The 72089-nt window shown below is 34.8% G+C and overlaps 1 protein-coding gene across 1 annotated transcript; it reads left to right on the forward strand.

Moving 5' to 3' along the window:
* The first annotated feature begins 30078 nt into the window (after nucleotides 1–30078).
* On the forward strand, nucleotides 30079–42449 carry LOC139849555 (mechanosensitive ion channel protein 8-like). Its single transcript, XM_071839195.1, has 5 exons — nucleotides 30079–31793; nucleotides 32318–32441; nucleotides 32533–32826; nucleotides 32961–33163; nucleotides 42158–42449. The coding sequence occupies exons 1-5, from the start codon at nucleotides 30079–30081 to the stop codon at nucleotides 42447–42449; spliced, it is 2628 nt and encodes an 875-aa protein (XP_071695296.1).
* Nucleotides 42450–72089: the final 29640 nt, after the last annotated feature.

Raw genomic sequence — 72089 nt, forward strand, 5'->3', positions numbered from 1 at the left:
ACCATCCATTTAGCCGTTAGATTCGCTTAAACCGGTTCGGATCTTCAGATCCGCATCTGGTTATGTCGTAACTAGTTTAGTTTCATGGTGTAGTAATCGATTTTGATACAAAAACAAGTATTATATGTGATTTTTTTTATTTTTTTTTTAAACTTCGGTGGTTGTGTATAATCAAGCAAAAAATAACAAAATATTTGAAACCATATTTTGCAGTACGTAAAAGAGATTTCTTTAATGCTATCAAAGAAACCGGTTAGGTTATTAATGGTAAAATGAAAAAGTGGATCCCAACATTGGTTAGGTTTTTTGATATGTTTTTATGCTTTGTTCGTGTGGTTTGATAGTTGATGATGTTTAGGTCGAGATTGTTTGTACGTTGTGTTGTTTGTTTGCTCGGCTTTGGGTTAGATTCCGTTTGGTGAGGTTCGATTATAGATAGTTAGTTCGTTGTATTGCTCTCTAGGTACAAATCTCACCGGGATTCATCTTTGTATCTTTGTTTGAGGACTTTTTCCACTGTTTCTATATGAGTATTCGTCTAAAAAAAAAAAACGGTTATTTATTAAAACACCTCTCTAGTCTTATGCATACTAACCTGTTTATTTAGTAAAACCGGTCTCCTTTCTCAACCTTTGGCACTTGTTTGTAAACCGGTCTCACCTTGAACACTCCTACCCTTCGAAACCGGTTGTAAAATGGGTTTCGAAGATATCAAAAATCGGTTTCTTTTATTATAATAATGTATAGAAGGATTTAACTACTAAAACACACCAAATATTAGGTATTTATTATTTTTTATAGTAAATTATACTATTCGGGTTGTTTTTATAAATTATCTACCACTTATTCTTATGTTTTGAAAATTATCAACCGTCCTTACTTCTAAAAGGTTCTACCATTTATTTTAATCTTTTAAATGATCAGATGTTGTGTGTGTGTTTTTCAGTAACTTAGGTAATTAAATTTCGTCACGGTTTATGACTTCGGTTACACGTTACAAACACCTGGCGCCAATATTTATGAACACGACCACCATCTTCACATGTTAGTGCAAGAGACCAATTACCTATACTTTTAAACATCGTTAAGGGGAGGGAAATTCACATGAACTGTCATAACGGATTTTTTTTGAACGACAAGATTCGCATGATTGTATCATTTATTTCAACGACACTCATTATTTGCACACACGCGTTTGAGAGGAAATCCGAGTCGCATTACAGGACCTGATCCTTTAATCATCCCAAGGGGCAGGCAGACGGGTTTGAATTCTGAATGGACCCGAGAGAAAATATTCATGGGGTCAATCTGGATATCCACATTTCAGGCAGATTAATTAAGAGAAATTTAATGCTTCTTAGAGTGCTCCAATCATAAACGGCGGAGCAAGTAGGGTGGCTTGGGAGTATCTAGCCACCCTCAACTGTTCTAGTGTACATGATATTCTATTGTATTTTTTATGAAGAATAAATTGAGTTTCAGATCTATGAAATTGGTATTTGAGATTTGTTGCAGGTAAGTGTGGTAGAGAAGATGACTTTATGTTATATTTTCCATTTTGATCCCTCATCTACTATTTCAAACTTCTTTTAACCCCCTTTAATTGATAGTATACCAATCACCAAGGTTGTAAAAGTCGCGAGTCGGGACGCATCGGTCGAGACTTAAAAAGGACGCGTCGGCCGAGTCGGGGACGTGTCGGCGACGCATCGGTCGTTGACCAACGTTGACTTTATTAATAATTTCTTAAATATATATTTATATATGTATAAAATAGTTGATTCTGTACCATAAATTTCTTAAATAGGAACTTGAATTTAAATACAATCAAACTTCAAACTCAATTAATGTTACTGAGTACATAATTTGTAAGGGCACAGAGAAAAGAGAGGCCCAAAAAATGACAACAAACCCTAATTTTAAAACATATCACATCTTGACGAAAATTTGACGGATTTTGACCAACTTTGACCGTCTTTGATAGACTTTGACCGAACTTTTAGCTTTGACCGTTTTTTGAGTCGTTTTAAAAAAAACGGGACGGAGAACCCAAAAAACGACGCATCAGCCGACGCGTCGGCCAAGTCGGCCGACTTTTACAACACTGCCAACCACTCTATAATCTTAATTACGGAGAGTATCATGAAAGAAAAAGCCAAAATTAAAATAAAATATATTTCAAAATTAAGAACACAGCCTCAAATACCAATTACCAACTATAATTGTTTGTTAAATATTTCATTAAAAGTCTAAATAAGATACATAAGATTTGGATTAAAAAAAGCGTAAGTGGGTATTGAATTTCTATTGTATAAAAAAATAAAGAGTTTATCTTAGCTTCAATATTTGTTTTGCCTTTACTAAAAATATTACAATTTTCCGTTTCTTTTTTTACTTAATGAAACTTTTTAATGTTATTTCAACAAGTTTTCGAATCACAATAAATTTTCGCCCCCCTCAATCGTAATTTTTGGCTACGCCTCTGCTGGCAATCATGACAACACTTCCTCACCAGAACTAGCCGCCACATCAGCGTTTCTTCACTAGGACTAAATTCAAGACTACACACTACTAACCATTACATACTTACTCAAATAATTTGAGACCCACTATATTAATTAATTATTGTGTAGTACAAATATTCTAACCAAATGTACATATCATGTTAGCCACTATATTAATTTACCTTCGTCCTACAATCTACTTCACGAAAAAAAGAAACAGGGCGAGACTCCGGGGTTGACGGCAGGGCGGCCGGTGCCATTGCCGCCCTGCACGACGAATTTCGGGACGAGGTGCAAGAATCCACCATCGGGAGCACTCTTATTAGACTATTTATAATGGGTATGAGTTTTCTTTTTTGCAATTTTTTTATGACTATGCAGTATGAGTTTTGGTGTAAAATAATGGTGATGTAGGTTTTCGATGTGGGTTAAAAGTATTGTGATGACGTGTCAAAATATAATTGGGTAAATATTAAAAAATGATCAAATTAATATTTTTAAAATAATATAAAATAAATAACACACGAGCAACACATGTTGCTTTTCTCGTTGAAAAGCAAAGGACGCCCAACCCACTGGCGTTGCTTTGATGCGTTACAAATGGTCTTAAGGGGACTATCCTATTAAATAAGTCAGTGACAGAGTAAGTTTCAAAAACAAATATATAGAATGGTATAACGCAATGTATTGCATATCACAAGTAAATACGGTTGATGTAATTTCATGAAAATTATAGTGTTATGGATTTTGTTTTGCAAATTAACTGTCATTTTGAAGTCAACATATAATCGGTATATATAACACTAATAGACCATTTGTAACACGCTTTAACAGTAACAAACTAGCACCAACACGCCATACAACACGGCGTATCACGGCGTGTTGGTGGCCTCCATCGTCGGTGTGTTGAGCCTTATGCACGGAAAAAAACATTGGCGCATAGGCGATGTGCCAAATTTCTGTTCGCTCATTTTAATTATTTTTTCCATTAAAATACAGAACAATTGTTTGCAACGTTTTAAAAGTAAATGAATATAATTATAATAAATAATAATAATTTTAACTCTTTTCAACTATATATACTACTAGATATCCTATTTTTTATAAAGCATTCTCTTATCAAATTTTACTCTCTATTTTCTCAAATTCTCTTCTCAAAAATGTCAACCCAAATCAAAATTCAAACGGGTGGTCGTGTTATTATAACTATTTTAATAACGAACCTATTACTCCCGAATCGTCGTCTTCAACCCCAAGTCGACATCCACATGGTTTTGCCGCTTTTAGCCAAAACCCTATTGATATCAATCAACAAATTCAACAACAGTCAGAGTTTCAATAAAAAAGTTTTCAACCACCTCAACATAAAAAACTCAACAACTCAAATCGAACCAACTCAAATAACCAAAGATGGCAGATCACACACATAAAGAAAAAGGAGTGGTCAAATAAAGAGCAAAGAACAAACATGCAACAAACTGTTGAACAACAAGGTTTGAACACCCCAAGGTTAAGTATGGACACTATGGTTGGCAAGGTGTTGGTTTGATACATCCGAATATCTGATTCAAGAAAACTCTAAAAAACGGACAATCTTGTGGGGATCTGTAGAAATAAAATTCAACGTCAACGACAACAAATGGTCTTCATGAGAAGACGCATTATCACGAAAATGGCGATATTTGGATATGGTGTGTAAGGCTTTTTCAAGGATGTAGGCTCAAAGAAAAACGCAACCAAAGGCGCAACGAACGAAATGAACAAGACGATTACAAGCGAGCGGTACAATTTTATAGTGAGTGGATAGCGAAAACTTGGGCATACAAAGAAGCTTGGGAATATTTTAAGGATAAACCGAAGTGGCATACTGTAACAACCCAACCCATTTACCGACCGAAAACAGACCCAAAAAAAAAAAAAAAATTAAAAACAGCTGTACAGAGGAGTGCGCGGCGCGCACAGAGCCTTCCAGGTTCTGTCCGGACTGGTTTTTACACGCAAAAAGATTGACCACTTCCCGACATTTTTAGACCGAACGCTTTTGACAACATGCTTATATATTTAAAACTAACACGAATCAAACATAAAAATGAGTTTTACAAAGCGGGGCGCACATCGACCCGAAGTACGTGTTTAATACAAATCATGAGTTTCGATCACAAAAAGTTTAAGTTCTAAACGACCCTATGAGTATGGTGTTTGGGGTTAAACTACCCAATCTCGGTCAAACTCCAAAAGCTACTAAATCCAAAAACGTCCCCTACGACAAAGCGGAATCTCTAATCCAAGGTAATGCCCTTACCCTTGTCCACAACCGAACCTATAAAAAGGTAAACAACGAGAGGGTAAGCAAAGCTTAGTGAATGCAATAATTATACGAATACATATATAATATACCTACTTGCATACACTTACACAAATACCGCAAACATGCCATCAAACACAATTAGCTTATCATCGCAAATACAATCTATAACCTCCAATAACCAAGCTAGCATGACACAAGCATATATAACATGAACAAAAGTAATATGCTTACACTACCACACAATAACCATGGTTAACCAATCGTAAAAAGGAACGGAGTTTAAAGACCGTCGGTGTTCACAACAACCATTAGCGCACTTAACACTTCGCACACTAACCCCACGGGTGGCATCTTAACACTTCGATGCTTCACCTCGGGTGGTGCCTTAACACTTCGGCACTTCACCCCGAGTGGTATCTTAACACTTCGACACTTCACTCTTCACTTACTTGGAGTGGCATCTTAACACATCGATACTTCACTCCCGAGTGGCGTCTTAACACTTCGACACTTCACTCGCCACGTGAACGTGGTGTCTTAGCACATCGACACTTCACATCTCACGCTACACAAATAAATACATTATATATCTACGCATATAATTATTCCACTCACCTTAACGATTAGGTGACGATTTTAATCTCCGCAAGCTTCAAAGCAAAGTACCTAATATAATAAGTACTTGATCAACACACAAGCTAATTGGACTCAATACTAACACTTACTCATGAGCATTTAATGACCTAATGCATTAAATCGCCCATTTACACCAAAACCGTCCAATTAAGGTCAAGACCCCCATAAATCACTCAAAGATAGTGATTATGGTCCAACAACACCAACTAATACATAATTAGGGTAATTCATACCCATCTTTCCAAACTAGGTCAATTTATTACCCAATTAACCATTTTAAGACAACACACCCATTTCGGGTCATCCACTAACCCACTTAACACCCATTCACATATGTATTGGTGTTCTAGTAATTTTTACTAACTAATTAAGGTTTATTAACAACAATTAATACTTATAAAACCCTAGTTAGTCAACTTGAGTCAACATAACCCAAATTCACCCAAAACACCCAAAATCACCAATAATGGGTTTTGTGTTCATCACTAACCCAAGTTCTAACCCTTAAACAAATTAAATTAAGGAAATCAAAATTAGAACATACCACTACCACCAAAACGAAGCTAGAGATGAGATGAACAACTTTAATACCCGCACTTTAGCTTGATAATAACTTCTTCTTCTTAGATTTAAGATTTCTCACTCAAGAAATCAAACTCTCTTTCTAAAATTAAAGTGAAATGTATAAGGTGGATGAGATGAAGTAAATGAGGCTCCACAATCTGACCAAACTGCCTTTATCTCGTCCACAAGTGAAATTACCAAAAAGCCCATCAAAATATCTGAATAAAAGAGCTGAAACACGGCTACAGTAACCGTGCGCGGCACGCTCCCTGGAGTGTGCGCGGCGCGCACCTTGTGCTGAACAGATTCTGACTTCAGTTTAATTACACAACTTCACCCACTCACTCGGTACCATATTTACACTAATGTACAATGGAGATTAGGGTCTTACACATACTCCTGCTCCGGTTGGTGGAGCAGTGATTGGTGAAGGCTTATAAGATGAGGACAAGGATGACTATTAATAGACGATTGATAACACGGACGACCGGGTTAAGGAGATGTTTGGCAAGGATGCGGTTCCACGCCCAATAGGAAGAGAACTAGCACAGAATGCGGGTAAGAGTTTCGCTTCTTCCGAAGCGGCGACATCCTCTCGTGAAACAAATTTCTCGAAACTGGATGAATTAATTGAAGAAGTAAACACATACAAGAACACGTTTTTGGAGAAAAAGATTGAATCGATGAATGGAACCACTCGGGGTGAACGTATAAAAGCCGCTTTTGAAGCTACAAAATTTATCGCATCAATTGACAGTTTATGTATCATAAATTCGAGGGAAAAGAAAACATGTTGTGAGGGTGATGAAGAAATTGCTCGAAAAGTACGGGGACATAATTCAAGTGTCGGGTGATGTCATAACCCGTCCTTAACCATAAGAACGTGTTAGATAACGTATGATTTCATTGCGAGGTATTGACCTCTATATGCGACATTTTTAAAAGATCAACTGCATATATTATACATTACAAACCATGATTCTTATTTTAGTACAAGCTTTAGACAACATAAAGATGATTATCGTTTAGCGATAATCTTAGACTTACAAACTTTACATATGATGATAACAACACGATTTCTAGCATATTTTACAATACAAATCCTTGGATATGCAGTTTTGTTTTTGACACAAATATGAGTACGCAAGATCCTGCTTAGATTCAACATGATGCAGCGGAAGCTTCTAATTATCACCTGAGAATAAACATGTTTAAAACGTCAACATAAAGTTGCTGAGATATAGGTTTAATGCCGGCAGCAATATATATATATAGACCACAAGATTTCATATATAAACGTTTTAATAAAAATATTCTAAGTGGTTGAGCACTTGGTAACCATACTTAACATTTAATCACGTCGCATATTCCCTTTATTATGAAATCTTACTACACCGTACCAAGTGTAGTCACAAGACGAAGTACTGTGCAACCGTTGAATACTGGTCGTCCAGTCCGGTTGGGGTTGTCAGGCCCGATAGATCTATCAACAGGATTCGCGTTTACAATACCGCTGTAAATAACAGTTACCAAGCTACATGGAAGTATGCCAGTGGTACAACTCAACGTAGAATATATTTTTCAGTTACTTGTGTCCATAACGTAAAACATAAAATACATGTATTCTCATCCCGAAATACTTAGAGTTTAAAAGTGGGACTATATACTCACTTTCGTCTTGAAGATAAGTAATTTCGACTTGGTCTCCGATTGATATCACGAACCTATCCATATATAATATATCAATACCTTTTCATTTTAAACAAACGTCACATATATATACTTATAATACTTTTAATAATTCCTTAGTCCGTAGTTAGCAGTCCGATGTTAGTAATTCAATTTTAATGGTTCATTTTTAGGTGTTTAATAAACCCCCAATGAAATAAATAAAACCCCCATCGTATATGTATTGGTCGAGATTAATCTTGACCCACGGTACCGGTGTTGTCAAATGACGTGTTGCGTACATAAAGTACCGGTGTTGTCAAATGACGTGTTGCGTACAATCATGGGATCTTATGATTAATCTTCTCGTGTTGTTTACGGGTGATCCTGAACCATATAAAATTAAATTATGAGTACATATATATAAAATATCATGTTATTTTAGAAAGATGTGATTTATTTAATTTTCTCCAATTATTTTCGTAGCTAAACTAGTCTTAGATATCCGATCTCGTTTTGGTCATAGTTTCTTCGTTACAACTCCGTTTTCGTTGGTTCAACTTGCCACTTCCTTGGATCGAGTCCCTCTTTAAGACTATGAACTGTAAATACCTTAGTTTGTATTCGAAATCACAGGTCATAGGTCAAACTTTAGTGAAACTTATGAAGTTAATCATTTTTGTTACAAAAATATCATTTAATGACCATTTTTCTAAAAATACTTATACTTTGAATTAAATCATGAAATTTTTATGTGTTAACATATTCATAAGAAATATCATTTTTCCAGAATATAAACCTCCAATTCAAAGTTCAAGATGGTTTTTAATTATTCAACCCAAAACAGCCCCCGGTTGCACTCCGACGTCGTAAAAACAGTTTTTAAGGTGTTCTTTGAAAAACCAAGTTATACCTTGTTAAATTAGCATATATTTATGTTATATTACAGGTCTTGAAGTATTTTAAAAGTTAAGTTAGAAGGATCTATTTAGTTTGCAAACAAGTTTGAAAACATTCAAACTATGTTCTTGTTGTTAAAATTTTATACCATAAAATAAGATAGCTATATATATATGAATCGAATAAGGTTATGAACAAAGTTACTACCTCAAGTTACTTGGACAAGATTGCTGTAAAATAGGAGTAAAAACCTAGAACCAAAAGAGTGATGGAATTGGAAGAAAGATTGGAAGTAAGTTTGTGTTCTTGGAAGGATTCTTGAAATGTTTTTGTAAGGTTTTTCTTATGGTGTTTAAGTGATGTTTTTATGGCTAGATCTTCATGGATATTAGCTGAATGGTTATGGAGTTCTTAGAAATTGTAAGTAGGTGAATTAGAGAGTAGTTTAGGAGTAGAAATGGTGAGCTAAAAATGGTTTGGTGATGGGCATATAAAACGTGGCCAAGGGGGAAACAAGGACAAATTTTCAAGTTGTTCTTTTGTGCAATTTGTCATGCTTGCTTCCAAAATCAATTACCTTATACATAAGGCATTGAACAAGGGCTGGTTGGTGGTGATTTGATGTGTATATACCAATAGTAAATACGTATAGAAGCTAGGTATGATACGAGTACATGTATTCTAGATATACGTATAGAAATCTTGTGAAAAATGGAATGAGAATTCAAATATAGCTATCTTTTGTGAATACACTTATATGGTTTTATGTATTTAAGTCCTTAAAATTGATTAAATACATTACTTATACGATATATGTATAAACATTATAGGTTATAAGTATTTATATCAAATAACGTTACGTATGGTTATTGTTTTGAAAACTTAAGTTAGTAGTTTCAAAATATACTTATAACTTATTGTTATTAATACAAAATGAGGTATTAAAACATCCTTAGATCATGTTAAATATGTATATATACATATATATACACAAACGTATAATTATCATATATTGTATAGTTCGTGATATCATCGGTCAAACTAGACGGTCAAACGTTGTGTAAAACTCATTTCAAAAACATAAGTCTCAACGATTTGGATTGCTTATCATGTTGGTAAGGTTTAATTTATGTAAATATTAATCTTATAAGTATAGAACGATCGAAAAAGTGCGGGTCATTACAGTACCTACCCGTTAAATAAATTTCGTCCCGAAATTTTAAAATTGTACCTATTTTGCGTCATCGGGAAACAAATGTGGATACTTTTGTTTCATCTGATCCTATCGTTCCCAAGTAAACTCAGGACCTCTTCGGGCATTCCAACGAACCTTAACGATCGGTATGTTGCTCTACTTGAGCTGTTTAACTTCACGATCCATGATCTCGATTGGTTCTTCGATAAATTGTAGTTTCTCGTCGACATGGATTTCTTCAAGAGGAATGGTGAGGTCTTCCTTTGCAAGACACTTCTTAAGGTTCGAGACGTGAAAGGTATTATGTACTCCGGCGAGTTGTTGCGGTAACTCGAGTCGATAAGCTACCGGTCCAATGCGTTCGATGATCTTGAACGGGCCTACATATCTTGGGTTCACTTTACCTCTTTTACCGAAACATATTACACCTTTCCAAGGTGACACCTTTAGCATAACCATGTCACCGATCTGAAACTCTAATGGTTTCCTTCGGACATCGGCGTAGCTCTTTTGGCGACTACGGGCTGTTTTCAATCTCTCCTTAATTTGTACTATCTTCTCAGTCGTTTCGTGTATGATCTCGGGACCAGTTAATTGTCGATCTCCTACTTCATTCCAACAGATAGGAGATCTACACTTCCTTCCATACAATGCTTCGAATGGTGCTGCTTTAATGCTCGCATGATAACTATTATTATACGAGAATTCTGCTAATGGTAGATATTTATCCCATCCGTTTCCAAAATCGATCACACATGCCCTGAGCATGTCTTCAAGAGTTTGAATTGTTCTTTCACTCTGCCCGTCGGTTTGCGGATGATATGCAGTACTCATATCCAAACGAGTTCCTAGTGCCTCCTGTAGTGATTGCCAGAACTTTGATGTAAATCTACTATCACGATCAGATATAATGGAAATAGGTATTCCATGCCTTGAAACAATTTCCTTTATATACAATCGTAATAGTTTCTCCATTCTATCCGTTTCCTTTATAGGCAAGAAATGTGCAGACTTGGTGAGACGATCAACAATCACCCAAATGGTGTCGTATCCCCAGGCAGTCTTTGGTAACTTCGTGATGAAATCCATGGTAATACCATCCCATTTCCATTCTGGGATTTCTGGTTGTTGAAGTAACCCTGACGGCTTCTGATGTTCTGCTTTGACCTTGGAACAAGTTAAACATTCCCCAACATATGTTGCAACGTCTGTCTTTAAATTAGGCCACCAATAACGTGTCTTAAGATCTTGGTACATCTTTCCAACTCCAGGATGTATCGAGTATCTTGTCTTATGTGCCTCGTTCAATATCAACTTCCTTAATCCACCCAACTTCGGTACCCAAATACGGTTTGAAAAATATCGAATTCCGTCTTCCCGTATAACGAGTTGCTTCTCATACTTCTTCATTATTTCATTTCTTATGTTTTCTTTAGTAAGTGCTTCTCGTTGAACTTCTTTGATTTGTGAGTTGAGATTCATGCGAATTTTTATGTTCATGGCTCGAACTCGAATTGGTTCTCGTTCCTTTCTGCTTAAAGCATCGGCCACCACGTTTGCTTTTTCGGGATGATAACGAATTTCACAATCATAGTCGTTTATTAACTCGACCCACCTACGTTGCCTCATGTTCAGCTGTTTCTGATCAAAAATATGTTGAAGACTTTTATGATCAGTAAACACAGTGCATTTAACCCCATACAAGTAGTGTCTCCATATCTTCAATGCAAACACGACTGCTCCCAGTTCTAGATCATGTGTCGTATAATTCCGCTCGTGAATCTTCAATTGTCGGGATGCGTATGCAATATCTTTCTTCCGTTGCATAAGAACGCAACCAAAACCTTGTCGCGAAGCGTCACAATATATTTCAAAATCATCGTTCCCTTCTGGTAACGATAAAATAGGCGCCGTAGTTAACTTCTTCTTTAGTAATTGAAATGCACTCTCCTGCTCAGAGGTCCATTCATATTTCTTCCCTTTTTGCGTTAACGCTGTCAACGGCTTAGCTATTCGGGAAAAATCTTGAATAAACCTTCTATAGTAACCGGCTAAACCCAAAAATTGGCGTATCTGCGTTGGTGTCTTAGGAGTCTCCCATTTTTCAATGGCTTCAGTTTTTGCTGGATCAACCTGAATTCCTTTGCTACTAACAACGTGGCAAAGAAATTGCACTTCTTTCAACCAGAAAGCACACTTAGAAAATTTAGCGTATAGCTGTTCTTCTCTCAACAACTCTAATATCAACCTTAAATGCTGTTCATGCTCTTGCTCACTCTTGGAATAGATAAGAATATCATCAATGAAAACGATAACAAACTTATCTAAATACGGACTACAAACTCGATTCATGAGGTCCATGAATACAGCTGGCGCATTTGTCAACCCAAACGGCATGACCAAAAATTCGTAATGACCGTAGCGTGTCCGAAAAGCAGTTTTCGGAATATCCTCTTCCTTGACGCGTAGTTGATGATAACCCGATCTTAGGTCGATTTTTGAATAAACACATGATCCTTGCAATTGATCAAATAAGTCATCAATTTTCGGTAGTGGATACCGATTCTTGATAGTTAACTTATTTAATTCACGATAATCTATACACATCCTAAAAGATCCATCTTTCTTCTTAACAAATAAAATTGGAGCTCCCCACGGTGAAGTGCTTGGTCGTATGAATACACGGTCCAGTAATTCTTTTAACTGATCTTGAAGTTCATTTAACTCGGACGGTGCAAGTCTATATGGCGCACGAGCCACTGGTGCAGCTCCTGGTACTAAATCTATTTGAAATTCTACAGATCTAAATGGAGGTAATCCCGGCAACTCTTCCGGAAAAACTTCAGGAAAATCTCTTGCCACAGGCACGTCGTTGATGCACTTCTCTATTTCTTTCTTTTCGACTTTATTAACATGTGCTAGAATAGCATAACATCCCTTTTCTAAACATTTCTTGGCTTTCAAACAGCTAATGAGTTTTAGCTTTGAATTACCCTTCTCTCCATAAATCATCACCGGCATTTTATCCTTACAAGGAATGCGAATTGCCTTCTTGGCACACACAACTTCAACTCCTACTTTGGACATCCAGTCCATGCCGACTATTACATCAAAACTTCCTAATTCTACGGGTATTAAGTCAATTTTAAACGTTTTTCCGGCTAAATTTATTTCACAATCACGACAAATTTTATCGGCTTTAATTAGTTTACCATTAGCTAACTCAATCATGTACTTAGCATCTAGAGGTAATGATGAACAATTCAATTTAGTGTAAAAATTTCTACACACGTAACTTCTATCGGCACCAGTATCAAATATAATAGATGCTGTTAAGTTATTAATGGTAAACGTACCCGTAACAAGCTCCGGGTCTTCACGTGCCTCTCTAGCATTAATAATAAATGCTCTCCCACGTGCAGGTCTGACATTCTTCTCTGGATTCGGGCACTGGCTCTTATAGTGACCTTGTTTTCCACACCCAAAACAAGTAACGGTAGCCAAAGCAGTTCTATTTGCATTGGTGGCAGGAGTCTTGGTACCATTTGTATTTGTAACGAGAGCCCTACAATCTTCAGCAAGATGACCCTGTCGATTACATTTGTTGCATACCACACTACAGTAACCAAAGTGATGTTTGTGGCATCGATTGCATAAAGGACTTTGTCCTTTGTAACCAAAGCCTGAACCACTACCCGCACCTGGCGTGGTTGCTTGTTTCTTAAAAGATTGTTGTTGGTTACCTCGATCATAATTTCCATTCCACTTTCTTTTGTTACCTGATACCTTCACATCAGTATTGAATGCTTTCTTATCCAAGATGAACTGATCCATTAGCTCGTTCGCCATGGTTATAGCTTCATGAATTGTCTTAGGTCTTGATGCTGTAACGTTTGCCTTGACCTTTGTGGGCAAACCATCTTTGTACATTTCAATCTTCCGTTCTTCGGTTGGAACCAATTCAGGACATAGCAAAACTAATTCCATGAATCGCTGATTGTAGTTGGTGATTTCAGTACCGACAACCTTCAGGCTTCGTAATTCATCTTCCAACTTCCTAACCTCGTTCCTTGGACAATATTCGTTGATTAACATTGTTTTGAATTCCTCCCATGGAGTATCATAAGCTACATCTCCTCCTACAGCCTTCACATAATTTTTCCACCACGTGAGTGCACTATCTTGTAAAGTGCACGATGCATACTTGGTTATGTCCTTTTCAACACAACCACTGATTTTAAACACAGTCTCCATCTTTTCTATCCACCGGGTTAAACCGATCGGTCCTTCCGTTCCACTGAATGATGAGGGCTTGCAAGCTTGAAACGTCTTGTAGGTGCATCCTACACGAGGATTTGGGTTAACTGCAGCAGCTCTTGCAGCTTCGACCCATAACATTCTGTCATTCACTCGCTGGTTGATGAATTCCTCGACTTCTTGTTCCATCATTCGATTCAATCGCGCCATTTCCTAATGAAAGAAAATAATTATTCACATGGAATATTATAGATGTAGTGTGTATTTATAGTACATTATAGCTTGTTAATAATATGAACCAGGTATTATTATAAAAGCCTTTTCTTCTTATTAGCATTTTATAATTATATCTAGGGTAGTACCTACCCGTTAATGTTCATACTTAATAGCTTAGTACAGAACCAATTACTACAATCTAAATAATACTTAACCATGGAAAATTATTGCATTTCATACTTCACTATTTTACATATGCTTATCTTACATCGAACATTAAGCAAACCACACTAATAATATTATACAAAACATTATATGATCCCATGGTTTAATACGGCAGCGCATCGTTTGGTCTATTTTCTAGGACGTTTAGGTTCAAGGAATGGCCTAACGCTTATCCTAGCTGTCTGCCTATATTTTGGCGGTGGGGCTGAAGAACTGGATGCCGGGATAGCACTAATAGGAATAGCGGGAATAGTGGTGGTAGTGTTTAGTGGAGTTGGTGCCACATCATCCTCACTAAACTCGGAATTTGAATTTTCTAATTCATTAGCCTTTCGTTTCTTTCCTAATTCGAACTTGTCTTTCGTAATTTCCTGTATTTCTTCCTCGGGTTCACTTTCCTCCTCGGGTTCACTTTCCTCCTCGGGTTCACTTTCCGGTTTTTCTATAGTTGATTCATCCGGAATTTGTGAGTCTTCCCCAAAGATATCATTTTCGTCATCGGATAGGTTAATGACTGGAACACCATCTGAAGATTCTGGTTCGGAGTCACTGAATGTGATAACAAGTTTCGAGCCCGACATCTATCACACAACAACTAACCCATTAGTACTACATAATATTTACATATAAATTTTAACCAACAATGATAAGCAATGGTTTTTAAATCAGACCCGGTCAAAGTCCAGACTTACTAATGTATCCTAACGACTTCTCGGTTAGATACACTAATGCAAACCTGGTTCGCTAAGACCACCGCTCTGATACCACATGTCATAACCCGTCCTTAACCATAAGAACGTGTTAGATAACGTATGATTTCATTGCGAGGTATTGACCTCTATATGTGACATTTTTAAAAGATCAACTGCATATATTATACATTACAAACCATGATTCTTATTTTAGTACAAGCTTTAGACAACATAAAGATGATTATCGTTTAGCGATAATCTTAGACTTACAAACTTTACATATGATGATAACAACACGATTTCTAGCATATTTTACAATACAAATCCTTGGATATGCAGTTTTGTTTTTGACACAAATATGAGTACGCAAGATCCTGCTTAGATTCAACATGATGCAGCGGAAGCTTCTAATTATCACCTGAGAATAAACATGTTTAAAACGTCAACATAAAGTTGGTGAGATATAGGTTTAATGCCGGCAGCAATATATATATATATATATAGACCACAAGATTTCATATATAAACGTTTTAATAAAAATATTCTAAGTGGTTGAGCACTTGGTAACCATACTTAACATTTAATCACGTCGCATATTCCCTTTATTATGAAATCTTACTACACCGTACTAAGTGTAGTCACAAGACGAAGTACTGTGCAACCGTTGAATACTGGTCGTCCAGTCCGGTTGGGGTTGTCAGGCCCGATAGATCTATCAACAGGATTCGCGTTTACAATACCGCTGTAAATAACAGTTACCAAGCTACAGGGAAGTATGCCAGTGGTACAACTCAACGTAGAATATATTTTTCAGTTACTTGTGTCCATAACGTAAAACATAAAATACATGTATTCTCATCCCAAAATACTTAGAGTTTAAAAGTGGGACTATATACTCACTTTCGTCTTGAAGATAAGTAATTTCGACTTGGTCTCCGATTGATATCACGAACCTATCCACATATAATGTAATGACCCGCACTTTTTCGATCGTTCTATACTTATAAGATTAATATTTACATAAATTAAACCTTACCAACATGATAAGCAATCCAAATTGATGAGAATTATGTTTTCGAAAAGAGTTTTACACAACGTCGGACCGTCTAGTTTGACCGATGATATCACGAACAATACAATATATGATAATTATACGTTTGTGTATATATATGTATATATACATATTTAACATGATCTAAGGATGTTTTAATATCTCATTTTGTATTAATAACAATAAGTTATAAGTATATTTTGAAACTAGTAACTTAAGTTTTCAAAACGATAACCATACGTAACGTTATTTGACATAAATACTTATAACCTATAATGTTTATACATATATAGTATATGTAATGTATTTAATCATTTTTTTAAGAACTTAAATACATAAAACAATATAAGTGTATTCACAAAAGATAGCTATATTTGAATTCTCATTCCATTTTTCACAAGATTTCTATACGTATATCTAGAGTATATGTACTCGTATCATACCTAGCTTCTATACGTATTTACTATTGGTATATACACATCAAATCACCACCAACCAGCCCTTGTTCATGCCTTATGTATAAGGTAACTCTCTTGTTCATGCCTTATATATAAGGTAACTACTTTTGATGTTTAGTATGACTAATTACATAAAAATACAACATGAAATTTTGTCCATGTTTTTCCATTAATCATGTTTTTATGGCCTTAAATACATCTTCCATTTTCAACTTTTACTACCTCATTTCTTTAACCAAAAACACACTCTTAAGAAACTCCATAACCATTCAGCTAGTATCCATGAAGATCTAGCCATAAAAACATCACTTAATCACCATAAGAAAACTCTTACAAAAACACTTCAAGAATCCTTCCAAGAACACAAACTTACTTCCAATCTTTCATCCAATTCCATCACCCTTTTGGTTCTAGGTTCTTACTCCTCTGTTACAGTAATCTTGTCCAAGTAACTTGAGGTAGTAACTTTGTTCATAACCTTATTCGATTCATATATATATAGCTATCTTATTTTGTGGTATAAAATTTTAACAACAAGAACATAGTTTGAATGTTTTCAAATTTGTTTGCAAACTAAATAGATCCTTCTAACTTAACTTTTAAAATACTTCAAGACATGTAATATAACTTAAATATATGCTAATTTAACAAGGTATAACTTGGTTTTTCAAAGAACACCTTAAAAACTGAATTTACGACGTCGGAGTGTAACCGGGGGCTGTTTTGGGTTGGATAATTAAAAACCATCTTGAACTTTGAATTGGAGGTTTATATTCTGGAAAAATGATATTTCTTATGAATATGTTAACACATAAAAATTTCATGATTTAATTCAAAGTATAAGTATTTTTAGAAAAATATTCATTAAATGATATTTTTGTAACAAAAATGATTAACTTCATATGTTTCACCAAAGTTTGACCTATGACCTGTGATTTCGAATACAAACTAAGGTATTTACATTTCATAGTCTTAAAGAGGGACTCGATCCAAGGAAGTGGCAAGTTGAACCAACGAAAACGGAGTTGTAACGAAGAAACTATGACCAAAACGAGATCGGATATCTAAGACTAGTTTAGCTACGAAAATAATTGGAGAAAATTAAATAAATCACATCTTTCTAAAATAACATGATATTTTATATATATGTACTCATAATTTAATTTTATATGGTTCAGGATCACCCGTAAACAATACGAGAAGATTAATCATAAGATCCCATGATTGTACGCAACACGTCATTTGACAACACCGGTACTTTATGTACGCAACACGTCATTTGACAACACCGGTACCGTGGGTCAAGATTAATCTCGACCAATACATATACGATGGGGGTTTTATTTATTTCATTGGGGGTTTATTAAACACCTAAAAATGAACCATTAAAATTGAATTACTAACATCGGACTACTAACTACGGACTAAGGAATTATTAAAAGTATTAAAAGTATTATAAGTATATATATGTGACGATTATTTTAAAAAGAAAAAGTATTGATATATTATATATGGATAGGTTCGTGATATCAATCGGAGACCAAGTCGAAATTACATATCTTCAAGACAAAAGTGAGTATATAGTCCCACTTTTAAACTCTAAGTATTTCGGGATGAGAATACATGTATTTTATGTTTTACGTTATGGACACAAGTAACTGAAAAATATATTCTACGTTGAGTTGTACCACTGGCATACTTCCCTATAGCTTGGTAACTATTATTTACAGCGGTATTGTAAACGCGAATCCTGTTGATAGATCTATCGGGCCTGACAACCCCAACCGGACTGGACGACCAGTATTCAACGGTTGCACAGTACTTCGTTTCGTGACTACACTTGGTATGGTGTAGTAAGATTTCATAATAAAGGGAATATGCGACGTGATTAAATGTTAAGTATGGTTACCAAGTGCTCAACCACTTAGAATATTTTTATTAAAATGTTTATATATGAAATCTTGTGGTCTATATTTATATCGCTGCCGGCATTAAATCTATATCTCACCAACTTTATGTTGACCTTTTAAACATGTTTATTCTCAGGTGATAACTAAAAGCTTCCGCTGCATCATGTTGAATCTAAGCAAGATCTTGCGTACGCATATTTGTGTCAAAAACAAAACTGCATATCCAAGGATTTGTATTGTAAAATATGATAGAAATCGTGTTGTTATCATCATATGTAAAGTTTGTAAGTCGAAGATTATCGCTAAACGATAATCATCTTTTTATTGTCTAAAGCTTGTATCAAAAATAAGAATTATGGTTTGTAATGTAAAATATATGCAGTTGTTCTTTTAAAAATGTCGCATATAGAGGTCAATACCTCGCAATGAAATCATACGTTATCTAACACGTTCTTATGGTTAAGGACGGGTTTTGACATGTGGTATCAGAGCGGTGGTCTTAGCGAACCAGGTTTGCATTAGTGTGTCTAACTGATAAGTCGTTAGGATACATTAGTAAGTCTGGACTTTGACCGGGTCTGATTTAAAAACCATTGCTTATCATTGTTGGTTAAAATTTATATGTAAATATTATGTAGTACTAATGGGTTAGTTGTTATGTGATAGATGTCGGACTCGAAACTTATTATCACATTCAGCGACTCCGAATCAGAATCTTCAGATGGTGTTTCAGTCATTAACCTATCCGATGACGAAAATATTATCTTTGGGGAAGACTCACAAATTCCGGATGAATCAACTATAGGGAACCCGGAAAGTGAACCCGAGGAGGAAAGTGAACCCGAGGAGGAAAGTGAACCCGAGGAAGAAATACAGGAAATTACGAAAGACAAGTTCGAATTAGGAAAGAAACGAAAGGCTAATGAATTAGAAAATTCAAATCCCGAGTTTAGTGAGGATGATGTGGCACCAACTCCACTAGACACTACCACCCCTATTCCCGCTATTCCTATTCGTTCTATCCCGGCATCCAGTTCTTCAGCCCCACAGCCAAAATATAGGCAGACAGCTAGGATAAGCGTTAGGCCATTCCTTGAACCTAAACGTCCTAGAAAATAGACCAAACGATGCGCTGCCGTATTAAACCATGGGATCATATAATGTTTTGTATAATATTATTAGTGTGGTTTGCTTAATGTTCGATGTAAGATAAGCATATGTAAAATAGTGAAGTATGAAATGCAATAATTTTCCATGGCTAAGTATTATTTAGATTGTAGTAATTAGTTCTGTACTAAGCTATTAAGTATGAACATTAACGGGTAGGTACTACCCTAGATATAATTATAAAACGCTAATAAGAAGAAAAGGCTTTTATAATAATACCTGGTTCATATTATTAACAAGCTATAATGTACTATAAATACACAATACATCTATAATATTCCATGTGAATAATTATTTTCTTTCATTAGGAAATGGCGCGATTGAATCGAATGACGGAACAAGAAGTCGAGGAATTCATCAACCAGCGAGTGAACGACAGAATGTTATGGGTCGAGGCTGCAAGAGCTGCTGCAGTTAACCCAAATCCTCGTGTAGGATGCACCTACAAGACTTTTCAAGCTTGCAAGCCCTCATCATTCAGTGGAACGGAAGGACCGATCGGTTTAACCCGGTGGATAAAAAATATGGAGACTGTGTTTAAAATCAGTGGTTGTGTTGAAAAGGACATGACCAAGTATGCATCGTGCACTTTACAAGATAGTGCACTCACGTGGTGGAAAAATTATGTGAAGGCTGTAGGAGGAGATGTAGCTTATGATACTCCATGGGAGGAATTCAAAACAATGTTAATCAACGAATATTGTCCAAGGAACGAGGTTAGGAAGTTGGAAGATGAATTACGAAGCCTGAAGGTGGTTGGTACTGAAATCACCAACTACAATCAGCGATTCATGGAATTAGTTTTGCTATGTCCTGAATTGGTTCCAACCGAAGAACGGAAGATTGAAATGTACAAAGATGGTTTGCCTACAAAGGTCAAGGCAAACGTTACAGCATCGAGACCTAAGACAATTCATGAAGCTATAACCATGGCAAATGAGCTAATGGATCAGGTCATCTTGGATAAGAAAGCATCCAATACTGACGTGAAGGTATCAGGTAACAAAAGAAAGTGGAATGGAAATTATGATCGAGGTAACCAACAACAATCTTTTAAGAAACAAGAAGTCACGCAAGGTGCGGGTAGTGGTTCAGGCTTTGGTTACAAAGGACAAAGTCCTTTATGCAACCGATGCCACAAACATCACTTTGGTTACTGTAGTGTGGTGTGCAACAAATGCAATCGAAAGGGTCATCTTGCTGAAGATTGTAGGGCTCTCGTTACAAATACAAATGGTATCAAGACTCCTGCCACCAATGCAAATAGAACTGCTTTGGCTACCGTTACTTGTTTTGGGTGTGGAAAACAGGGTCATTATAAGAGCCAGTGCCCGAATCCAGAGAAGAATGTCGGACCTGCACGTGGGAGAGCATTTATTATTAATGCTAGAGAGGCACGTGAAGACCCGGAGCTTGTTACGGGTACGTTTACCATTAATAACTTATCAGCGTCTATTATATTTGATACTGGTGCCGATAGAAGTTACGTGTGTAGAAATTTTTACACTAAATTGAATTTTTCATCATTACCTTTAGATGCTAAGTACATGATTGAGTTAGCTAATGGTAAACTAATTAAAGCCGATAAAATTTGTCGTGATTGTGAAATAAATTTAGCCGGAGAAATGTTTAAAATAGACTTGATACCCGTAGAATTAGGAAGTTTTGATGTAATAGTTGGCATGGACTGGATGTCCAAAGTAGGAGCTGAAGTTGTGTGTGCCAAGAAGGCAATTCGCATTCCTAGTAAGGATAAAATGCCGGTGATGATTTATGGAGAGAAGGGTAATTTAAAGCTAAAACTTATTAGCTGTTTGAAAGCCAAGAAGTGTTTAGAAAAGGGATGTTATGCTATTCTAGCACATGTTAATAAAGTCAAAAAGAAAGAAAAAGAGAAGTGCATCAACGACGTGCCTGTGGCAAGAGATTTTCCTGAAGTTTTTCCGGAAGAGTTGCCGGGATTACCTCCATTTAGATCTGTAGAATTTCAAATAGATTTAGTACCAGGAGCTGCACCAGTGGCTCGTGCGCCATATAGACTTGCACCGTCCGAATTAAAAGAACTTCAAAGTCAGTTAAAAGAATTACTGGACCGTGGATTCATACGGCCAAGCACTTCACCGTGGGGAGCTCCAATTTTGTTTGTTAAGAAGAAAGATGGATCTTTTAGGATGTGTATAGATTATCGTGAATTAAATAAGTTAACTATTAAGAATCGGTATCCACTACCGAGAATTGATGACTTATTTGATCAACTGCAAGGATCATGTGTTTATTCAAAAATCGACCTAAGATCGGGCTATCATCAACTACGCGTCAAAGAAGAAGATATACCGAAAACTGCTTTTCGGACACGCTACGGTCATTACGAATTTTTGGTCATACCGTTTGGATTGACGAATGCGCCAGCTGTATTCATGGACCTCATGAATCGAGTTTGTAGTCCGTATTTAGATAAGTTTGTTATCGTTTTCATTGATGATATTCTTATCTATTCCAAGAGTGAGCAAGAGCATGAACAGCATTTAAAGTTGATATTAGAGTTGTTGAGAAAAGAACAGCTATATGCTAAATTTTCTAAATGTGCTTTCTGGTTGAAAGAAGTGCAATTTCTTGGCCACGTTGTTAGTAGCAAAGGAATTCAGGTTGATCCAGCAAAAACTGAAGCCATTGAAAAATGGGAGACTCCTAAGACACCAACGCAGATACGCCAATTTTTGGGTTTAGCCGGTTATTATAGAAGGTTTATTCAAGATTTTTCCCGAATAGCTAAGCCGTTGACAGCGTTAACGCAAAAAGGAAAGAAATATGAATGGACCTCTGAGCAGGAGAGTGCATTTCAAATACTAAAGAAGAAGTTAACTACGGCGCCTATTTTATCGTTACCAGAAGGGAACGATGATTTTGAAATATATTGTGACGCTTCGCGACAAGGTTTTGGTTGCGTTCTTATGCAACGGAAGAAAGTTATTGCATACGCATCCCGACAATTGAAGATTCACGAGCGGAATTATACGACGCATGATCTAGAATTGGGAGCAGTCGTGTTTGCATTGAAGATGTGGAGACACTACTTGTATGGGGTTAAATGCACTGTGTTTACTGATCATAAAAGCCTTCAACATATTTTTGATCAGAAACAGCTGAACATGAGGCAACGTAGGTGGGTCGAGTTAATAAACGACTATGATTGTGAAATTCGTTATCATCCCGGGAAAGCGAATGTGGTGGCTGACGCATTAAGCAGAAAGGAACGAGAACCAATTCGAGTACGAGCGATGAACATAAAAATTCGCATGAATTTCAACTCACAAATCAAAGAGGTTCAACGAGAAGCACTTACTAAAGAAAACATAAGAAATGAAATAATGAAGAAGTATGAGAAGCAACTCGTTATACAGGAAGACGGAATTCGATATTTTGTAAACCGTATTTGGGTACCGAAGTTGGGTGGATTAAGGAAGTTGATATTGAACGAGGCACATAAGACAAGATACTCGATACATCCTGGAGTTGGAAAGATGTATCAAGATCTTAAGACACATTATTGGTGGCCTAATTTAAAGACAGACGTTGCAACATATGTTGGGGAGTGTTTAACTTGTTCCAAGGTCAAAGCAGAACACCAGAAGCCGTCAGGGTTACTTCAACAACCAGAAATCCCAGAATGGAAATGGGATGGTATTACCATGGATTTCATCACGAAGTTACCAAAGACTGCCTGGGGATACAACACCATTTGGGTGATTGTTGATCGTCTCACCAAGTCTGCACATTTCTTGCCTATAAAGGAAACGGATAGAATGGAGAAACTATTACGATTGTATATAAAGGAAATTGTTTCAAGGCATGGAATACCTATTTCCATTATATCCGATCGTGATAGTAGATTTACCTCAAAGTTCTGGCAATCACTACAGGAGGCCCTAGGAACTCGTTTGGATATGAGCACCGCATATCATCCGCAAACTGACGGGCAGAGTGAAAGAACAATTCAGACTCTTGAAGACATGCTCAGGGCATGTGTGATCGATTTTGGAAACGGATGGGATAAGTATCTACCATTAGCAGAATTCTCGTATAATAATAGTTATCATGCGAGCATTAAAGCTGGGCCATTCGAAGCATTGTACGGAAGGAAGTGTAGATCTCCTATTTGTTGGAATGAAGTAGGAGATCGACAATTAACTGGTCCCGAGATCATACACGAAACGACTGAGAAGATAGTACAAATCAAGGAGAGATTGAAAACAGCTCGTAGTCGCCAAAAGAGCTATGCCGATGTCCGAAGGAAACCATTAGAGTTTCATATTGGGGACATGGTTATGTTAAAGGTGTCACCTTGGAAAGGTGTAATACGCTTCGGAAAAAGGGGTAAACTGAACCCAAGGTACGTAGGCCCGTTCAAGATTATCGAATGCATTGGACCGGTAGCCTATCGACTCGAGTTACCGCAACAACTCGCTGGAGTACATAATACATTTCACGTCTCAAACCTTAAGAAGTGTCTTGCAAAGGAAGATCTCACCATTCCTCTTGAAGAAATCCATGTCGACGAGAAACTACAATTCATCGAAGAACCAATCGAAATCATGGACCGTGAAATTAAACAGCTCAAGCAGAGCAACATACCGATAGTTAAGGTTCGTTGGAATGCTCGAAGAGGTCCCGAGTTTACGTGGGAACGGGAGGATCAGATGAAACAAAAGTATCCACACTTGTTTCTCGATGACGCAAAATAGGTACAATTTTAAAATTTCGGGACGAAATTTATTTAACGGGTAGGTACTGTAATGACCCGCACTTTTTCGATCGTTCTATACTTATAAGATTAATATTTACATAAATTAAACCTTACCAACATGATAAGCAATCCAAATTGATGAGAATTATGTTTTCGAAAAGAGTTTTACACAACGTTGGACCGTCTAGTTTGACCGATGATATCACGAATAATACAATATATGATAATTATACGTTTGTGTATATATATATGTATATATACATATTTAACATGATCTAAGAATGTTTTAATATCTCATTTTGTATTAATAACAATAAGTTATAAGTATATTTTGAAACTAGTAACTTAAGTTTTCAAAACGATAACCATACGTAACGTTATTTGACATAAATACTTATAACCTATAATGTTTATACATATATAGTATATGTAATGTATTTAATCATTTTTTTTAAGAACTTAAATACATAAAACAATATAAGTATATTCACAAAAGATAGCTATATTTGAATTCTCATTCCATTTTTCACAAGATTTCTATACGTATATCTAGAGTATATGTACTCGTATCATACCTAGCTTCTATACGTATTTACTATTGGTATATACACATCAAATCACCACCAACCAGCCCTTGTTCATGCCTTATGTATAAGGTAACTCTCTTGTTCATGCCCTATGTATAAGGTAACTACTTTTGATGTTTAGTATGACTAATTACATAAAAATACAACATGAAATTTTGTCCATGTTTTTCCATTAATCATGTTTTTATGGCCTTAAATACATCTTCCATTTTCAAATTTTACTACCTCATTTCTTTAACCAAAAACACACTCTTAAGAAACTCCATAACCATTCAGCTAGTATCCATGAAGATCTAGCCATAAAAACATCACTTAATCACCATAAGAAAACTCTTACAAAAACACTTCAAGAATCCTTCCAAGAACACAAACTTACTTCCAATCTTTCATCCAATTCCATCACCCTTTTGGTTCTAGGTTCTTACTCCTCTGTTACAGTAATCTTGTCCAAGTAACTTGAGGTAGTAACTTTGTTCATAAACTTATTCGATTCATATATATATAGCTATCTTATTTTGTGGTATAAAATTTTAACAACAAGAACATAGTTTGAATGTTTTCAAACTTGTTTGCAAACTAAATAGATCCTTCTAACTTAACTTTTAAAATACTTCAATACATGTAATATAACTTAAATATATGCTAATTTAACAAGGTATAACTTGGTTTTTCAAAGAACACCTTAAAAACTGAATTTACGACGTCGGAGTGTAACCGGGGGCTGTTTTGGGTTGGATAATTAAAAACTATCTTGAACTTTGAATTGGAGGTTTATATTCTGGAAAAATGATATTTCTTATGAATATGTTAACACATAAAAATTTCATGATTTAATTCAAAGTATAAGTATTTTTAGAAAAATGTTCATTAAATGATATTTTTGTAACAAAAATGATTAACTTCATATGTTTCACCAAAGTTTGACCTATGACCTGTGATTTCGAATACAAACTAAGGTATTTACATTTCATAGTCTTAAAGAGGGACTCGATCCAAGGAAGTGGCAAGTTGAACCAACGAAAATGGAGTTGTAACGAAGAAACTATGACCAAAACGAGATCGGATATCTAAGACTAGTTTAGCTACGAAAATAATTGGAGAAAATTAAATAAATCACATCTTTCTAAAATAACATGATATTTTATATATATGTACTCATAATTTAATTTTATATGGTTCAGGATCACCCGTAAACAATACGAGAAGATTAATCATAAGATCCCATGATTGTACGCAACACGTCATTTGACAACACCGGTACTTTATGTACGCAACACGTCATTTGACAACACCGGTACCGTGGGTCAAGATTAATCTCGACCAATACATATACGATGGGGGTTTTATTTATTTCATTGGGGGTTTATTAAACACCTAAAAATGAACCACTAAAATTGAATTACTAACATCGGACTACTAACTACGGACTAAGGAATTATTAAAAGTATTAAAAGTATTATAAGTATATATATGTGACGATTGTTTTAAAAAGAAAAAGTATTGATATATTATATATGGATAGGTTCGTGATATTAATCGGAGACCAAGTCGAAATTACATATCTTCAAGACAAAAGTGAGTATATAGTCCCACTTTTAAACTCTAAGTATTTCGGGATGAGAATACATGTATTTTATGTTTTACGTTATGGACACAAGTAACTGAAAAATATATTCTACGTTGAGTTGTACCACTGACATACTTCCCTGTAGCTTGGTAACTATTATTTACAGCGGTATTGTAAACGCGAATCCTGTTGATAGATCTATCGGGCCTGACAACCCCAACCGGACTGGACGACCAGTATTCAACGGTTGCACAGTACTTCGTTTCGTGACTACACTTGGTACGGTGTAGTAAGATTTCATAATAAAGGGAATATGCGACGTGATTAAATGTTAAGTATGGTTACCAAGTGCTCAACCACTTAGAATATTTTTATTAAAATGTTTATATATGAAATCTCGTGGTCTATATTTATATCGCTGCCGGCATTAAACCTATATCTCACCAACTTTATGTTGACCTTTTAAACATGTTTATTCTCAGGTGATAACTAAAAGCTTCCGCTGCATCATGTTGAATCTAAGCAAGATCTTGCGTACGCATATTTGTGTCAAAAACAAAACTGCATATCCAAGGATTTGTATTGTAAAATATGCTAGAAATCGTGTTGTTATCATCATATGTAAAGTTTGTAAGTCGAAGATTATCGCTAAAAGATAATCATCTTTTTATTGTCTAAAGCTTGTATCAAAAATAAGAATTATGGTTTGTAATGTAAAATATATGCAGTTGTTCTTTTAAAAATGTCGCATATAGAGGTCAATACCTCGCAATGAAATCGTACGTTATCTAACACGTTCTTATGGTTAAGGACGGGTTTTGACATATAATATATCAATACCTTTTCATTTTAAACAAACGTCACATATATATACTTAGAATACTTTTAATACTTTTAATAATTCCTTAGTCCGTAGTTAGCAGTCCGATGTTAGTAATTCAATTTTAATGGTTCATTTTTAGGTGTTTAATAAACCCCCAATGAAATAAATAAAACCCCCATCGTATATGTATTGGTCGAGATTAATCTTGACCCATGGTACCGGTGTTGTCAAATGACGTGTTGCGTACATAAAGTACCGGTGTTGTCAAATGACGTGTTGCGTACAATCATGGGATCTTATGATTAATCTTCTCGTGTTGTTTACGGGTGATCCTGAACCATATAAAATTAAATTATGAGTACATATATATAAAATATCATGTTATTTTAGAAAGATGTGATTTATTTAATTTTCTCCAATTATTTTCGTAGCTAAACTAGTCTTAGATATCCGATCTCGTTTTGGTCATAGTTTCTTCGTTACAACTCCGTTTTCGTTGGTTCAACTTGCCACTTCCTTGGATCGAGTCCCTCTTTAAGACTATGAACTGTAAATACCTTAGTTTGTATTCGAAATCACAGGTCATAGGTCAAACTTTAGTGAAACTTATGAAGTTAATCATTTTTGTTACAAAAATATCATTTAATGACCATTTTTCTAAAAATACTTATACTTTGAATTAAATCATGAAATTTTTATGTGTTAACATATTCATAAGAAATATCATTTTTCCAGAATATAAACCTCCAATTCAAAGTTCAAGATGGTTTTTAATTATTCAACCCAAAACAGCCCCCGGTTGCACTCCGACGTCGTAAAAACAGTTTTTAAGGTGTTCTTTGAAAAACCAAGTTATACCTTGTTAAATTAGCATATATTTATGTTATATTACAGGTCTTGAAGTATTTTAAAAGTTAAGTTAGAAGGATCTATTTAGTTTGCAAACAAGTTTGAAAACATTCAAACTATGTTCTTGTTGTTAAAATTTTATACCATAAAATAAGATAGCTATATATATATGAATCGAATAAGGTTATGAACAAAGTTACTACCTCAAGTTACTTGGACAAGATTGCTGTAAAAGAGGAGTAAAAACCTAGAACCAAAAGAGTGATGGAATTGGAAGAAAGATTGGAAGTAAGTTTGTGTTCTTGGAAGGATTCTTGAAATGTTTTTGTAAGGTTTTTCTTATGGTGTTTAAGTGATGTTTTTATGGCTAGATCTTCATGGATATTAGCTGAATGGTTATGGAGTTCTTAGAACTTGTAAGTAGGTGAATTAGAGAGTAGTTTAGGAGTAGAAATGGTGAGCTAAAAATGGTTTGGTGATGGGCATATAAAACGTGGCCAAGGGGGAAACAAGGACAAATTTTCAAGTTGTTCTTTTGTGCAATTTGTCATGCTTGCTTCCAAAATCAATTACCTTATACATAAGGCATTGAACAAAGGCTGGTTGGTGGTGATTTGATGTGTATATACCAATAGTAAATACGTATAGAAGCTAGGTATGATACGAGTACATGTACTCTAGATATACGTATCGAAATCTTGTGAAAAATGGAATGAGAATTCAAATATAGCTATCTTTTGTGAATACACTTATATGGTTTTATGTATTTAAGTCCTTAAAAGTGATTAAATACATTACTTATACGATATATGTATAAACATTATAGGTTATAAGTATTTATATCAAATAACGTTACGTATGGTTATTGTTTTGAAAACTTAAGTTAGTAGTTTCAAAATATACTTATAACTTATTGTTATTAATACAAAATGAGGTATTAAAATATCCTTAGATCATATTAAATATGTATATATACATATATATACACAAACGTATAATTATCATATATTGTATAGTTCGTGATATCATCGGTCAAACTAGACGGTCAAACGTTGTGTAAAACTCATTTCAAAAACATAAGTCTCAACGATTTGAATTGCTTATCATGTTGGTAAGGTTTAATTTATGTAAATATTAATCTTATAAGTATAGAACGATCGAAAAAGTGCGGGTCATTACAGGTGATAAGGACGACGGTCATTACAGGTGATAAGGACGACGAGTAGTTTTTAGTATTTGTAATATTGTATTTTTTTTTTAATTTTTAGGACTTTTTAATTAGAGTTTTTTTTTTAATTATCTGTGTTTAGTAATATATTTATTTTACAAATTTAACCAATTAAGCAAAGTAAAAAATAAAAATATTTCTCTTAAAATGAAAAATAAAATATAAATTAAAATAATTACACGTCACTCTTTAACACGTCACACAACACGTAATTCCACTTTAAATTTTCCCATCACATTTGTTATTGTTACTACCAACACACAAAAAATATCCCTCCTAACAGTGCAAGTGGTATTATACACATTTTTTAATATATATATATATTTGGTTAATTTGGTTAATGCTAGATTAAAGTGCTTCTAGAAATTACTTGACGAGTTTTGAGAGTTAAAAAAATAAAATATGTATCGTCATCAATTCGTATGCTCTCGATAGCATCCTTAAATATTGAAATTGAATTTCCGAGGTGATCAACAATTATTCTGATTCATTGCATGACATGAATTAATTAATTTCAGATCTATCATCCATGGATTCCGATCAGGACGCTTCGACTTCGCGCCCCGTCAACCAGCGCGAAGTCATCCTCGACGTCGGCGACGATAGAGTCGTAAAAAAGAGCGGCCGTATGGAGGATCCTCCGTCACGTTTGATCGGAGAATTTTTAAACAAACAGAAACATTCCGGTGGCGAAATGACGTTAGATATGGATTTAGAAATGGATGAGCTTCGTAACGGAAATACTTCAAATGTTTCTGACGGAAATCAAAATTTAGATAATAATAACGACGTTAGCAATAATAATAATAATGCTGATAGCGTTAATAATAGAGGTAATAATCATTCAAATCCTAGGGTTTTGAATTCCAGAGATTTGAGAGTTTCCTTTCAACAACCTCATAAATCATCAATGGCGGCTAAAGAATTATCATCAGATGATGACGATGACGATGAAGAATTTGATGATGTTCGATTACTGGATCAGCAGCAACATGTGAGACGTAAATCGAGTAATTTGAATAATTCAATTCGTTCTGATAAAGGTGGAGGTGAGGTATTGAAATGTACGTCGTTTCAAAAGAGAGCAACGATAATTAGAACAAAAACGCAACAATCAAGGTTGTTCGATCCACCTGATGAGATGGAAGTTGAAGTTCCGTTACCTTCCGGTCCAGCTGGCAAGTCAGGGCAGTATAGATCAGGTATGTTAGGACGTCCCTCGGGGATACTAGCGAGAGGTGAAATCGAAGATGAAGACGATTCATTATACGAAGAAGATAATCCGGATGATTTTAAACGGACCAAACTCGATGCATTAACGCTCGTTCAGTGGTTTAGTCTTGTATTGATTTTGAGTGCGTTGATTTGTACGCTTTTGATTCGTACGTGGAAGAGAAAACAAGTGAGAGGGCTTCATCTTTGGGAATGGGAGGTTTTGATACTTGTATTGATATGTGGTCGTTTGGTTTCGGGTTGGGGGATTAGGTTTTTCGTGTTCTTTATAGAGAGAAACTCCCATTTGCGTAAACGAGTTTTGTATTTTGTGTATGGGATACGAAAGCCGGTTCAAAATTGTATTTGGTTAGGTTTGGTTTTAATTGCTTGGCATTACATGTTTGATGAGAAAGTTGAGGGTCATATCGGGTTCTTAAGCGTTTTAAACAAGTTAATGGTGTGTATGCTTGTTGCAACGTCTTTATGGCTTGTTAAGACTCTTATGGTTAAAGTACTCGCTTCTTCGTTTCACGTTAAGAAGTTTTTTGATCGGATTCAAGACGCGTTGTTTAATCAGTATGTGATTGAGACACTTTCGGGCCCACCGTTAGTTGAGATTCAAAATAGTCAAATAGAAGAAGAGAAAACAATGCAAGAAGTACATAGGCTACAGAATGCAGGTGCTAATGTACCACCCGAACTACCTGAAAACGTGTTTCCGTCCAAAAGTGGACGGGGAATCGGGAGTGGAAGATTAAGACCGGCTCCCGTTGCTATTAAGATTGATGAAAAGGAACAAGGGATAACAATTGATCATTTGCATAGACTTAATCCGAAGAATGTATCCGCGTGGAACATGAAAAGATTGATGAGAATCGTGCGTCTTGGAACGTTGAGTACATTGGATGAACAATTACATAATGATATGAATTCGGAGGAGGATGAAGCGGTGACACAAATTAGAAGCGAGATGGAAGCTAAACGGGCAGCTCGAAAGATTTTTATGAATGTGGCAAAGGCTGGCTCCAAGTATGCTTTTAAATTTTTAGATTTTTGTAACAACAATCTTTAGCCCTTAGTGCCGTCGTTAACGCGCATTACGGTGTTGTTCATAGTGGTTATATGTTGACTTTTTTGCGCGTTAATGACAACCCTTACGGCTGTTATCAAAAAAATCCAAAATTTTTATATCTATTTTAAAGCATGATTACTCATGATTTATTGACAAAATTTCATTCCTCGTCCCTGAACTTTACATCAAATTGACTCCTCGTCCTTTTTCTTTTTTCTTTTTTTGTGCATCCCTCATCCATAATGTATCACAATTCTACATCACTCGTCCTTTTTCTTGACTCCTCGTCCTTTTTCTTTCTGTCAATTCTACATCCTTCGTCCCTAAAAAGGACGAGGGATGTAGAATTGTGATACATTAGGGACGAGGGATGCACAAAAAAAAAGAAAAAGGACGAGGAGTCAAATTTGATGTAAAGTTCAGGGACGAGGAATGAAATTTTGTCTGATTTATTAGCTATTATATCACATATTTCTTTCAGGTACATTTATCTCAACGATTTGTTGCGGTTTTTGAGAGAAGATCAGGCTCTTAAAACCTTCTCTCTTTGGGTAGGAACACCTGGAGATGAAAAAGTTAGCAAGTCAGCTTTGAAAATATGGGTGGTAAGGAGCTTGAATCATAAAGCATTAATTAAATTCATATAAAGTTATAATTCATCTTTTTTATGTTCTGTTTGATGTTATGGATTTACAGGTTAACGCGTTTAGAGAACGAAAAGCACTAGCGTTGACATTAAATGATACAAAAACAGCAGTTAACAAGTTGCACCAAATGGTGAATGTGGTAGTTGCTGTTATTATATTGGTTATTTGTCTTCTGATATTGAACATAGCAACAAGCAGACTTTTAGTTCTTATAAGCTCCCAAATTGTTGTGTTGGCGTTTATATTTGGTAATACCGTTAAAACTATATTTGAAGCCATCATCTTCTTGTTTGTCATGCACCCTTTTGATGTTGGTGATCGTTGTGAGATTGATGGAGTTCAGGTAATTTAGCAACAAATTATCAAGTTTTTAATGACCTTGCGTTACTTTTATCAAGTTTTTTTGGAACATTCTTTACCTTTATGTGGAATGCATAGCACTTTTTTTATAAATGTTAGATGTTTTTTTTTTTTCAGATGATTGTGGAAGAGATGAATATATTGACTACAGTTTTTCTAAAATGGGACAATGAAAAGGTTTATTTTCCAAATAGTACTCTTGCGACGAGAGCTATTAGCAACCATTATCGTAGTCCCGACATGTGGGATTCAATCAATTTCTTCATACATATCACTACTCCGCCTGATACGTTAGCAGTCATGAAACAAAGAATAATCAAGTAAGCTATCTCCTTTCACTTCGATTCGTCTTGTTAGTGTTTATATGTGTCAAGAAGTAAATTAGTAGTTGCAATGAAATCGATTAAGTGAACAACTAGGCAGTTTTATGCTATGCTAACAAATAACATAAGTGCTATATTAAGATAAATAGGTACAAATGTACAATTCGAAGATTTCGTATGTATTTAATTAATTTCCTTGTGAATTTTAAAACTCATTCATCAGATATGAATTCACAGGGCTATATATTTCTTTTAAAGCCTTATTATCATATTATTAATTATTAATTGTTGATTATTATTGATTATGATTATTGTAATAAAGTAATAAACCTTACAATTAACTTGATTTGGATTTTTGGCAGCTACATTGAGAGCAAGAAAGATTATTATTATTCGAATGATATAGCATGTGTGTCGACCAACTTGGAAGAAATAAACAAAATCAAGTTGCAAATCTGGTGGAGACATAAAATAAACTTCCAAGACATGACTGAGAGGTACATAAGAAAAGGTACAGTTATTGATGAAATGGTTCGAATTTTCAAAGAACATGATGTCGAATATAGATTATACCCAGTCGACATCAATATCAAAACCATGCCTCAACCTGTTACCACTTCTCGGATCCCTCCTGCATGGGAAGCTTCAAAATGAGTACGAAAACAGGGAATAGTACAACTGTGACTGCATCATGTACAAGTGTATATCATGCTTTTAAACTCGATGATATCAAGCGTCCATACACAGTGTCTAAGCCTTGGGGAAATTCACTAATCCAGAATGTGATCTTACAACGAAATAAGGACTGTTGGAATGAATGAATTGTGGTGACAGGCATGCGGATTTGTATGTTGGGAGTTGTAGGGAAAAATGATTTTGGTATATTACTGATATGGTTCAAGTTTGGAATAAGCAATTTTGGGATGGTTTTATTTCATGATCAATTTCTTCTTATAATAACTGAAATTCTTCATTTAGTATAGTAAACCAAGTTAATTTAAGTTAATTTAGCACAAACTCTTAGACTATTTTTAACCCTAAGAGTGACGTGTAGTTAGTTGGATGAAAAAGTGAGTTCAAAATTTCAAATGTGACGTGACAATGAAGTTAAATAGTGTGTCGTTGGGGTGTCAGAGATGGAAATTGACGCTAGGTTAAAAATAGTCTTAGACCACCCGTTACAGTGACATAGAGTAAAATTTGATACTTTTGTGGTTTTTGGTGGTGACGTGGCTGTGTCAGTTTTTTGTGGGAAGGTTTTCGGTGATGTTGTAAAATATGATTGAGAGTTTGGCGAAAAAATATATAACTTAATAATAATGGTAAAATGAGGTCAAAATTTGATTGAGTTCATATTTGGTTTTTGCTCCGTGAGAAGATTTTGGGTGATTTGACATGTTACTTTTCACATCATTCTATACAACAAATTTGCTTCGGTTCGGTTCAGATTGACATTAATCAAACAGATTGTCAATACTTAATATCACTGTTGTAAAAAATTCGTTTACTCGCCGATTAATCCCCGATTAATCATTTTTAAGAGTAATCCGTTTCGATTTTCTAAAATCCGTTTAATTAATCGGTCAAGGTCAATTGATGGATCAAAATCGAATTTGATAATCAAAGTTGGTCAAAGTCAAACTTGATCAACAATTAAACATGAATTTAAACTAGAACCTTATAGTTTTTTGAACAAAATGAACAATTATAGACAATTATGTTAAAGTTTAGGGTTAATGCCAAAAATAAGCTACAAACTTACACAAATGTACTGATGTCGCCCACAAACTCATTTCCGTCCTACTGTCGCCTACAAACTTTGAAAAAATGTGCTAATATCAACATTTTGGCGTTTTGACCTGCTACGTACTATTTTTGACCTGCTTTTTTTTTTTTTTTTTTTTTAAGAGTTAAGATCCAATCCACGAACGACACGTGTCAATTTTGACCGGTTTAGGCGGTAGCAAGTCATTTTTGTTTACATTGGTACACTTTTTGAAAGTTTTTGTTTACATTGGAACACTTTTTGAAAGTTTGTAGGCGACAGTAGGACGGAAATGAGTTTGTGGGCGACATCGGTACATTTGTGTAAGTTTGTAGCCTATTTTTGGCTTTAACCCTAAAGTTTATGTTTATAGTTTTCTTCTATATTTACACATGTAATTTTTGAAATTTAATAATTAAATGTATAAAGTACAATCCGATTAATTCCCGATTAATCTCCGAATTGCCAATTACTCCTTCCAAAGTTCCGACCGATTAATTCCCAAATAGCGAATTTTGCAACCTTAGTTAATATAGTAGTTGCAATTAACAATCTCTGCATACCTAATGCATAACTAGATAGAGAAGGTATATACTGTATTAAGACTAAACAAATTTCAAAGTTTTTATATCGAAATCCATTTTTTATAAACTAGTTGTTCAACCACAAATTAACAATGCATAAGATCAAACATCCTAAGAAATAATATGATAGTGAAAAGTTCCTAACTAAATTTGTAACTGATTATAGATCTATTTGGATATCTATGCAAGTTTAACAAAAGGCAATCATCATATTAATGAGGAACATGGGAATAGAAGTATAAAACAAACAGAAACATAAGCGTTGAAAAAGTTAAAACTATTCAGAGAAGCTCACCCAACAAATTTTTTAAGCAACAAACCAGTATGAGTTCTAAACCTTGTATCGTCATCCATATGAAGAACAACACGACAGTGATACACCCAGTCGGTTAGCCTAAACCGTGGGATCAGTTGGTCTGGTTCTTGAGCTTGTACGTTTCTTTTTGCATCAATCTCCATGGTCCTAACTTCATAGGCACCGTTAAAACGTCTTTCAGCTACACGTTTATAGTCTAACGGATTTAGATTTTCCGGTACAGTAGCTTTATCAAAATACTGCCAATCATCAACATCCCTAAATCCTAGATTTGGAGTACAAGCAGTTCCAAGAATATAAGCAAGGGTGATATCACCATGATCAAAGTTATCTTTTTGTGAAAACCATGAGCATACACGATTATCAGTGTGCCAATCGAATAACCAACAGGGTCGCCCCATTTTATCACTAGATAATGGAGTGAGATGCCATATATTGTTATCTCTAATTGTATGTGCAATATTACGAGAGCCTTGAGAAACAGATACAAAGTTTTTAATTCCAAAAGGATTTGAATTCCCGACATCCGTAGTCTCACTGATAACGGGTATGTATAGGACATTTTCAACAACGTGTTTGATATAAGTGGGACGTATTGAAGCATCAAGTAAAGTCAAATAACGGTCATAATTATGGGAGACTCGATACAGGTTTCCGTAATAATGTTCATGATATGTCTGCAAACAAACTTCCTTTAAAGCATTGCGGTTGGAAACATAAAGATCAATGAACCACATCGAAATGTAGGATCGAGCAGCATATATGAGCTGCTCGTGTATTGAAGTATATGAGGTCAATATATTTCTGAGGTGATGACGATGTGTAAACATGGCACTAGCATACAACTTAACCAAGCTATCAAATATTTCTTGTGTTTGAAGCTTAATACACCGTGGGTGCTGATCATAGCTATTTCTGCAGTATCCAATTTTTGAGCTTTCGGAAAGCCAATCTGCAATTTTTTTTAATTCGTTTCTATAAGGACTGCTGCTGTCATTCTCATCCATTTTTCTGTAACAAAATACAAAATTGTGAACTTCAATATATGATTATTGTATTCACAGCTCTACATTGGAAATACTAGCCACGAATCAAAGAATATTCATACAAAATCAGATTCAATTTACAAAACAGAACATATTTTTTTCTGGAACAAATTGCCACGACCTAATGACATAATATACCAATGTTAATTTTTCCTGTTTCGTTAAAAAAATATATTTCATCAGACAAAGAGAAAAATTCTATAAATAAAGTGGAAACACAAACCCTAAAAATAACAATTAGACACATAGATAACAGCAAAGAGAATAAAAGCAATCTTACGATATGAAGATGAATAATCGGGGTTTCTTTGATTGTGATTATTACTTGGTTGATAAAAAGTAGTAGGATCGAGGGCCACTTTATATTCAAATTTCACGAAACTACACAATCGACTTCACCGGAAACCCTAAGCTTATTCCATTTTGAATGTAAAAATTAGCTGTCCACTTCCACTTTCAAAAAAAAAAAAAAAAAAAAAAAAAAAAAAAAAAAAGTTAAGCTCCTATTTATATTGATAATATTAAATGAGAGAAAAATTAAAGGTAAATTTAAAAAATAAACATTAATATGAGGTGGAGGGAGTATTCAGATTTTCAAAAAATATATCTCACCAAGCATATAAGGGTTTATTAGATAGATTTTTATAACACCACTCCCAACGCTGAGCTATCGGGCCGCCCTCCTTGCACTTCCTCGAGGGCGCCGATGGCATTGTACCGCCATTGCTCCTCCCTCCCTCGTACTCAAGCTCCTCGCCCTGGAAAATTTCCTCATATGAACGAGAGTGAGGGCGGTTTTTGAGTTTGAATTTGGTCAAAATGCCCGTTTTTTTTTTTGTTTCCTTGTGTGCAGATACCCGTTGGGGTTTAAATGTGATGTTATTTTATTTTTTTTTTTTTTTCAAATTTCATCCACAAACTCTATATAAACTACCTCATTTTCAACAATTAACTTACATCTTTTTCAACATTTAAACTACCTCAAACACACACAACACTCTCATCATTTAAACTCTCAGTTTCAAAATCATCAATCATGCCTAAAAAATCCTCAAAGAAAAACCAAAACATACCAACCGAAGAATTTAACGACACGCAACGAAGCAATCAATTTTTTCAAACCTTGCTTGACACCCAAATGACTAACAAATCACCGTCCGGGTCATCTTCGAATCCGGCTCAAGACATGGGATTCGCCAAATACGCATCATCTTCACCAATTTTTACTCCATCACCACAACAACAATTTTATCATCACCAACACCAATACCAAACTCCACCCTATCAACAATTCTATATTCCACAACAACAAATGATACCACAACAAACTCATCCAGTCATTCGACAACCATTCTTTCAAAGTCAAATTCCTACTCAAATTCCTACGGATTCCGAATCCGAGGAACATGTTGAAGCTGTCCCCGAAACCCAACCCGAAGACCTTGTAGTTGAAGACGAAGGTGAAAGTGACCCGAGGGGTAAAGGGAAAAAGACAGTTCGGTGCAAGAAGGTGGCATGGACGGACGCGGAAAGTGTCATTTTGGCGAAGGTGTGGATGCAGTCCTCGGAGTTAACGGGTACGGGTCAAACGAAAGAATCGTTTTGGGGTTATATTCGAGAAACCTACAATGCCCAAGTCAAAGAGAAGCGCCGAGCCGATCAGTTGACGGGTAAATGGAGCAAGATGTCGAAAGACATCAAAATATTTATCGGGCAGTACACAAAGCTTGAAAAATATTGGCAAAGTGGGAACAATATGTCTGATATTGTGAGTTCAGCCCGCCACGCGTTTAAGGAACAAACTGGTCGAAACTTTCTGTACGAAAACGCGTGGCAAGTTCTCAAGGATTGTCCCAAATTCTTGACATTCGAGGGTGTCGTTCCGAAGCGTAAAGTGCCTGAAGTTCCTCCGCCTCTCGTGAGTGGACCGGGTGAAGGTTCGGGTGGGGTCGAAGGTGCGGGTGCGAGTGCGGATCCGCGTCAATTTGAAAACTTATTTCACGAGGTGCCTTTACGTCGTCCACCGGGTCGTGCGAGCACCAAGAGTCAAAGGAGTTCGGGTTCGTCCGATGCGGCCTCGCAATTGTCCTCCAACGAAGCTCGTTCACATACGATTCAAACCGCCAACGCTACGAAGCGGGCAATGGATCGCATATACGATGCGACCGAGACCCGTGATATGTTGGATAATTTGTCTTTTCTTACCCAATCGTGTGCACCCGACTTGACGGAGGAACAACGCAATTTGGTAATGAGAGCTCGAACAAGAATCACCAAGAAATACCTAAAAGCGTTTGCCGACTCCGACGACGAGGAGTAGTATTTCTTGTTTATCGTAGTTGTGTTTGTGTGTTTTTAATTATGTAGTTTTTTTCTTGTTTTGAAAAATTGTAACCGTAACCCTCGTGTTTAATAAAAGTGCAGTTCAAAACAATCGTATATTTTTTAGTTATTTATAAAAATATTAATAATAATACTGAATAATAATAATAATAATTGAATAATAATAATAATAACATTAAAAATATTAAATTTTGATGACGGCGTCATGGTTGGCAATGGTGTGTTATGGGGGTGTTATGGGAGGAAGTGGTGAAAAAAGAGGAGAGAGAAAGCTGATGTGGCGCTGAGGAAGTGCCCATGACGGCGTCATGGTTAGGAGTGGTCTAAAAGAAATAAAATGAGAGGAAGTGGAATGAAAAAGAATGAATTGAATACTTTCTAATATAAAATGAAAGAGATGAACGGAAAATAACACTGAATTTTCCTTCTCCTTCATTTCTTTTCTCTCTAAAATTAAAACTCTGAAACACTATTGTCATTATGTTGTTTCTCTCACTTTCCCTTCTTTTTTCTTTAAAAATCAACTTTAAGGGTGTGTTCCAGAGAGTTTGTATAGAAGAAATGAAATGAGAGGGAGGTGAATGAAGGGGAAGGATTGTGAATCATTTCAATTTGAAATGAAAGGGTTGAAGGAAAATTACATTGTTCATCCCTTCCCTTTCCTTCATATCCAAACTCCGGACCACATTCAATCTTTTCACTTCTCTCTAAACCCTTTCCTTTCCCTTAAAAATCCAACTCGAGAAAAGACACTAAAACAGAGCCTTAATGTTCACTTGAAAAAAATATTACTCTATAATTAGCATTAAACTCTTTATTTTATTCTCTTTAATTATATTATTATTATATTATATATTATTATTATTACTACTTATATTTATCAATTAATTTCAATCATTCATTTAAAAAAAAAATTGAGTTAACCTTTTTTAAGTCAAGGGCAGGGCCGGATTTGGGCCTGTGCAAGCTGTGCAGCTGCACAGGGCCCACAACTAGAGAGGGCCCATAATTGTTGTTTAATCCATAATACCGTATACAAACAACCCAATATCTACTAGGCTTATGGACCTAATAACCGCCAGGAATGCAAAAGCCCAACTCGAGAATTTGAAGTCCACAACTAATTTAAAATTTAAAATCTGAACAACTTTTATTTGTAGTGATTGCTCCATTAATTTATCGTAACAAATTAGTTATGTTTATAGCGATGTGGGAACTATAGTGATCAAAAGAAACTTCATTTAATATCTTCTATGTTTACAACGTGTTGTCTTTTTATTGTATTAGTATATAGTATATATACTATATAAATATAAACGCTTTCAATCTTCCACTCCGAAAAGGCCTACGATTTACTCAATGAACAGGGCCCATAAAATTGACGGGACGGCCCTGGTCAAGGGTCATCACTCACTAAATGATACTCCTTATAAACAAATTTACAAGGAGTTCAAATGATTAAGAGACATGCCTCATAATCATACAACCAAACCAAAAGCGCTAAAAAAAAAGATACAAGGATCTCCACAGGTTTCATTGGTAATAATACGAGATCGACCACACCCATGGTGATTAGCAACACCTTTAGGAGATTCGGATGGATCCTTAATATTGCTTGAGGGAATGGAAGAAATTTTTCTTTCATTAAGTATGACAACTATGACCAAGCTGCTGAAGCAATTGCTAGTATGAACAGAAGATCTCTTCTGGGAAATAGACTGAGGTTGGGTCTTGCTAAATTTGAAAAGAACGAACGAAAATCATTCTAGACATGCTGGTCAATCCTCTGGTCAATCGAAGGAATCAAGGTACTTTCCAAGAAGGGATGAGCAAACTAGAAGTATTCAACTTCAGTTGAATGATGACATTAATGATGGCATGGAACGCACTGTATTGATTATTGACAAGGAGTTTTTCTCCAAATTCAAACTGGCGAATTGGCTCATTTGTCGCAACACTTTGATTGGCAAATGCTTAGTATGAGGCAAATATGGGGGTATTTCATTTTGAATGACATATGAAAACTGAAGCTTGATTGTCTTTTGTGATTCGAAGATTTGATCATGTATGCGCTTTTTGAAATCTGCACAATCATTACATATGCTGATTCAAATCTGCACTGCTAATCGAAATCTGCAAACTCTTCGATATGTATGTGATGATCTATAGCTTTTGATATGACAAATTTAATGATAAATAGGTACACATGTATATTGCAAAGATTTCGTATGTATTTTATGAAATTTCTCATGATTTATAAAAGGAAAATGATAAATGTAGCCCTTAGAGCTACGTTTAAGCATACCATAAATAATATAATTTCGTTTTTAAAACATGAACCTGCCATGAATAATAATAATGCCAAAATTATATAAGGAAAGTCAATATTAAAAAGGGAATAATTATAATTTGTAATTAATTAAAGATAGTTTACAAACCTAATTATGGTATGCTTAAACGTAGCCCTAAGGGTTACGTTTAGCATTGTCCTTTATAAAATTCATTGATGGGATTTTGTTTTGTCCATAGAATATGAATTCAAATATGTAAAGATTTAGTTTGTTTTGGTATTTGTTACAAGTCTATATTTCTTTTTCTTTTTTTCCTTTTTTTTTGGCAAAAAAGGGGAATATATTAATTTTTAAACCAACATACAAGGGCCGGACATTTCTCTAAGCCCAACAACATAAATACAACAAAACAAAAGCCCAACAAACTTAATGGAACCCATTAATCAATCACCAGTTAGGAATCAACCCATTTCATGTTCAACATTTTCCCAGCTTTTAAAACTGCATTCGACCGTTTTACCTTCAGAAGCATTAACTTGCATCGAATATAGTTACAAGGCTATATTTATATTAAAGCTTTATCATTATATATTGATTATGATTATTGTAATAAACCTTACAATTAACTTGATTTTCATTTTTGCAGCTACATTGAGAGCAAGAAAGATTATTATTATCCAAATGATATAGTGTGCGTGTCGAACAACTTGGAAGAAATAAACAAGATCAAGTTCCAAATTTGGTGGAGACATAAAATAAACTTCCAAGACATGACTGAGAGGTACATAAGAAAAGGTACAATTATTGATGAAATGGTTCGAATATTTAAAGAACATGATGTCGAATATGGACTATACCCAGTCGACATCAATATCAAAACCATGCCTCCACCTATTACCACTTCTCGGGTTCCTCCTGCTTGGGAAGCTTCAAAATGAGTATGAAAACAGGGAACAATACACCGTGACTGCATCATGTACAAGTGTATCATGCTGTTAAACCTGATGACTTGTAAGCATCCCTACACAGAATCTGAGCCTTGGGGGAATTCACTAATCCTGGATGAGATCGTGCAATGAAATAAGGACTTTTTGTTGGAATGAATTGTGGTGATAGTCGATGCGGATTTATGGAATATATTACCTTTTAATTTATGTTTAGGTGTCATATTTGTAAATACATATTGTACAGTAGTGTAAATTGTATATTTAGATAGTTTGTTAACTAACGGGTTATAAGTTAGTTAACTGGTTAGTTAGACGGTTAATTTGAGTAAGTGTACATTGTAATCCATGTTCATCGAGTTCATGTAATCCTTCAATCAATCAATGAGTTCGAGTTGAATTGTTTCGATTACTTGTTTAATTCCGCATTTCATATGGTATCAGAGCGTGAGGCTTGTTTGAATTCGTAATTTGATTAATCCGATCAAATTACATCGTGTTCGTTTTGATCAATTGATCAAAGCTTTGATTCTATTTTATCGCCATTACTGATCTCTTCTTCTTCCTGTCAATTAGTTTTCGTTCTTGATCGATTATCAATTTCATTTGTGATACATCGATTTGACCTAATTTTGCAATGTCTACTGAAGGAATTGAATCTAATCAATCTAAAAGTTCTGAATCAAACACGATGAATTCAATTCACGATCCGTTACATATAGCTGGTTCAGATCATCCTGGAATGGTCTTAACAAATACTCCTTTCAATGGAACAAATTTCCTAGGTTGGAGTCGTACTATACGTATGACATTGGGTGCAAAGCTGAAATTAGGGTTCATAGACGGTACGAACATGAAGCCTGCTGTTACATATGAATCTTATCAGAGATGGAAACGCTGTGATTATATGGTCACGTGTTGGATTCTCAATTCAGTGACAGCAGAATTTTCTGAAGCGTTCTTGTATTGTCAATCTGCTTATGAACTATGGAAGGAAATAGCTGAAATGTATGGCCAGAGTAATGGTCAATTACTTTATCAATTGAAGAAAGAACTGAATAGTATCAGTCAAGGTAATCTTTCAATTGATTTTTATTTCAATAAGATGAAGAAGTATTGTGATGAATTACATGGTTTGATTGGTATGCCTGCTTGTGATTGTGGTAAAATGAGGGAATGTACGTGTGGTATTGCTGAAAACAATTTGGCTATTGAAAACAGTGATAAGTTGATGCAGTTCTTAATGAACCTAAATGATGATTATGAATATGTTAGAAGCCAAATTATCTCCATGGATCCTTTTCCAACAGTCAATAAGGCATACTACATAGTGCAACAAGTTGAGAAACAGAAGCAAGTTACTACACATGTTGCTGAACCTACTGCATTTTTTGCAAGCAACAACAGAAGCTTCACAAACAAGAAGGTTTATCCAGATAAAAGAACTGATAACAAAGGAGATAAAAGGTACCTTTTGCAGAGAAGAAGGACATTTGGAAGAACAGTGCTTTGAGAAAGTAGGGTATCCAGATTGGTACAAGGGGAAAAGGAACAAAAAGAAACCTGCAAGACTGGCTGCACAAGTTAACTTTGACCAATACATGAGTAAAGACACACCATTTGACATAGCTTATGAAAATGAAGTTAACAATGAAAAGAAAGGTGAGCTTGATCAAACTTTAGTTGCAGCTGTTTGTCAAGAAATGATGAAGCTGTTTCAAGGTAAAGGAGTTGCTGAGAATACTCCTGGCATGAATCATGCAGGTACAACATTTTGTACCTATTCTTATGCTATGTCATGCCTTGAAAAATAAAGTCATCATAATATGGTACATGAATGGATAGTTGATACAGGGGCAAGTGATCATATGTCACCACATTTCCACCTTTTTAAATCCATTCAAAATCTTAAACATCCTATTCCAGTTGGATTACCTGATGGTACATTCAAACTTGTCAAAACCATTGGTGATGTTACAATAAACCCTAATCTAACTCTCCACAATGTTTTCTATGTACCTGAGTTTAAACTCAATCTTCTTTCTGTTGGTAGACTTCTAAGGAAACAAAAGCTTCTTGCAATATTTCTTCCTGATTACTTTTTGTTTCAGGACCTTTTAACTAAAAAGGTTGTTGCAGCTGGAAAGGGATTCAAAAACATGTATACTTGCAGAGCTACTTCTGCTCCAGCAATCTATTCTTCATCCAATTCTGTCAATAAAGCTAGTTTAGACATGAATTTGTTTCATGCTAGATTAGGGCATACCTCTATGTCAAAAATGCAGCATATTCATGCTTGTAAACAACTCTATAATTCTGATTTCTTTTGTGATGTGTGTACTCTTACTAAACATCATAGACTCCCTTTCATTAGAAGTACTACTACTTCTAAATTTACTTTTGATCTTATTCATGTGGATATGTGGTGTCCTTACAAAACACCTGCTTTAAATGGAGCAAAATACTTCCTCACAATAGTTGATGATAAATCCAGGCCCACTTGGACCTATCTAATACACAACATGAGTCAAATTGTGAAATAATGACTTCCTTTGTTGCTTATGTTCAAAACCACTTTCACAGTAAACCCAAGTACATCAGGTTTGACAATGGCACTGAGATTGTGAATAAAGAGTGTCAACTTCTTTTTAGAACACATGGCATAATACACCAAAAATCCATGGTGTACACTCCACAACAAAATGGGATTGTAGAAAGAAAACATAGGCATCTACTTGATACTGCAAGGGCTCTTAAATTCCATGCACAATTACCTAATTCTTTTTGGGGAGATTGTGTTTTATCTGCTACTTATCTCATCAACAAAATGCCTATGGCAAATTTGGATTGGAAGACTCCTTATGAAATTCTACATGGTAAACCTCCAAGCTATGATAATCATAGAATCATAGGTTGTTTGTGTTTTGCTGCTGTAACAAAACCCAATTCAGATAAGTTTGCTCCAAGGTCTACTCCTTGTGTTTTTATAGGTTATCCACCTAATCAAAAGGGGTATAAGTTGTTTGATTTACACACTAAAACTGTGTTCTGCAGCAGAGATGTGATTTTTAGGGAAGATACTTTCCCTTTCAAGGTTTCTTATACACCTACACCTACACCTACACTGTGACGACCGTGTCCTAATCCATCCGGACGAAGTCTTCGACAGTTGGTCCCATTGCGACGATCGTCTCCAAGTAATGTCCTTAACATGAGCAAATGCACAGCGGAAGACTTAATTCGTACCTGAGAATAACATGCTTTAAAAGGTCAACATAAAGTTGGTGAGATATATAGGTTTATCTGTAACGACCCGAAAATTTCCGACCAAATTTAAACCTTAATCTTTATATACTTCCGACACGATAAGCAAAATATTTAATGTTTAGTCTAGAAAATTTTGAAACGATGTTCATATATTCAATTACCCTCTGACCAGTTCCGACGATTCACGAACAGTTATTTTTAAATAAATATGTATGTATATATATATAGAGATATATAAATTATAAGGAGAGTTGTTAAGTAATGTATATTAAATGATTATATGGAAAGTAAATATTACTGTTGTTTAATTATGTTTTAAAATTTTATAAATATATTACATTAAACTTGTCTATTGTTGCTTTCCCATTTTTGAATTACACTACACAAGTTATGGATCCGTGAATAAAATTGAATGAGAATAAAACACTATTTAGAAAGTGTCGGTAGGATGATCAATCTGAGGCTGCTAATTATTTATTTATTCTTATTTCAGTTGGCACGTTTATTTGATGTACTAATCTATCTATTCCATCTATATCCAATTTATATTTAAGACATATGCTTATACATATGCACATACTCATAGAGAAAAGGGAAAACCATTAATCCCCCATACCACAACCAAACACCATCCTCTCTCTCTAACTATCTCTCCCTCTCCCTTCTGCAACATCACAATCACACGTAACACAAGTGAAATTTCATTTTAGATCATCTTCACGTACGGCCTTGAATTCACAACACCCATCAATCTTCATTTAAACACGACAACCACCGCCACTTTTACCTCTATTATTTATGTTATTTATATGCTTTTGCTCCACCACTCTTACCATCCTCTTCCATCCTCAAGGACATCACCAAACTATTGTTTTCATTGTTAAGCATAGAACACACCAAAACCCACTCTTCCTTTGAGCAATCAATCGGTTCCACCACTGTAACACCATGAACAAACGCCACCTTAACTCCACCATGTCACCATCTTCAAGCTTGAAACAACCATCACCACCAAAGTTAAACGGCGACTGTTAACTTTCCTGTTTGAACACCCACCTCGTCACCATATCCCGACCATCGAACTACCACCACTTTGAAACCACAACCCACCTTATTCTTCATAACAACCATATACATGTACTCATATATTTTTTTTAATATAATTTCTTTCTTTTCTTTTTCTACATCAAAACCCACAACTCAACCATACAACCATCGTGATCATCATTCACCACCCTTGTCTCTGGTTATACCCATTCGAAGACAGCCCGACACCCATGCCACCTTCTCTCTCTTCTCAAGAACACAAAGGCTCACAGTATTTCTTGTTTCTGTTTCGATGACAAACACCAAACCACCATCATCTAACCGTCACTGAAACTGCTAAGTCTTTATTTCTCTTTCATTATATAACCTGCAAACATCACCTACTGCCACAAAAATTCGCAGCTACTAACCTATTTTCTGTTTGAGCCCGACAAGTTTCATACACTTGTATTTATCTTCTTTCTTTCTTCTCGTTTGTTTACTGCTATAGTCGTACAAGTACTCCCAAGAACCACACCATCTAATCATCTCCACTCAATCTATATTTTCTTGGTGGAACCATTTAAAGAAAGGAAAAAGATGGAAAAGGTGTTAGGCTAAAAGTTTTCAACTTGGATGCATATATTATTAAACTACAACAACTTCAATTAAATTATATGGGTCGTGGGACATAGTAATTCTTGGCCGACATTTTTTTTTGTATCTTTGTTGATTGTCACTTAAATTTCGTGGTGGGACACAGGAAACCCACTAGGTTTCTAATCAATACTTTGCAATATAGATTTTCTATTAATCCTTATCGAATTCTTGAAAGAACCAGGACATTCACGAATATTTTATTGGGTTTATGAAATTCCTAAATGGACTAATGTAATATCGGTGTTTTTGGGCCAGTGCACGTGGTTAGTATTTAACTTTGGGCCGAATTAATAAGTGGATAGCAGAGGCGATGATTATAGCTTATGTAGGATAGTCGATGTATGATGAGAACCCTGTACGTAAGGTGTTCGATGATAATGATGGAAGTTTAGGATAATGAAGAAAGTGACGAGTTAATAGAGACGATAAGTAGTTCTGGGTGTTTAGGAAGAAGAAGATTAATTAGAAATACGAATTACATATTAATAAGTTAGTAATAATACCTGAAAAAGAAAAAGAGTTGCTTGGATGGTCAAGGGAGTTTGATTAATATCAGGAGGTCCTGTGTTCGATTCCCAATTGCTGCTATCAATTTTTTTTGATTAAGTGGGCTGTCTTGGTAGATCCAACTAACAAATACAAACGGGCTTGTGGTTGGGCTTTGATAAACGAGCCTGTAATAAACTAAGTGTTGGTCGAATTGGTTTAAAGGAGGTAGAAGAAACAGACTGACAGAATATTACGGGTTTTATAATTATAAGTTTAGATTTAGTCAAAAAGGAATGAATGGATGAATGGTTTAATGGATGGTTGGGTGAGCGAGAGGTCTTGGGTTCGAGTCTCGTCCGCAACATTTCTTTTTACTCAGATTTCAAAAGGGTATACTTGTTATTTTATTATTATTATTATTATTATTATTAATATAAGTATTATTATTAATATTATCATTCTTATTTATATAAGTATTAGTATTATTATTTTTATAGTTATAATTATAAAAATCCATTATTGTTAAAAATTAATATTTTTACTAAAAGTATTATTTATTAGAGTTATCATTTTTATCAATATTACTAAAGGTAACTTTATTTTAAATTTATCATTTTTATTACTATTATTATTATTAATATTATTATTATTATTATTATTATTAATTAGTATTACTACTATTATAATAGATAAAGATAAAACATTAATAAATATATATATAACACTATTAAATCATAATAAGTAATAATTAATAAGAATATATAAATATTATTTGAGTGCGATTATGTGTATTAATATATGTACAAATGATTTAGGTTCGTGAATCCGAGGCCAACTCTACAATTGTTCAATGATGTTATATGTATTTTTACTACAAAATACAGTATGGTGAGTATATAGTCCCTTTTAAACTCTAAATATTTTGGGCTGAGAATACATGCGGTGTTTTTATAAATGATTTACGTTATGGACACAAGTGATCAAAAATATAAATTCTACGTTGAGTTGTACCATGGCATATCTCTTTATACTTGGTAGCTAATATTTACGTGAGGAGCGTAAACGCGAATCCTGTTGATAGATCTATCGGGCCTGACAACCCCAACCGGGCTGGACGACCTGCATTTAACGGTTGCACAGTACTTCGTTTCGTTACTACACTTGGTACGGTGTAGGGTTTATTTAAGAATATGCTGCTGTGATTTAAATGTTAAGTATGGTTACCAAGTGCTCAACGACTTTTCCATACACGAGGAGTGTATTATGTATAAACATGAAATCTTGTGGTCTATAGTTATAACGCTGCTAGCATCAAACCTATATATCTCACCAACTTTATGTTGACGTTTTAAAGCATGTTATTCTCAGGTACGAATTAAGTCTTCCGCTGTGCATTTGCTCATTTTAAAGACATAACTTGGAGTCGATCATCGCAATGGGACCAACTGTTGAAGACTTCGTCCGGATGGATTAGGACCAGTCCTTTCAGTTGGTATCAGAGCGGTGGTCTTAGCGAACCAGGTCTTGCATTAGTGTGTCTGACTAGTAGTTGTTAGGATACATTAATGAGTCTGGACTTTGACCGTGTCTACATGTCAAAAAGGTTTGCTTATCATTTCTAGTCAGAAATCATCTGCTTATCATCCTTAGGAAATTACCTGCTTATTATCCTTAAGTCTAAACACGTCTTACTGTATTTAGTGCATCGATAATGTATAGGAAAAATCCATATCTTAGCGCATCCGTAGCCTTGCCTGACATATGCCGTAGGTTCCTCTGTAGTCTACGAAATCTTTAGGATTATAAATAGATATTCCATATAGTTAGAATACCATCCGATATCTGAAAATCATTTCATATCGAAGATCCATTCCATCCACCAAATTGCCCTTTTGGCGATGAACCTGAATCACTTACCGGCGAACCTATTCGAAACACCATTTCCTCGAGTATCTTTTCACGATTATATAATATCCCATATCACGAATCTTACTCATCCGCTCGCTTCAACCGTCAATCATCCCGGCATAACAAATTAACGAACTTCGCGCTCGTGTGACGACGTTGGAGAACAAAGTGCGAAGGATGCAAACACCAGCAACAGCACCAGCCGCATAATCTGTACCACCATCATCAACGTCAACAATACTTTTATCACCCCCAACCACAACCGCGTTGTAAACCTCAACATCACAACCAGTACCTCGGATATCAACCTCACACGCCTCAATAACTCCATCTGTACTTCGAATATGATCTTTGTTCTACATATCGTTCTACATGGATTATCTTCGCTTTACATATCGTTTTACCTCATTTATCTTCGTTCGACAAGACGATTATGTAGTCTCTAATGTTTTAGAGATCATGTAATCTAGTAATACCGATAAATCAAATGAGTTTAATATCCTATTGACTCATTAAATTCATAATTACATTCGAAGAAAATATATATGCAAGTATATTTTCATAAAGATTGTAATTAAAAATTCTTTCATACAAACTGTTAATGATGAAAATATTTTAACGGGTGGGTAGTACCCGAGAAATATTCAGATTTCACATTAATAAGTTACACTGTACATTCTTCGAATCTGATTCAACGGTCAATTGCTATTCTATTTACAATCACCGATAAAGGTATCCGTTCACCCCAGATTAACCATTTTCATTTAAATTTCATATTTGGATTTTTACCTATCCGAATCCAACAAGTGGCATAACGAAGAAAACATTGGACAAAATAAAATTTGTTAGAAACAAACAGATTAACTATGATGAATATTGTTAAGATTCCACGCTAACCGTTCCTAGCTAACTGTTCCCAGCTAACTGATTAACATTTAATTTATCGCAATTTACATTCTCGCAATTTTATTTATTGTTATTTAATTTCCGCACTTTACATACCGTCGAGACACATGTACAACAATACGTCGGATTAATTCTGAGACAACACGTTGTATAATGGGTCATGATATATATTTATTTATTTTACGCACTTTAAATAACGGGACACGTATGCAAGGTTTCGACTTATCATATCGACCCATCTATATATATATTTCGGAACAACCATGGACACTCTATATGTGAAGGTGGGAGTTGGCTATACAGCGTTGGAGTTGATTCCAAAATATATATATGGTTTGAGTTGTGATCGACACTGAGACCGGTACACGGGTCACGATACGTATTAATTAATTCGAATATTATATATTAATTTATATATGAATATATTGGACGATTGGACAATTGGACTATTGGACTGCTAACTTTGGACAATTAAAACGAATTAAAATATTGATTATAACATATGAAACTAAACAATTCTTCAAGTTTGCCACTTGAATTCGTCTTAAACCTCATTTGTACCTCGACAATTACAATCCATATTCAAACCAATTATAATTCTTGAAAACACCTCGATCGAAAAGTTGAAACTGCCGCACCTCGTCTACGGAAGAAAGATTTATGCATACAGTTATGCACCTGAAAAACTTTCGAAACCGAAGTTATAGTTAAATTGTATCCGCGTCGAATTCCTTATCATTCATTAGCAAAAACAACCTTATGATTCCTTTTCAAAGTAGCCAATTTAGTCACAGCTCCACTTCGGCTTCTCAGTAAGACTACTCTTATTATAACATCGATATATACACGTTCTTCGCTCGCCATCATTACCGAAGAACCTTTTATATTCCACCATACTACCATCAGCGTTTAATCATCTAAGAACACAATTCTCTTGAAACCACCTCGATTTGATAACCGATGACCCAGATCCGTTAACTTTGAGAATGCTGACGAAGCAGCATGTCGAAAATGGTTTTAAGGGCTAAAAGTTGATGATAAACAAAGGTGGGTTAGGAACACTCGACAGAAAATTTAGTACCGAAAAGCGAATTATGCGAAACCATGAAGAAAACCGGGGACATATCATAAAGAATAAGTTTGACTTCAAAGAATCCAAACAATTTCGTGTCTGCTGAAATCATTAGCAAATACCTTACTTCTCATTCTAAACTTTCACAAACAAATCCTCCTCGTCATCCATCAATGATAGAAAATCTAAGATATCATCGTGCCTATCATTATAAATATCCTCAATATTTCCGGAGATATTTTCACAACTAGTCTTATCTAATATCATCTATCTCTCCGAATTATCTGCGATACAACATAAAAGAAACTGTGTTAGTTTCTAAATTTTGAAATCTTCGAGTTTGAAATAGGAATGTTTTGAAGTAGTGTTGGGAACTGATGCATGAATTAGTATAATATAATGAAACTTGATCAACTTCATTATATTACAGTAAGTCATGTTGAGTTTCTAATGGAATGTGATGATTCACAGTACCATCATCATGTGCCATGTTACACGGCTCTTACATTCTATTCAAATTCCAAAAATATCAAGAAAATATTTCTTGATGATTCGGTCTTTTCCAGGATATTCTGGTAATTAGACAAATCAAAATCGTGTCATTACCATTTCCTTCTAAAAGCATTAGCTATGTTCATTCCAAACTTCATACCTACGAATTCCGGACCAATACTCGCGTGACTCGAAGTCGGGAAGAGAGAACGAAAGCATGAAACTCCGAAAAATAATGAAGAATATAAAATCCAATAGCAACCCCGAAACTACAAACCTTGTAAATCAATGCAGATAGCAATATAGAGACACGAGAGAACTATAAATACTATGAACACAAGAGTATAGTAGAAGTAAATAGATTCTTCTGGCGGTAGATGAAAAAGAAAAATTATAGATACGAAAGTTATGAGTATATCAAGAATCAGGACTGGATGGAGCATATTGATGAATGCTTTAAAGTATGAATTAAGGAAGAAGGAATAGAAGGTGTGAGTTGTGAAAAGTAAGGAAAAGAAGGGGGTGGAATTATAGTGAAATATCCGACAGAGAAATCGAAACAGATTGCCGCGTTAAATCAAAGAAGATCCTAATTTTTTTCTAAATCGCCGAAGAACCAAATCTTATTACGTAAGATTTTCTTTAAATCCCTTAAATCCCGGAAGTCAATAGTAACTATGTCATCGGTTGAATCGAATATATTTATTTACTCATTTCACTCTTTTGTGATAGCTTCACTTGTGCGCTTCATTTGATCGAATCGTTTTATCTATATCCCTCAATAATGATAAAACTCCATTATTACCTCATATCCGTCATGAAAACATTTTATTGTTAGTCATGACAATCTCGATCAAATTTCGGGGACGAAATTTCTTTAACGGGTGGGTACTGTAACGACCCTAAAATTTCCGACCAAATTTAAACCTTAATCTTTATATACTTCCGACACGATAAGCAAAATCTTTAATGTTGAGTCTAGAAAATTTTGAAACGATGTTCATATATTCAATTACCCTCTGACCAGTTCCGACGATTTACGAACAGTTATTTTTAAATAAATATGTATGTATATATATATAGAGATATATAAATTATAAGGAGAGTTATTAAGTAATGTATATTAAATGATTATATGGAAAGTAAATATTACTGTTGTTTAATTATGTTTTAAAATTTCATAAATATATTACATTAAACTTGTCTATTGTTGCTTTCCCATTTTTGAATTACACTACACAAGTTATGGATCCGTGAATAAAATTGAATGAGAATAAAACACTATTTAGAAAGTGTCGGTAGGATGATCAATCTGAGGCTGCTAATTATTTATTTATTCTTATTTCAGTTGGCACGTTTATTTGATGTACTAATCTATCTATTCCATCTATATCCAATTTATATTTAAGACATATGCTTATACATATGCACATACTCATAGAGAAAAGGGAAAACCATTAATCCCCCATACCACAATCAAACACCATCCTCTCTCTCTAACTATCTCTCCCTCTCCATTCTGCAACATCACAATCACACGTAACACAAGTAAGTGAAATTTCATTTTAGATCATCTTCACGTACGGCCTTGAATTCACAACACCCATCAATCTTCATTTAAACACGACAACCACCGCCACTTTTACCTCTATTATTTATGTTATTTATATGCTTTTGCTCCACCACTCTTACCATCCTCTTCCATCCTCAAGGACATCACCAAACTATTGTTTTCATTGTTAAGCATAGAACACACCAAAACCCACTCTTCCTTTGAGCAATCAATCGGTTCCACCACTGTAACACCATGAACAAACGCCACCTTAACTCCACCATGTCACCATCTTCAAGCTTGAAACAACCATCACCACCAAAGTTAAACGGCGACTGTTAACTTTCCTGTTTGAACACCCACCTCGTCACCATATCCCGACCATCGAACTACCACCACTTTGAAACCACAACCCACCTTATTCTTCATAACAACCATATACATGTACTCATATATTTTTTTTTAATATAATTTCTTTCTTTTCTTTTTCTACATCAAAACCCACAACTCAACCATACAACCATCGTGATCATCATTCACCACCCTTGTCTCTGGTTATACCCATTCGAAGACAGCCCGACACCCATGCCACCTTCTCTCTCTTCTCAAGAACACAAAGGCTCACAGTATTTCTTGTTTCTGTTTCGATGACAAACACCAAACCACCATCATCTAGCCGTCACCGAAACTGCTAAGTCTTTATTTCTCTTTCATTATATAACCTGCAAACATCACCTACTGCCACAAAAATTCGCAGCTACTAACCTATTTTCTGTTTGAGCCCGACAAGTTTCATACACTTGTATTTATCTTCTTTCTTTCTTCTCGTTTGTTTACTGCTGTAGTCGTACAAGTACTCCCAAGAACCACACCATCTAATCATCTCCACTCAATCTATATTTTCTTGGTGGAACCATTTAAAGAAAGGAAAAAGATGGAAAATGTGTTAGGCTAAAAGTTTTCAACTTGGATGCATATATTATTAAACTACAGCAACTTCAATTAAATTATATGGGTCGTGGGACATAGTAATTCTTGGCCGACATTTTTTTTTGTATCTTTGTTGATTGTCACTTAAATTTCGTGGTGGGACACAGGAAACCCACTAGGTTTCTAATCAATACTTTGCAATATAGATTTTCTATTAATCCTTATCGAATTCTTGAAAGAACCAGGACGTTCACGAATATTTTATTGGGTTTATGAAATTCCTAAATGGACTAATGTAATATCGGTGTTTTTGGGCCAGTGCACGTGGTTAGTATTTAACTGTGGGCCGAATTAATAAGTGGATAGCAGAGGCGATGATTATAGCTTATGTAGGATAGTCGATGTATGATGAGAACCCTGTACGTAAGGTGTTCGATGATAATGATGGAAGTTTAGGATAATGAAGAAAGTGACGAGTTAATAGAGACGATAAGTAGTTCTGGGTGTTTAGGAAGAAGAAGATTAATTAGAAATACGAATTACATATTAATAAGTTAGTAATAATACCTGAAAAAGAAAAAGAGTTGCTTGGATGGTCAAGGGAGTTTGATTAATATCAGGAGGTCCTGTGTTCGATTCCCAATTGCTGCTATCAATTTTTTTTGATTAAGTGGGCTGTCTTGGTAGATCCAACTAACAAATACAAACGGGCTTGTGGTTGGGCTTTGATAAACGAGCCTGTAATAAACTAAGTGTTGGTCGAATTGGTTTAAAGGAGGTAGAAGAAACAGACTGACAGAATATTACGGGTTTTATAATTCTAAGTTTAGATTTAGTCAAAAAATAATGAATGGAGGAATGGTTTAATGGATGGTTGGGTGAGCGAGAGGTCTTGGGTTCGAGTCTCGTCCGCAACATTTCTTTTTACTCAGATTTCAAAAGGGTATACTTGTTATTTTATTATTTTTATTATTATTATTATTAATATAAGTATTATTATTAATATTATCATTCTTATTTATATAAGTATTAGTATTATTATTTTTATAATTATAATTATAAAAATCCATTATTGTTAAAAATTAATATTTTTACTAAAAGTATTATTTATTAGAGTTATCATTTTTATCAATATTACTAAAGGTAACTTTATTTTAAATTTATCATTTTTATTACTATTATTATTATTAATATTATTATTATTATTATTATTATTATTATTAATTAGTATTACTACTATTATAATAGATAAATATAAAACATTAATAAATATATATATAACACTATTAAATCATAATAAGTAATAATTAATAAGAATATATAAATATTATTTGAGTGCGATTATGTGTATTAATATATGTACAAATGATTTAGGTTCGTGAATCCGAGGCCAACTCTACAATTGTTCAATGATGTTATATGTATTTTTACTACAAAATACAGTATGGTGAGTATATAGTCCCTTTTAAACTCTAAATATTTTGGGCTGAGAATACATGCGGTGTTTTTATAAATGATTTACGTTATGGACACAAGTGATCAAAAATATAAATTCTACGTTGAGTTGTACCATGGCATATCTCTTTATACTTGGTAGCTAATATTTACGTGAGGAGCGTAAACGCGAATCCTGTTGATAGATCTATCGGGCCTGACAACCCCAACCGGGCTGGACGACCAGCATTTAACGGTTGCACAGTACTTCGTTTCGTTACTACACTTGGTACGGTGTAGGGTTTATTTAAGAATATGCTGCTGTGATTTAAATGTTAAGTATGGTTACCAAGTGCTCAACGACTTTTCCATACACGAGGAGTGTATTATGTATAAACATGAAATCTTGTGGTCTATAGTTATAACGCTGCTAGCATCAAACCTATATATCTCACCAACTTTATGTTGACATTTTAAAGCATGTTATTCTCAGGTACGAATTAAGTCTTCCGCTGTGCATTTGCTCATTTTAAAGACATAACTTGGAGTCGATCATCGCAATGGGACCAACTGTTGAAGACTTTGTCCGGATGGATTAGGACCGGTCCTTTCATTATCATTGATATAATAATAGACCACAAAATTTCATAGTTATAAACGTTTCAGCAAAGATATTCTATATGTTGTTGAGCGCCCAGTAACTATACTTAACAGATGTTTTCCGTGCATATTCCCTTTTCAAAGTTATCGCTACACCGTACCAAATGTAGTAAAACGAAATACTAAACACCCGTTATGAACTAGTGCTAACTAGCCCGAGTGGGGTTGTCAAACCCAATAGATCTATCATTAGGATTCGCGCTTACATGTTAACCACATGTAACAAATAGTTACCAGACTATTAGGGATATATACGAAGGTACAGCTCAACATAGAATATATATTTAAGTACTTGTGTCTATTTCGAAAAACAAAAGATGCATGTATTCTCATCCCAAAATATTTAAAGTTTAAAAGGGGACTATATACTCACCATACTGTATTTTGTAGTAAAAATACATATAACATCATTGAACAAGTGTAAGGTTAGCCTCGGATTCACGAACCCTAACGAAGTATTCCTAAAAAAAATGCCCAAGTCCGGGTTTGAACCCGCGACGTCCCGCTAACCCGAATAACCTAAACCATTTTACAACTTCTTCTTCTTCTTCTTAATTTAAACATTCGAGCCTAATCACAACCAATTATCATCATGAATTATCATCATTCATGTCATATATCACAATTATCATAACATCACGACCTCATTATTCTGCGGTCCACATGAAGACTGGATCACCTCAGCTTAACTAGTTTTCCAAGCCCGTTTAACAACTAATGACCCAAAACTTGTTAGCCCATAATTATTCCACCCAATTCATTCGGCCCAGCAGTTTCTCAGGCTTTTATCTAATTACACTTCATATTAATCAGCCTACTTATAATCTAATCATATATATTCTTAATAAGTTATATATTCCATAAATATATTGCAAGTAGGACATGTCTTCATTTCCTATTCGAATGAACAAGAAAATGATGATATCATATACTTTTAAGCTACTAATGGGTGAGATGGGATCATAGGATTCGGTTCATATTGTTGCTAGTGGGACGCGTTTAGAAAAAAATATATAATATCCTATAAACACGCCACTCCTTGGATACCCTTTGTTTAAGTTGTTGTCACAATTGTTTATTGTATCCATTTCCTTCTCCACTAGTGAATAAGGTAGTAGTGGGATATTACATACGTGTAATTGTCGATCAGAAAGGAAATAAGGAAACAAGTTGGCCACCAAGTTCTATCATAATCCACTTGCTTAATATTTTATAATTCTCTGTATACTAACTTCCTATATATGACAAATTCTAAATGGTGTACATACATTACCTTCATCATCGTCTTACTTACCCTTTTATCATATCCCAGTTACAAACTGCAATCATTCGATTATTAATGGAAACAGACAACTGAACAATAACAAAATCGAAGGTTGATTGCAGATTACGGTTAGTAATCAAAACAGGAAATGAAAAACAGCTTTTCAAATGGTGTTTTAAAAATGAAGGTGTTGGTGTTGGAGTGATATGATATGATGAAGGTGTTGGACTTCATGATAGAAACAGACAACAAAGAAAGCGGAAGTAAGCGAGCTGCAGATAGTAGCGATACAAAGAGGAGAAACAGAAAATTTGGCTATTTTATGGTGACGGTTTAACGGGTTTGAAGTGGTGATATTTGGGTGACTAGTAAGTGAAAAAGAAACGTTAGTGAGCAAGTAGAAGCAGTAAATTAGCAGCGAGTTTTTGTGTTGCTTGTGTTGAACCGAAACTAGTAGTAACCAGTGGTGGTGTTGGTTGTTTTTGAAGGAGCATAAACGCGAGTGTGAATGGTGTTTCCGATGGTTGTTTGAGCATAGGCATGTATATGTATATTAATATGATTATGAATGCAAGATTATAAACATTAAAAGGAATGGAATCAATATGCAGTGAAAATAGATAGAAGGTAAAGTGATGTGATGCTATATCAATAATCGATCGACTTTGTTTGTATTATGAATCGAATTAGACGTGTAACAAATTTTTAACAGGGTGATTCCGTAATAGTAATAAATAAAGAGAAAAATAATACAACTTGATATTGATTGTTACTGACTTCGATTTTTAATTGGATGTGGATGAGCTGGTAACCAGTTTTAGGGACACAGACAAAGTCTTAAAAAAAAATTATTGTTGAAAGCAAACAACTCCATATTCTTGTATCTATATTTATGTTTAATGTTTAATTAATAGCTAATGATTAATATTAATAATAATAATAATACTAATACCAATATTATCATAAATGTTAATAATAAGTATATTTATAATATTTATAAGATAGACAAATAATAATAATGATATTAACTATGAAAATGGTGATAATAATATTATTCATGATAATAATACTAATTTATATTATTTATAATAATAATGGTATTTATAAATAACTATTCTTATTACTACTTGTAATAATTTTAATAATAATAATAACAGAGTAATATGAATAATAATAAACTGGTATTTGTTAGTGTTCTTGTTAATAAAGGTGTTGATAAAAATAATAATATTATGATAATATTATTAATGATAAAGATAACAATAATCACATTAGCACTCATAATGATAATATTATGACTAATATAATAAACTACATGTATCTATATGATATTAACACTATTGTTAATATTAATAGTAATAATAAATGTAATACAATTATATTTTATAATTTTAAATTATTATATAAATTTACATTTGTATATATACATATTTATTTACAAACAATTATTCGTGAATTGTCAGGCATGGTCAAAGGGTGACTGATTATCCGAATATAGATTTCAAACTTTCTAAACTCAACATTACAGATTTTTGCTTATCGTATCGGAAATATATATAGATCAAGGTTTAAATTTGGTCGAAAATTTTCGGGTCATTACAATACCTACCCGTTAAAGAAATTTCATCCCCGAAATTTGATAGAGGTCGTCATGGATAACAATAGGAATGTTTTCATGACGAATATAAGGTAATAATGGAGTTTTATCATTATTGAGAGATATAGATAAAACGATTCGATCATGTGAAACGTACGAGTGAAGCTATCACAAAAGAGCGAAATGAGTAGATAAATATATTTGTTTCAATCGATGACGTAGTTACTATAAACTTCCGGGATTTAAGGGATTTAAAGAAAATCTTACGTAATAAGATTTGGTTCTTCCGCGATTTAAGAAATCAGAATCTTCTTTGATTAAATGAAATAATATATTTCGATTGCTCTGTCGGATATTTCACTATAAATTCACCCCTTCGTTTCCTTATTTTCCGCAACTCACATCTTCTACTCCTTCTTCTTAATTTCTACTTTAAGACATTCGCCAATATGCTCCATCTCATTCTGATCCTTGATATACTCTTAATTTTTACATCTGTCATTCTTCTTTTTCACCTCCCACCAGAAGAATCTATTTACTTCTACTATACTCTTGGGTTTATAGTGTTTCTAGTTCTCCCATGTCTTAATATTGCTATATGCATTGATATACACGGTTTGTAGTTTCTGGGTGGTTGTTGGGTTTTATATCTTCCTTTATACTTCGATGTCCCTGCTTCTGTCTTCTATAATCATTGTCATCCACAGTTAATGCTCTCTCTTATTTGCTGCGATTTATACTCCAATTTCTATTTTTAGAGCTTTATTCTTTCGTTTCCTCTTCTTGCGATTAAGCATCTCTTGTAATGGTCCGGAATTCACACATATGGATTTTGGAATAAACATAGCTATTGCTCTTAGAAAGAAATGGTAATGGCACGATTTTGATTTGTCAAATTACCAGAATACCCTAGAAAAGACCGAATCATCAAGAAATATTTCTTGATATTTTTAGAAATGGAATATAATGTAAGAGCCGTGTAACATGGCACATGATGATGGTACTGTGAATTATCACTCAACATGACTTACTGTAATATAATGACGTTGATCAAGTGTCATTATATTATACTAGTTCATGCTTCAGTTTCCAACACTACTTCAAAACATTCATATATTAAACTCGATAATTTCAGAATTTAGAAACTAACACAGTTTCTTTTATGCTGCAGATATTACGGAGAAATAAATGATCTCAGATAAAATATCTTCAGAAATATCGAGGATATTTATAAGGAAAGGCACGATGATATTTTAGAATTTCTAACATCAATGGATAATGAAGAAGATTTGTATGCGAAGATTTAGAATGAGAAATAAGGTGGTTGCTAACGATTTCAGCAGGCACGAAAACATTTGGATTCTTTGAATATAGAGTTTGGTCCTTGTATTTGTTCTTTGTTTCCTTCATGGTTAGCTCAATCTGTTTTTCAGTACCAATTTTCTATCGAGTGTTCCTAACACTTCCTTCTTTATCATCAACTTTTGGCCATTAAGACCATCTACAACATGCTGCTTTGTCAGCATTTTCAAAATTAACGAATCTGGGTCATTAACCGAGGTGGTTTCAGGAGAATTGTGTTTCTAGATAATTAAACGCTGATGATAGTATGGTGGAATATAAAAGGTTCTCCGGTAATGACGACGAAAAGGACAACGTATATATATCGAGGTTAATAAGTCGGAGTTAACTTGCTGAAGCTGTGACAAAATTGGCTAATTTGGAAAGGGATTGCAAAGTTATTTTGGGTAATAATAACACTAAAGGAATTAACACTGCTACGTGTTAAACGTTGACTCAGTTTCCGTGAGTTTTCAGGTGCATAACTATATGCATAAATCTTCTCTTCTGTAGATGAAGTGCGGTTGGTTCAACTTCTCGGTTGAGGTGTTTACAAGAATCATGAAAAGATTTGATCGCGGATTGTAACTGTCGAGGTACAAATGAGGGTTAAGATGAAATCAAGTGGCAAGCTTGAAGAAATATTTAGTTTCATATGTTATAGTCAATATTTTAATTCATTTTAATTGTCCAAAGTTAGCAGTTCAATTTGTCCAATGGTCCAATAGTCCAATGATTCATATACAGTTATATATATAATATTCGAATTAATTAATACGTATCGGGACCCGTGTACCAGTCTCAGTATTGATCACAACTCAAACCATATATATATTTTGGAATCAGCCTCAACCCTGTATATTCACATATAGAGTGTCCATGGTTGTTCCGAAATATATATATAGATGGGTCGATATGATAGGTCGAAACCTTGTATACGTGTCCCGTTATTTAAAGTGCGTAAAATAAATAATTATATATCATGACCCGTGTACAACGTATTGTCTCAGAATTAATCCGACGTATTGTGTACATGTGTCCCGATTCAAAGTGCGTAAAAGTAAATAACAGAAATTAAATGACAATAAATTAAATTGCGATAAATAAAATGTAATACGGAATTAACAGTTAGCTGGGAACAGTTAGCTAGGAACAGTTAGCGTGGAATCTTAACAATATTTCAATTAGTTAATTCGTTTGTTTCTAACAAATTTTATTTTGTCCAATGTTTTCTTCATTATGCCACTTGTTGGATTCTGATAGGTCAAAATCCAAATATGAAATTTGAATGGAAATGGTTATTCTGTGGTGAACGGATACGTATATTGGTGGTTGTAAGTAGAATAGCAAATGACCGTTGAATCAGATTCGGAGAATGTACAGTGTAACTTATTAATGTGAAATCATAAATATTTCTCGGGTACTACCTACCCGTTAAAATATTTTTCATCATTAACAGTTTGTACGAAAGGATTTTTAATTACAATCTTTATGAAAATATACTTGCATATATATTTTCTTCAAATGTAATCATAGATTTAATGAGTCAATAAGATATTAAACTCATTTGATTTATCGTTGATACTAGATTACATAATCTCTAAAGCATTAAACATTACATAATCGCCATGTCGAACGAAGATAAATGAGGTAGAACGATATGTAAAGCAAAGATAATCGATGTAGAACGATGTGTAGAACGAAGATCATACTCGAAGTACAGATAGTTATATTGAGGCGTGTGATGTTGATATCCGAGGCACAGATTATGATGTTGAGGTTTACGACGCGGTTGTAGTTGAGGGTGATAAGGGTACTGTTGGCATTAATGATGGTGGTACTGATTATGCTGCTGGTGCTGGTGCTGGTGCTGGTGTTTGCAACCTCCGCACTATGTTTTCCAAGGCCGTCACGCGAGCGCGAAGTTCGTTAACTTCTGCTAGTACACCGGGATGATTGGCGGTTGGAGCGAGCGAATGAACAAGATCCAAAATATGGGATATTATGTAATCGTGACGAGATACTCTAGAAATAAGAGAGAAAATGGTTTCTCGAACAAGTTCACCGGTAAGTGCTTCAGGTTCATCGTCAAGAGGGCAATTTGGTGGATGAAATGTGTAACGACCCGGATTTTTCCGCTATATATTTATAAGGTTAATATTAACATAATTAATGTTTCCAACATATTAAGCAATCAAACTCATTAAGACTTAGTTATTTGAAATGAATTTTATACAAACGTTTGGCCACCCAATCTGTCTGACGATTCACGAACGTCATAATTTGAAATAATTATATAATGATGTATATATGGATATATATATATATACTTATGATTTGTTAAAATGATATTTAAGTATCTCATTATATATAATAACAATTGGTTATATACATAAAATGAGGTTACTAACTTAAAGACTTCAAGACTATATACATATATATAACGATTAACGTTGTAATAACTTCTAAATTAAAATGTATATATATGTATTGTATTAATATGAATTAATACACTTTTAAAGGACTTAAGTACATATATACTAACATACTTATACTCAATAAAGATAGCTATACTCATAATCTCATTCAATTCCATCAAGAATTCTATTCGTTTTCATTCGGTATTTACACCCGTATCATACCCAGCTTCCATACTTAAATACTATGAGTATATACCAATATGAAATACCAATTATTACCTCCTTAGCAGCCCTATGAGTCACAAGACAAGAATAAACATGATGGAACCAACATTTTAACTTCTAGTATGCATTATTATGCTATATTCCAAATTTTGATAAAGTTATTATGCTATATTCCAAATTTTGATAAAGTCTCTTAACCATATGCATGACCAACGAATTTTAACCCTCTTTTTACTCATCCATATCATCTATTTAACCCACCTTCACTCTCATAATATTCACACACAAGAACTCCAAGTATTCTCTTCATTTCTTACTCTTTAAACACTCTTTAAACACACATACTTCAAGTCTATACTTTCAATCTTTTGAATTCATTTCAAGAACTCTTTGAAGATCAAGAACATCACTTTTATCTCAGCAACTTTGTTCAATTGATTTGAGGTAGTCACCTTATTCATAATCTTATTCGATTCATATTCATATAGCTATCTTATTTTGAGTTTATAACTAATAACAACAAGAACATAGTTTAGATCATTTCTAAACTTGTTCGCAAACAAACTTAATCCTTATAAATTGACTTTTAAAATACTTCACCACATGTATTATGACAGTATGTCAAGCTAACATAAGGATATAAAACTTGTAAACACAAAGAACACCTTAAAACTGAACATACGCCGTCATAGATCATCGGGGGCTATTTTGGGTTTGATTTTTAAAACCTATCCTAAACTTTGAATTAAAAGATTTCCTTTGGTGAAAAATCTTATTTTATATGGATATGAAATATATCCAAAATCCATGGTTAAACTCTAATTGGAAGTATGTTTTTCAAAAGAGTCATCAAGATGTCGTTCTTACGACGGATATGACTATCTTCTTGTATTTGTCACCTAAACTGTATTTTCGACTATAAACATACTGTTTTTCTGTTTAGATTATTAAATAACTTTTTGATACAAAACTATGGCAAGTCGAATCACTCAAAACGGATTTGTAACGAAGAAATTATGGGTAAAATAAAATTGGATATTTTTGTTTGTTTTTAGCTACGGTTTTGATTAATAAAAATGGATGCTAACCTTATCCTAGCTAACTTACCTTGTATCCTACATGCATTTATACATGTCCTGATCCCGAACTTATGGAAGTACAATTTATAATAGTCGTGATTAAGTTCTACGACAATATATTATAGTCTTAATAAAGATAGTAAGGCACCATATATATATATATGACTTGATCACCGTGGATCCGTATACAGCGTTTTGACATATCATATCGACCCATCTATATATATATTTCGGAACAACCATAGGCACTCTATATGTGAAGGTGGGAGTTGGCTATACAGGGTTGAGGTTGATTCCAAAATATATATATACTTTGAGTTGTGATCGAGCCTGAGACATGTATACAATGGGTCGCGGATTGCTTCAGACAATATACATATTATGTGTCTTACTATATTAAGACAATATATTATAGTGTTAGTGAATTCTAACAAAATATACGAATTTATATTTATATATATATTTATACTGTTGGACTATCGGACTATTGGACTATCGGACTGTTGGACTACTAACAAAGGACAATTAAAGTTATCACAAGTATCATAAGTATGGAATATTAATTATATATATATATATCTTGACACAAGAATATTATTATTAGGTTCGTGAATTTGTCAAAGGCCAAGTCTTATTACCATCTATTCGGAAATCATCACAAGTGAGTTATAGTCCCATTTTCACTATCTAAATTATTTTGGGATGAGAATACATACAAATTTATAAATGTTTTACAAAATAAGCACAAGTTCATAAAACTACATTCTACGATTGTTTTGTTATACCGGATATCTGTACTTATTATTATTATGCTTGGTAATCTAATAATTAGTGAAAAACACTAATTGACGCGAATCCTAAAGGTAGATCTACGGGCACCAACCACCCACATTTTCGAATAGTGGAAATGCTTTAGTACTTCGAAGGGTCCTTGTCATACATTTGAATAGTGAAATGTATGATGCCAGATATCTTAAGCGCTCTATGTTAAGGTCAGTTACCAGGCGACTCATCGTATGAATGATTTTTGCAGTTGTAATGATCCTGCACATTTAATTAAATGAAATCTTGTGGCTTATTAAATGTTATGATTGTTATATAGAAACTAAACCTATAACTCACCAACAATTTTGTTGACTTTTTAAGCATGTTTATTCTCAGGTGATTATTAGAAAGCTTCCGCTGTTGCATGTTTACTCAACGTCAAGATTTGGAGTCATCATGCTTTTCTAAATAAATAAACTTGCATTCGGAAACTGTATTTGTAATATATTGTTGGCAAGTATGTAATGGTGTGTGTAAAATACATGTATTTTGAGGAGATTGTCTTTGATCGACAATCAAAACTTATGTTTATAAACCTTTATTCAATAATAAAGGTTATGGTTATTTTAAAATGGATGCAAGCTTTGAAAACGTCTCATATAGAGGTCAAAACCTCGCAAGGAAATCAATTAATATGAAACGTTTATAATTAATATGAACGGGGCATTTCAGTTGGTATCAGAGCGTTGGTCTTAGAGAATCAGAAAATTTTTCATTAGTGTGTCTAACTGATTTTTGATGCATTAGTGAGTCTGGACTTCGACCGTAATTGTTTTAAAAATGATTGCTTAATATAATTGTTGGAAACATAAGATTATTAACATATAAATATTATAGGATATATCTTTCTCTTAACGTGCCTGCTGTTATGTAATAGATGACTTCATCCGATCATATAAGCATCTCTAGTGACTCAGATTTCATTTACTTATCAAGTGATTCGGAGACTGAGTCAAAGCATACGACTTATGAACCAACGGAAAAGTTAACTGTTGGTATTACCATTAAAGTGGAAAATTGTTGGGAAAATTGGGAAGATTCACAATTTCTCGAAGAGGATCCGGAAGAAGATCCAGAGGAGGAACCCGAAGAAGAGACTCCTGAAAAAGTTGTGGAAATTACCGAACCACAACGTGATTTGGGAAAATCTTTGGCTGTTATACCCGATCCCAAACTAGATGAACCTATTATGACCCAAAATGTTTGTGACCATCCACATGAACCATCTAAGAAACCAGGTTATAAAATGACTGCTCGTATAACGACTGGTGGTTTTGTTCCCAAACAATTAACCGAAAGAACCAATTTGGAGGAATTGGAAAAAGAACTATCCAAACGAAAATCCAAACGTTTGGCCGAGAAAGAAACAACATCAACATCTAAGAAATCTCGCCATTCTTGAACCATCGGCAGCCACCCTATATTCCATGCATTGTATAATATGTATTATATTATGTGTTTAAGTTTGTAAGAAAATCCGCAATGTATCTTTCCTTATGATTGTATAATAATAAGAATAAGCATGGAAGGTTTATTATTATTATTACAATCTATAATTACGTAGTAACGTAATAACTTACCATAGTTTTTCATATTAGAATTTTAGTAGTTAAATTGTGTGTTAGCTGCCAAGTATGAACATTATTACAGTTATAAAACGCTAATATGAAGAAAAGGCTTTTATAATAATAAGTTCATATTAAGCTATAAAAATACTTTTTGACTACTTCTAAAAATTCTATGTGATTAACTCATACCGTTATTTTTGAAGGAAATGGCTCCTCCTGTTACTAGACAACAGCAAATGAACACAGAAGAACTTCAAGCTTTCGTTGCAAATATGGCTGCAGTGATGAACGCAATGAACAACAACAACCAATCGAGTTCTAGCAGTGGAGGAAACAATGGCAATCGGGTAGGATGTTCCTACAAAGTTTTTATGGCCTGCAAACCCAATGAGTTTGAAGGAACCGAAGGACCCGTTGGACTAAAGCGGTGGACAAAGAAGGTTGAAGCTGTGTTCGCAATCAGCAACTGCGCAGAAGAGGATAAAGTTAAGTATGCCACACATACTTTCAGGGGTACTGCTTTGACATGGTGGAATACCTACATGGATTACGTAGGACAGAATACCGCCTACGCACTTCCATGGTCCGCTTTCAAGCACATGATGAAGGAAGAGTACCGTCCCAGAACTGAAATCAACAAGCTCAAGGAAGAGCTTAAAGCACTGACAACCCAAGGGTTAGACGTCATTACCTATGAGCGACGTTTCAACGAATTGGTTTTAATATGTCCTGGAGTATTTGAGGATGAAGAGGCAAAAATTGAAGCGTTCATAAAAGGGTTGCCGGAAAGAATCCAAGAGCATGTAGGTGCTAACGACCCTGCAACAATGCAGAAAGCGAGTCGTATAGCCCACAAATTGATAGGCCAAATTACAGGAAGGATAAAGAAAGAGGCGGCCGAGGAGGCCATAGTGAAACAGGGAAAGAGAAAATGGGAGGAAAGTGGTGACCAGGGTCACCAGTACAACAACAGTCAAAACAACAACTACAGCAACAATCGCAACCACCCCAACAACAACAAAAATCGCAACAACAACCACAACAATAACCGCAACAACCATCCCAATAATAATTACAACAACAACAACCGCAACCAAAACTACAACAACAACAACCCCAATCCAAACAATAACAACAACAAACGCCTCAACAATAATAACCCTAACAACAACAATAACAACGACAACAAAAAGCAAAAGACTATATGCCCAAGGTGTGATAAGTTTCATCCGGAATGGTTTTGTAAAGAATTATGTACCAAGTGCAATAGGCATGGTCATATTGCGGCAAAATGTGAAGTCTACGGACCAAATAGAAACGGAGGAGCAAATAATACCGGAACAAATAATAACGGCTTTGTTTGCTATGGATGTGGACAACCGGGCCATACCATAAACCGGTGCAGGAACGGAAATAGGCAAGGCCGTGGGAGAGCCTTCAACATTAATGGGAAAGAAGCACAGGAAGACCCGGAACTTGTTACGGGTACGTTTCTTATCAACAATACATCTGCTTATGTTTTATTTGATTCGGGTGCCGATAGAAGTTATATGAGTAGAGAATTTTGTGCCAAATTAAATTGCCCGTTAACGCCTTTGGATAAAAAGTGTATAGTTGAAGTAGCAAATGGTAAACTAATTAGGGTTGATAAAATTTGCCGAAATCGAAAAATTAGCTTAGTTAGCGAAACGTTTACAATTGATTTAATACCGGTGGAATTGGGAAGCTTCGACGTGATTATTGGAATGGACTGGATGTCCAAGGTGAAAGCAGAAGTTGTTTGTCATGAGAAGGCGATTCGCATTCTGAGAAAAGATGGATTACCCTTAATGGTGTATGGAGAAAAGGGTAATGCCAAATTAAATCTTATTAGTAGTTTGAAGGCGCGCAAACTAATAAGAAAAGGTTGCTATGCCGTACTAGCACACGTTGAGAAGGTTGAAAAAGAAGAAAAGAAAATCGACGACGTTCCCGTTGCAAGAGAATTTCCTGAGGTATTTCCGGACGAATTACCGGGCTACCTCCACATCGATCTGTTGAATTCCAAATAGATCTTGTACCAGGAGCCGCACCAATAGCTCGTGCTCCATATAGACTTGCGCCCACCGAAATGAAAGAATTACAAAGTCAACTACAAGAATTATTAGAACGTGGTTTTATCCGACCGAGTACGTCACCATGGGGAGCTCCAATTTTGTTCGTTAAAAAGAAAGATGGGTCTTTTCGCATGTGTATCGATTACCGTGAGTTGAACAAAGTCACCATTAAAAACCGATACCCTTTACCCCGAATCGATGACCTATTCGACCAACTCCAAGGTTCGAGCGTATACTCCAAAATCGACCTAAGGTCAGGTTATCATCAACTAAGGGTTATTGAAGCTGATATACCGAAAACAGCCTTCAGAACTCGTTATGGCCACTACGAATTCATGGTTATGCCATTCGGTTTAACCAATGCACCCGCAGTTTTCATGGATCTCATGCACCGAGTATGTAGTCCATATTTAGATAAGTTTGTTATTGTCTTTATTGATGACATCCTTATCTATTCGAAGAATAACCAAGAACACGAACAACACTTGAGACTTGTGTTAGAGTTGTTAAGAAAAGAACAACTTTATGCTAAGTTCTCTAAATGTGCTTTTTGGTTAAACAAAGTACAATTTCTTGGCCATGTAGTCAGTAGTAACGGAATCAAAGTTGATCCCGCCAAGATCGAAGCCATCAAAAATTGGGAAACCCCGAAAACTCCAACACAAATACGTCAATTTTTGGGTTTAGCCGGTTACTATAGGAGATTTATTCAAGATTTCTTCCGAGTAGCCAAACCTTTAACTGCCTTGACACATAAGGGGAAGAAGTATAAATGGACTTCCGAACAAGAGAGTGCCTTCCAATTGTTGAAAAAGAAGTTGACTACGGCACCTATTTTATCGTTACCTGACGGAATGGAAGATTTTTTTATCTACTGCGATGCATCAAGAATGGGTTTTGGGTGTGTTCTTATGCAACAGAAGAAGGTGATTGCATATGCGTCTAGACAACTCAAAATTCATGAACAAAACTACACCACACATGATCTGGAATTGGGCGCCGTTGTTTTTGCATTAAAAATGTGGAGACATTATCTATATGGGATTAAGTTCATCATATACACTGACCACAAAAGTCTCCAACATATTTTAAATCAAAAGCAACTAAACATGAGGCAGCGTAGATGGGTTGAGCTGCTAAATGATTATGATTGTGAAATCCGTTACCACCCGGGGAAAGCAAATGTGGTAGCCGATGCCTTAAGTCGAAAGGAAAGAGAACCTATTCGAGTAAAAGCTATGAACATGATTATTCATACTAATCTTACTACTCGAATAAAAGAGGCACAACAGGAGGTTTTGAAGGAAGGAATTTTTGGAAGAGAAATACCCAAAGGATTAGAAAAACAGCTTAATATTCGGGAAGACGGAACCAGATATTTAGCTGAAAGAATTTGGGTACCAAAGAATGGAGATTTGAGGAAAGTGGTACTAAATGAAGCACATAAAACCAGATATTCAATACATCCCGGAGCGGGGAAAATGTACCAAGACCTCAAGAGAAACTTTTGGTGGCCAGGAATGAAGGCCGATATAGCCATATATGTAGGAGCATGTTTGACTTGTTCTAAAGTCAAAGCTGAGCATCAGAAACCATCTGGTCTACTCCAACAACCTGAAATCCCAGAATGGAAATGGGAAAACATTACCATGGATTTCATTGCTAAGTTACCGAGAACCGCAGGTGGTTATGATATGATTTGGGTAATAGTCGATCGTCTTACTAAGTCAGCACACTTTCTGCCAATAAAAGAAGAGGATAGTATAGAGAAATTAGCACGATTATACCTGAAAGAAGTTGTTTCTAGACATGGTATACCAATCTCTATTATCTCTGATCGTGATAGCAGATTTACTTCTAGATTCTGGCAGGCATTACACGAAGCGTTGGGAACTCGTCTAGATTTAAGTACTGCCTATCATCCACAGACTGATGGGCAGAGTGAAAGGACGATTCAGACACTCGAAGACATGCTACGAGCATGTGTTATTGATTTTGGAAGCAGTTGGGATCGACATCTACCGTTAGCCGAGTTTTCCTACAACAACAGCTATCATTCTAGTATTGAGGCGGCACCATTCGAGGCACTTTATGGAAGGAAGTGCAGGTCCCCGATTTGTTGGAGTGATGTGGGGGAAAAACAGATTACGGGTCCGGAAATTATCCAGGAAACTACCGATAAGGTCATTCAGATTCAACAACGATTGAAAACAACCCGGAGTCGACAAAAGAGCTACGCGGATGTTAGAAGGAAACCTTTAGAGTTTGAGGAAGGTGATATGGTTATGCTTAAGGTATCACCTTGGAAAGGTGTTATTCGTTTTGGAAAGCGAGGGAAATTGAGCCCAAGATACATTGGGCCATTCAAGATCGAAAAACGCATTGGGCCGGTGGCCTATCGACTTGAACTACCTCCACAATTAGAAAAGATTCACAACACCTTTCATGTTTCGAACCTGAAGAAATGCCTAGCTACCGAAGATCTCATTATCCCTTTAGACGAAATTAAGATTGACGAGAAACTAAATTTCGTCGAAGAACCCGTTGAAATTATGGATCGTGAGGTCAAACGACTTAAACAAAGTAAGATTCCAATCGTTAAGGTTCGATGGAATGCTCGTAGAGGACCAGAATTTACTTGGGAACGAGAAGACCAAATGAAGTTGAAGTATCCACATTTGTTTCCCAATATCGCACATTAACTAGGTACTATTCTAAATTTCGGGACGAAATTTAATTTAACGGGTGTGTAATGTAACGACCCGGATTTTTCCGCTATATATTTATAAGGTTAATATTAACATAATTAATATTTCCAACATA

This window comes from Rutidosis leptorrhynchoides, chromosome 5 (assembly GCF_046630445.1).
Source record: "Rutidosis leptorrhynchoides isolate AG116_Rl617_1_P2 chromosome 5, CSIRO_AGI_Rlap_v1, whole genome shotgun sequence".
Classification (NCBI taxonomy): domain Eukaryota; kingdom Viridiplantae; phylum Streptophyta; class Magnoliopsida; order Asterales; family Asteraceae; genus Rutidosis; species Rutidosis leptorrhynchoides.

Excerpts from the sequence above, each read along its gene's own strand:
- LOC139849555 (XM_071839195.1), top strand. The coding sequence starts at position 30,079 with ATGGATTCCGATCAGGACGCTTCGACTTCGCGCCCCGTCAACCAGCGC. Across the intron at positions 31,794-32,317 it reads GTGGCAAAGGCTGGCTCCAA|GTACATTTATCTCAACGATT; the intron begins GTATGCTTTTAA and ends TATTTCTTTCAG. Across the intron at positions 32,442-32,532 it reads CAGCTTTGAAAATATGGGTG|GTTAACGCGTTTAGAGAACG; the intron begins GTAAGGAGCTTG and ends ATGGATTTACAG.